Source organism: Anabrus simplex, chromosome 1 (genome assembly GCF_040414725.1).
Source record: "Anabrus simplex isolate iqAnaSimp1 chromosome 1, ASM4041472v1, whole genome shotgun sequence".
Taxonomy (NCBI): Eukaryota; Metazoa; Arthropoda; class Insecta; order Orthoptera; family Tettigoniidae; genus Anabrus; species Anabrus simplex.
The window spans coordinates 451,144,974-451,217,062 of NC_090265.1; positions in this window are offsets into that span (position 1 = coordinate 451,144,974).

Consider the following 72,089-nt stretch of genomic DNA (forward strand, 5'->3'; position numbering starts at 1 on the left):
CAATGAGGCACACGTACCACTATTGTTGTTATGTGACACCATGATGGATGGATAAGGAGTCAACTGGCGTCCGGAGAGGAAGCAATAACGACGAGATATGGTCTGAGTGGCTGAGATCTTGGTACTCCGACTAATATACAGTTAAATTACAATCAGGGGAATGAGGCCTCATGAACAGCATCACGAAACAACTTCCCCCTTTTAAGTCGTTTAAGAATAATAAAATATTCTCTACGGAAAAGAATGAAAATATTGTAGGGTACATTCGTATTGCGTTAATTCATCAGTTGGCTGGGTCCTCAAACCGCAGCAACTATGAGTTATTCAATCAGTTGTAGGAGGCACCAAATACCACGGTATTAAGGAAAGATGCGGAGTGAGGTAGTTTGCCATTGCCTACCATACGTGACCAGGGCCGGCAACTAAGGGGGGGGGGGTGCTGAGGGGGAAAATTTCCCGGGCCCCCAACAAAAATTGAAATACCGATAAGAATACACAAATACGAAAATAATTGTACCAATTTTGCTATAAAATGACACTGGCCCCGCGGCCCCGGGTTCGATTCCCGGCTGGGTGAGGGTTTTTTAAATCTAAATGATTAATATCCCTGACCTGGGGACTGGGTGTTCATGTCGTCCTTAACGTTCCTGTCCTCACATTCAACACACTACACTTACACCATTCCAATTACACGCAGGTTCATATCAACATGGTGCAAGTAAGGCCCAAAGATCTCTATAGGTCGACGCACCGAACAAATAGCATTTTAAAAAATGTGATTCCACAAATGCACCCAAATACTTGGTGTAACTTTGGAGCATTTTTGAAGCAAATTTTAGTTCAACAGTGGTGTTGACAATAAAGAAGGTTGAAAGAAAAACTTTGGTGCATTCTTGGCGCGAATTTGGTCAGGAATTGTCTGATTAATGTACACCAATTTTGGGTAACTATGGCGTAGAATGCTACTTCTCTTGCATCAACTTTGTTGGTGTAAAAATGGTGAAAATTAATGTGAAAAAGTATGTGGTGTATTTAAACCGCACTTTTGGTGCAATTTTCATTGTTGTTAAATCAGTGCATCCAATGTCGCTTATGTACTAAATTAGCACCAAATATACAGCACGTTTGCACCCATCAAAAATGCACAAATTTTTGCTGCAAACTCCGCCGCCAGGGGCTGATAATCAGGTAAGTCTTCGTCATAAAATAACCTGCAAGTTTGCACGTCTGGTCTAAATTAAGTAGGGGGGGGGGGGTGTACCGGGATTTTGGGGCCCGGACCAGAGAATCCTGTCACCGAGCCTGCACGTGACCAGTAGGTACAGTGATATAATAATGACTGTTGATCCGACAAAGTAACAATGCTGTCAAAGCCATGAATGCTAATCACCGAAAGCTATATTTACTTCTGGTCTGTACGGTATTAACGAAACTATGTTCACACGAAAATAGGGAGAATGTTTGTGGCACTAAGATATGAGAACAATGGCAGGAGGCTTCTTGTTATGAGAAGATAAACTGTTAAGTTAAGAATGGACCCAATGGATGAAGCTGCGTGTATAAGCCGGCTTCGGTGGTTGTGTCATGTGAGGTTAATGGAGGAGGAGAGGCTGCCTACGGGAATAATAGTGTCGACCGTGGAGGGTAAGAGAAACAGTAGGAGACGAAAGCGAGGAAGAATTAGACTCACTCTTTACTGGTAACTGAATAGAACAAAATTACTAGAAAATTTAATTTCCTATCCTTCATGTATCAAGGAGTTTTAGGCGTTTTCACGCACTTCCCTTTATTGAATACGAGCTGTTGAACCCGTAAAAAGTAAATTCGTGTTCTCGTATACCTAGAGGAATAGTAGCTCTTTTCAGACACACTTCCAACGGAGGTGAGTTACATGTACCATTTCACTCATCCCAGCGAATAACAAGATAAGTCAAAAAACTAAAGTTCTCAGGGGAAGCATTTTTTAAACAATACGAAATCACCTATTCACCAAATGTTGTCAACCCATTCTGTGTTTTATGAAATGAGTCGCCTAGTTGCAAAACCAGCTAACTGACAAAAATGTGAAAAATGAGCCTTTAGCGCCATTGGATATGTTTTCGCGTCCTCTAGCGATTAAGAAAGACTCAGGGTGCAAAACAAGCTACAGCGTTCTCAAAATGAGCTAAGAAAAAAGCGTTCCGTTGCAAAACCAGCTAAGTGTCACGCTCGTTCGATGCAGAACCAGCCAAGTGGCCAACGGTTGCAAAACCAGCTAAGTTGGGTATATCGATTGCCATGCCCGCTTCGCACCGTACGGATGCAAAACCTGCCAACTGTTGCTATGTTCCGCATTGTACCGTTTATGGATTATCATTTTATAGAATATCGATAGCGTCGAAGAAGTAGAACCTCAGAGAATGTTACTGCCTACGTGTGGCTTAAAAGCGAATTTCCGAAAGGTTCAAACCAGATTGCCTCCGCGGTGCATCACAAACTTCTCAACTTAGACCTGACCAACCGAATTGCGAATTTTCTGCGACGGCTGCGGCGGCAAAAATACAAATAAAACTATCGTGGGCATGGGTATCCGCTGGTTTCTGCATGAAGCTCCGAATACTTTGGAGAGAATCATTTTATGGTTTCCTATCGTCGGACATTCATTTATTCCACCAGACCGAATTTCCGGCAACATAGAAAAACTCCGGAAGCTTTCTGTTATTGAGAACCCTACTAAATACGTCGAAATCATCAACAAATTTTCCACGCTGGTTCGTTTGGGAGATAATTGCACAGTATATGATTGGAAGACTGACGCCCAGAGCATCCTGAAAACCCCGGGAACATGGCACTTCCAGTTACAGAAGGCCAAGAAGCTGATTTTTACGAAAAGCCAGACTAAAAAAGTGTGCTTTGTTCAAGGATAGCCTTTTTATAATTTTGAAGCGTGCCAGCCGAAGAGTCTTACCAAGAAAGGCAAAACGTTTAAGAAACGATCTCCCTGTCGTCATTCCAAAAGGTAAAGTCGTGAAAAAAGCTAAACGCGATGACGTGAAGACACTTTTGGCTCTCCACTACGAAGATCAGTGGGACCAAGATGAAACCTCAAATTTCTTTAAGGACGTGTTCACTCAACAGGAAAGCTTTACTGCAGAGCCCATCAGAGTAGCTGATCAAACAGACGAAGTTTTCGCCCTACTCGACGAAGTTGACGGAGAGAGTGTCGAAAACTAAGAGTCTGTAACAATGTGATTGTGGTAGTGATGTACTCTATGTATTAAACAGAAGCTTAACAATGTTTTGATTTTTATAATATTGACAAAGTGAATTTATTTCCCGTTTCTACTTCTCAAAAAATATGACTTCGACTATCATCGCAATTATTATTAATAATTAATGTTAGTTCAATAACTTATAGTGTAAGAACCGCTCTGTCCAAATACTTTTACACCTATTTCATGTCTCACAACGCGCATTTTAGGTTGTCCGAATTCCTAGCTTGGATCTTTCAAAAGTTTGCAAAACCTGCTAAATGTGACGTTCGGTCGTAAAACCAGCTAACTGCAAACTTTAAGTGTAAAATACGACTAAAGTACAAATGCACGATTGCTCACTCTAAGGTATTTATAATCCACTATTTTTCTCTGTTTTTAAAAAAGAATCTTATTCGTACCTCTTTTAAACCACTTTGAAACGGTTTTTGCTGTTTTCCCAACATTTTAAAAAAGTGCATTTAGCTGGTTTTGCAACTAGGCGACTCAAATAGCTGTTGGTTGGATTTTGTTGAATTCAAAAATGTAATGAAGTATTTGCTTCGGATCGTGAATGAAAGTGAATTGTCCTATATTATTATTATAATATACATTGACCAAAGTGATGTGGGCCAGTAAAATCCAAAATATGTGAGTCACATTTTTGTATTGTTAGCTTGCAAGATTTAATAGTACTCTTTAAGAGAGACAGCTGTCAATAATTGATTTACAAAATAATGTCCGAGTCCACAATCATAGATTTAGTACCGGTACTAACTCTATGTCCACAATAACCACAGAAAAGACTTATCTGGTTGCAGCCACTTTTATTAACAATCTTAAGAATATTAACAAGAAAACTCAACTTAACTGGTTCTTATCGAGGACTGTTTTGTATTCTTGAATAATCTGGAAATAAAAATTGGCTATTTCTTCAATACTATGGTAAAATGACTTACCTCATTAGTGTCAAAGGATACACAGCATTCACCTCAGTAGGTTAATGCAAAAATTTAAAGAACCCCCAAAAATTGACGTAACCTGGGTTTTCTCCGGGATGAGTGATTTCTAACCACATACCAGCGCTCCTGCCAATCTTAAATCTCTGGCAGTGCCGGCAATAGGACCCGGGCCCTCAAGGACGGTAGCTATTGTGAATGTATCTTCGAACACCATATTTATTAACATTAAACTGTTTGATATATGTACTTACACACATATTTACAAGAAAAAGTAAAAATTTCCCAAACATACCGGCCATCAAAAGGCACTGGCCTTTTAAGAAGGGAAGAAGAAAGATAATTCACTTCAGGAATATAAACATGACACAGATAGTCAGGGAGTTCATAAAGGTATAAATCACATTACTGTGTAACTCGAAACTTTTAGTATTCTTTCTCATTCTCAGGCAAAACACACAACTTCTTGATGGGTCGTTTTATGATACCGGAGTTTGTTCTCACAGTGGCGACCCGTACGAGGTTGTCTTCACCAGGATGAACCGACTCTATTACGCCCATTCGCCAATGCAGAGGTGGTAGGTTGTCATCACTGATGAAAACAAGATCTCCAATTCGAAGATTAGGATGTTTCTCAGTCCACTTGTGGCGCCGCCGCAGAGTGTTAATATATTCCCTGTGCCATTGTTTCCAGAAGTCCTGGGTCATCTTTTGAAGATGTTGCCATCTGGAAAGTCTGTTTATGGAACAGTGAACAAGGTCATGGTCAGGAAGTGCAGTAATTTGTTCCCCAATTAGGAAATGAGATGGGGTTAAACAATATAAGTCTGTAGGATCATCGCTGAGTCTTGTTAGAGGACGAGAATTCAGACAGGCCTCTATTTGGGAAGAAAGGATTTTTAATTCTTCAAAGGTAAGCACCGTGCTTCGCAGATGGTACTTGAAAGATTTCACCATGGACTCCCAAACTCCGCCGAAATAAGGTGCTGATGGAGATATGAAATGCCAGGCGATCCCCTTTGTAGTTGCAGCTTCGGCAATATTTCTGTTTTGATCAGAATCTTGGAGAAATTCTTGCAGTTCTTTCAGCTCCTTTGCAGCACCGACGAAGTTAGTGCCATTGCCGCTATAGGTATTTGATGGACATCCTCTGCGTGACGTGAAACGTCGTAGTGCGGCCATGACTGCATCCGTTGTAAGGTCTGAGACAACTTCCAAATGTACAGCTCTTGTGGCTAGGCAAGTGAAGATGGCGACGTAGGTCTTGCCCGTTCGATTGCTTCGCAGTGTTCCAATTCTTATAAAAACTGGACCAGCATAGTCTACCCCCACGTTCCGGAATGGTCTTGCAGGGGTGATTCTTTCTTTGGGAAGATTTCCCATCTTCTGTTGATTTGTTGTTAATTTTAATTTGTAGCATGGCAAGCATGAATGAATGCACCCTTTAACGACTTGTCGCATTCTTGGAATCCAATATCTCCCACGTAATGATGATATCAGGAGTTGGGTCCAGCGTGGGGTAATCTTTGATGTTCACTTAAAATAATAAGTTTCGTGAGGTGATGCTTGGGAGGTAATATAAGTTGATGTTTGGCTTCGTAAGAGATGGATGATGCATTGTACAGTCTTCCACCAACACGAAGATAACCATGTTGGTCCAGAGTCGGGCTTAAATTCCTAATTTTTCTAGCTGAGTGAATGTTCTTTCCTTGCTCGAGGCAACGAATTTATTCATGATAGGATATTGCTTGAACAATCTTGATACATACATTGAGGGCATTACTTATTTCTTGAGGCCTTAATGGGGACATGTCGCGATCATCGGGGTTTCTCCTGCAGTTTGAAGCAAATCTGAGTCAATAGCTAATCGTCCTGAGTAGTCGGTTTAACGAAGAGAATGTGTTTAGAAATGAGTCGTTATGTTGCACAATAACAAGTGAAGTTAATATTCTTTTGTCTGGTATCTTGTTAGGGCCAAGCTGAGGGATCTAAGCATAGCCAGGCTGGACCGTGCCACCACAGCATGTTGTTCTTCATGTCTGTTGGTTCAATGCCTCGCGAGACGAGATCTGCTGCGTTATCCTGTGATTTAACATGAGAGCAGTGATTCGAGGGAGCAATTTCTTGAATTTCTACAACCCTATTTGCTACGAACGTCTTCCATTTAGTGGGGCACTCATTTAACCATGCTAGTACAATTGTAGAGTCAGTCCAAAGCTGTATCTTAGTGAATGGCAGTTGTAGAGAGGCAGGTGTTTTCTTCAGGAGATGGGAGAGCAGTAAGGCACCACACAATTCTAGTCGGGGAATTGAGTCTTGCTTTAAAGGTGCGACTCTCGATTTTGCGCATAAAAATCTGATAAGAACGTCACCTTTGTTGTTCACAGACCTCACGTAAATACAGGCTCCATAAGCGTGATGTGAAGCATCGCAGAAACCATGGATGTCTATGGACTTGATTTTCCCTTCAGCGAGAACACACCTTAGGACCTTGATGCTATTAAGCGTGGGGATCTGATCATATAATTTCAACCACATATGAAGTAAGTATACTGGTAAAGGGTCATCCCATCCTGATCTTTCCTGCCAGAGACGTTGCATGAAAACCTTGAAGCTGATTACTACAGGGCTTATAAATCCAAGTGGGTCGAAAATTGAGGATATCGTTGAGAGCACCATTCTCTTTGTGAACGTCGTATCACCCATTAATTCTTGAAAATTTGCGTTATAGTTTATTTGAAACTTGTCCGTGGATGGATGCCAAGTCAACCCTAAGGTCTTTACCATATCACTAACGTTGTCAGTTGACGAGTGCTTAGTTTCTCGTAAGCTTTCTGGGATGGAGTTCAGTAATTCAGGGCTATTTGAACACCATTTTCGCAAAGGAAACCCTGCACGACTGAGAAGCTATTGTAACTCGATTCGCAGCTCCAGGGCTTCTTCTAAGGTATCTGCACCAGAAAGACAGTCATCAATATAGAAGTCACGTTTGAGGATCGCGGCCGCTCTCTGGAATTCGGACACTTCTTCGAGTGCTATTAGCTGAAGACATCTTGTGGACAGAAACGGTTCTGCAGACGTGCCGTATATGACAGTGTTAAGAGCATAAGTTTTTAGATTATCTTGAGGATGTTCTCTCCATAGGATGCACTGTAAGTGTCGATGTTTAGGATGAACCATTATCTGGCGGTACATCTTTTCAATATCAGCGGTGAAAGCAATGTTGTGAGAGCGGAATCTCATAACTATTGAGCAAAGATCTTCTTTAATTGTAGATCCTACAATGAAGATATCGTTTAAGGCAGTACGGTTGTCAGTCCTTGCTGATCCATCAAATACGACTCTTGATTTAGTAGTGCTGCTAGAATGCTTGATAACAGTGTGATGAGGCATATAATATCTTTCTCCTTCAACCGGTTCTGACTGAAGTTCCGTCATGTGTCCAAGGGTCTGGTACACTCTCATGAAGGTGATGTAATTTTGACGAAGGTCGTCTTGAGTTTGTAGTTTCCATTCTAAGAGATGAAAACGTCGGCTGGCAGTCTGCATTGAATTTCCAAGTTTCAACTCTCCCTTAAGGGGTAGCTCTACGATGAATCTTTCTGATCTCTTTCATCTCTTCATGTGGTGTCCTTGAAATGGATTTCAAAATTGATTCTCTTCCTCGACGCTCCAGAAATTCTGAATTTGTATTTCTAAGTTGAGGTCAGGCCTGATAAAGAACGACTTGGTTGGTGTCTCCTCTTTCCTTTCTCGATTGAGTTGTGAATATACTCCGCTGAGAATCCATCCTAGCTGTGTGTTCTGTAGGCATGGGTACCCTTGTCGGCTTTTTCTTCCGAGTTTCAGGAGCTGTAAGAAAAACTGTGCGCCAATCAGTAAATTGGTAGCCTGAGGGATGTGAAAGTCAGGATCAGCGAGAGTGTTGTCTTGTGGAATGTTCCACTTCTCGCAATTGATATGTGAGACAGGTATATTTCCAGTTATTCTGGGAAGAACAATACATTCCATGTTGAAGTGATAATCATTGATTGTTGAGTGAACCTCAATATTCACTGCTGTGTTTGCTTGGGATGTGAGTTCACCAAAAGCTTGCAGTGTTATTGCGCTGGTCTTTTTCTTTTTCAGTCTCAGTTGTTGCACCATGTGTTCGGATATAAAGCTATTCTGCGAACCATTGTCGAGTATGGCACGAACTAAATGGAATCTTCCCTGACCGTCCTTGATCCTTACTAAAGCCGTACTCAGAAGTATCTGATTCTTGGATGTGCTTCTTAGAGATAGATAAGATGATTGTTGTGGATAGTTGTTTTGATTTGCAGGAGATGATATATGGTCAGTATCATGATGCAACAACGTGTGGTGATATTTGTTACATAATCTTCATGATGTTTTTGATGTACATGCCTTCCAAGTGTGGGATGAGCTCAGGCAATTGCTGCATAGATTTTTATCCTTTACTACTTTGAACCTTTCATCACAGTCTAATTTAAGAAAATCTGGGCACCTATAAAGCTGATGTTCATCTGAACAGATGCAACATTGTCTTGACGTTGTAATGTATGACTGTCGAGCTGCGATTTTTGACCTTGAACTTTTGTGATGGTTTTGCGATAGACTGGGAGAGGGGTTGGAGGCACAAATTTGCAATGTCTGACAACGTCTCTCCAAGAACTTAACAGGTTCTTTAAACTCTACAGCTTCGAGATGAGAATGTTTATTTTCGAATTCTAGTCTCAATTTCTTATCCACTCGCGATAGTAAGAGCTCGTTTAGGAGAAGATCTAGAATGCTTATCTTAGTATCGATCGCGTTCAGCGCATCAATGCTACCTCGGAATTTATTTACGAGTTGCCGTATCTCTGTTTCGGTTGAACATAGTTTACCCGGTGATTCTAGGATCTGTTTAATATATTCAGCAGCTATTAATTTTGGAGAGTGATACCTGCTCACGAGAAGGTCATAAGCTACAGTAAAATTGGAGTCTGAAATGCCAATATTCCTAATAGCATCCTAGGCTTCTCCTTTAAGCGAGGATAACATATAGTGAAACTTCTCAACATTTGACAGATAAAACAAAAACAAAAAGAAACAAATATTTTTTTGTTTTCAGAAAGTTCACTTAAGCGGGGGCTTGAAAAGAAGTGAAGCATATCGGCTCCTCCAAGGGGGCCCGTCCGTTTCGGCTCTTCAAACGTGGCCCGTGAGATTAGCCTTGCCCTCGTACGTAAGGGTATGACATCATAACCTCACTTAGCGGTCTTATACTCCAGCTTGGCTAGTGAGGTTTACATTGCCCTCGTACGTATGCGTATGACGTCATAACCTCACCTAGGGGGCAACAAGCACCCTCAGATCATTCCCTGACCAATTAGACCCCTCCAATGGCGTCTGTGAGGTTAAGCTTGCTCTCGAACGCAAGGTTACGCGTTCAATGGTTTAACACCTGCATTGCCTTCCCACTCAACTAGGGGTCAATGACCTCATTGCAGGATCGGCATAGCCTTACTGCTCAAGTAGGAGTCAATGACCTCAGGGCAAAATGCTGAATCAGCACCCATTGTTTTAGAACATACCTTGCCCTACTAACTTATATCTCAAAACTGAAGATGTTACAGACATGAAAATTGGTATTTGGGATCTCCTTTTAAGTACACGCATTTCTTTTGTTTTCGGAAAATCCACTTAATTGGGGGGTGAACAGGAGTGGAAAAGGGGTGAAATTTTAAAATGAGTATATCAAGAGCATATCTAAAACATCTGTAACATTTTCCAGATGTAAAATTTGGTATTTACAATCCCCTGTATAAGTAAAGAAACACGCATAATTTGTTTCGGAAAATCCATTTAAGGGGAAGTGAAAAAGCGTCCAAAGTAGATCGTCATTTCCGTGAATTAATTGCCTATATTTTGTGATGTCGAATTAAGATGTTTATTCGACGTAAAATTTTCTGTTGGAATTTTGATGGAATTGGTGGACAAGGGATCCGTGGTTACCCATTTTCAATCGGATGGAAGCGCTGTATGTAGTGTTGAGTAAGGCAGATCGATGAATTTTGTCGCGAAGTGTAACGCATTCTATGTCCGTTTAAACCGTGTCCGAGTGACAATAATAACAGTAAAATTTGTCTATCATATTTGTGAAAATCCAGTTTTAAAATATGAGATCATCTTATGCGAAGTTGTTCATTATTAAAACATTTGTGCGTGATTATGCGTCGTGGATTCTAGCAAGGACTTTTATTCCAGTTCTTTTGTCAGTGAGAGTCGTCGAGTTGAGGCAAGAGTTAGATTTGCCGTATGAGTTGAGATAGGATTTGTGAATCAGGTGATTGGAAGCCTGTAGTGAACCCGGGACTTTCGTGTGAGCTCGAGGAAGATTTTACATGTTTGGGATGGAAAGTAGAGTGCGAGAATCCACGCCGGTATTAATTTGAGACGTATACAATTATTGTCGGACATTTAAAAGTAAATCTATGTGCATATTTGTTTGGTCAGAACATCGTATTTTGTTCTATTTTGCGAAGTCAAAGGGGTTCATTCTTAGAGGCCAGTCATGTATGACGACAGACATGTGTTTCATGTCGAAACTGACAGACTGAGCGAGGGTCGTGTGTGTTTCAATGCCGCCAGCTGATCGATAGGTGACAGTTTAGTATAACGGAAGTTGTGTAGAGTGTTACGTATTGAAACGAGACTGCATTCTTGGCAGCAGATATCATTATTGCGGTAACTAGTTGAATTTTCATCCGGGAATAACGTGTAGGTTGTTAGATACTGTGAATTTGTTTAATTGAGATCGTAATGTATATCTGAAACCATCAAGTTAGAGTATAATGAGCGAGGTTAGTCAATTTCAGGGTTGTTCAAAATATAGAGTGGTTGTAGTGATGATTGTTTTGTTTGTGAGGGTGCACAAACTTTATGAGATATTATGACAAGAAATTACATCGTAATCGGCTTACATTATACGGCGAGTTACTTTTGTATTGTACGTAATTATTAGGGTTATCCAAGTATTAATAATGGTTAGGATTAGATTAGATTAAAGTGTGATGTCATGAAACAAGATATAACACTGGAAATAAATGATGTAAGTTTTTTTCCAGCTGCACGATAACAACAGACGATAACATACAATGAATAAAATTTAATTTCGTCAAAAGTTGAGTAAGGACTTGTGAAAGAAACCATTCGTCCGTGGAGATAGAATTTGTTGTTCATTAAGATTTCATTAAATCATTTTTAATTTATTTAATTATTAGATTCCGTGGAAGCGTATTTGTGAAATAACTTTAAAGCAAGCGAATAACTTGGAAATGCATTCTGGAAATCTTAGTTTATTTTTCTGGGAATATTTAAATGTTAACGTAACGATTAAGGGGACATATCCGAAGGTAATGGATTTTACTGCCACAAAGTATTGCGAGCATTGTTGTTTTGTGCATTATTTGAATTAATTGATTGAGCAGTAAATGTGCGGGAGTTAGTAAAGTGGAAACTTTGGTAATCAATCGATGTAACTTAATTGTGTTTAGCCTTCAGCTTAGGAACTTGGATGGTCATGGGGTCATCAGCCTCAGTGACTTAGATTAGGGCCATATGCCACTGTAGCATCATTTTCCTTGCGGTCATCATCCACAATGCCTTTAAAGTAACTTAGAAGATTAGAGGTCGGTCCATGACATAGTCGCAGGTCACATCGATTCAATTAAGGGTCCATGTCGTATAACCACTGTGTGGCACACACCGATTGGACTGCCTTAATTATACCCACAGTCCAGAGTTCGTGTTGCGAGGGCTGGACTATCAAGAAGCATTATGATGGAACATGTAGTCTCACATGGAAGCCGAATTTAAGGTTTTCCAGACTTTCCTTTCTTTATTATAATCGAAACAATGGTTTCTGGTAAGGATGCCCATCAGGCAGTTAAGTCAAAGGCTCAAACTAGCGTTCGGCCCCTCTGTGTAAAAATGATTGTGGTGTTAAGTGGACAAGATAGAGTCCGAATTATACATGGATTTCAAATTATTAGTTACTTCAGTAAATTTTTCCAAAATAAAATACAAATATTTTACGGATGTACCTTTCTTTTGAGTAGATAGATTAGGATTACTGAACCCTACATTTTACCTCAGCAAGTGACGAAGAACCCGAAACGACCCAAGAGACAGATCTCATGAAAATTGTTGATAGGTAAAGAAGGTAGGTATCCTTAATGGTGGACCAAAGGGTTCAGTAAATTCACTAAAGTTGATTTGTAGTGACCTAGAAGGGGTGTGACTGCCATTTTACTTAATACTTTACATATCGATAGTGACTCTCAGCAGGAGGGCGTCTGCTAATTTAATCAATACTCCTCACATCGACTTTGACTGGCAGTAGGGATGGGGTCTTTCTCCAACTCCCCTATAGCTGGCATTAGTAAGGAGGGCCTGCCATAGTAATGAATAATTCCATTATCTATTTGACTGCAGAAGGCAAGGGTGCATGGAACTGTCTTCAAAACTCCCCTTCCCGATTGTGTCTGGAAGTAGGAAAAGAGACCTGCCATTGTAACGAAACCTCCCTAAATCGATTCTGACCACACAGTAGACAAGGGGGGGTTTTATTTTAATGAGAACTTCCCAAGTCGATTGTGAATGGCAGTAGGCTAGTTAGCCTGCTCTTATAATCACAACTCCGCAATTCGCACTTCGCAATGGAGACCTCACCATGCTGTTTCTTAGATAATGCTAAGAGACATGCACTTTAAAACAATCTTCTTCACTGTGTGAACAGTAATTTATTTTATTTCCGTATACAATGCAGAATACCGTAGCGATGCACAGGTACATTTGCTAGTGTATAATTATATATATGCCGGTATATATGTATAGAGAGAGATATATTATCTTTTATGCCGGTTCTCAGATACATCGAAATGTCGGTAGGCTATATTTACGCAGAAGATTGCCAATGAACCCAAACACCATTGCCTCCAGACTGACACAAATCTCTAGAGCGAAGATGGACAAGGTACACGCAAGGAGTGTTAAGAAGCAACTAAGAACGATAAGATCACAGTTGACATCCCATCCGGAGTATTCCTGTGACTTCAGTACTGAAGAACTGGACAAGGCTCTATCCAAGATAAATAAAGCTGCTGGTCTGGATGAAATCTATCCTGAGTTTCTGAAGGCCATAGGCCCTGGTACAAAACAATGGCTAGTCAACTTCTTCAATGAAATTCTACGAACTGGTAAATTACCTAAGTTGTTAAAACAAGCCTAATTGCAGTCTTGAAACCAGGAAAGGAAGGAACTGCTGCTTCACATTATCGACCAATTTCACTCCTTAGCGTAATCCACAAGATGCTTGAAAGAATGATACTTAACCGTATCCAGGAAGCAATAGAAAGTCATCCCATTTGAGCAAGGGGGTTTCAGAAAGAATCGTAGTTGTTGTGATCGGGTGTTAACACTGACAACAGAGATTGAAGCAGGATTCCAGAAAAGACTGAAGACTGCTGCAGCTTTTGTCGACCTTACATCAGCCTATGACACGGTCTGGAGAGAGGGACCGTTGCTCAAGTTTGTTCAAGTCATCCCTTGTCAGAAGCTAGCATGCTTACTAAACAATATGTTATCCAACCGTCGGCTTGCTGTATTTCTGACTGGTGAAAGAAGCAGATGGAGATCTCTAAATAATGGTTTATCCCAAGGGTCAGTTTTATCTCCCATTCTATTCAATCTTTACATCCATGACCTGCGAAGAACAACTTCAAAGAAGATACAGTTTGTAGATGATCTAGCTTTAATTACTCAGAGTACGGATTTGGCACACTGTGAGGATGTACTCACAGAGGACCTAGCTACCATGTGCGACTATTTTCACAAATGGAGACTCCAACCAAATCCTAGTAAAACGGAAGTAACAGCATTCCACTTGCATAACATGGAAGCTAATCGGAAGCTACATGTGCTTTTTAACGGAACAGAAGTCTCCCACAACTTCTTCCCAAAATATGTGGGTGTCACACTGGATCGGTCCTTGTCGTTCAAACAGCATTGCTCGAATCTGTCAAAGAAGCTGAGTACAAGAGTAAATCTACTGCATAAACTAGCGGGCAGCAACTGGGGTGCAGATGCAAACACTCTTCGCACTGCTTCACTTTCTCTAGTATACTTGGCTGGTGACTACTGCGCTCCTGTGTGGGAAAACAGCGTACACTCGAGCAAGTTTGACGTACAGCTCAATGAAACCATGATAGTTGTTACTGGTACAGTGAGGTCCACTCCTACTCAGTGGCTGCCTGTTTTAGCAAACATTGCTCCTCCAGATCTGAGGAGAAAAGCAGCGAAGGTACAGTTGCTCAAGAAGACCTTTGCACACAGGAACTCACTTTTGTTCAATGCCTTACGAGATTCACCTGTGATGAGGTTAAAATCCAGGAATCCACTCTGGACTGATCTACACTCCTATGAAAAATTCAGTGTAACAGCAGAATGGAGACAGCGATGGGAACAATGTCCATCCACCAACGCCTTTCTGATTAAAGACCCAACGAAGAAAGTGCCAGGTTTCGATCTTCCTCGACATGAGTGGTCGAAACTCAACCGTTTCAGAACAGGCCACGGCAGGTGCCGATATATGATGAAAAAGTGGGGATATTGTGAAAGTGCTGCGTGTGAGTGTGAGTGTGGTGCTGAGAAGCAGACATTGCTTCATGTTGTTGAGAGCTGTCCACTGTCAGCATTTAAGGACGGTTTACGAACTCTGCATGAATTAACACCAAGTGCAGTGGACTGGTTGTCGAAGCTGGACATTCTAGTTTAATTACCTCCATATTTTAATTTGTATGTTAATTGTATATTTTTACAGATTATGCTTGTAAATGCCATACGATAATAATAATAATAATAATAATAATAATAATGATAATAATAATAATAATAATAATAATAATAATAATAATTTACGGCACAAAGCTTGTATACTTGAACACAGAATATGATCGAACTGATCTCTGATTGAACCCAAAACTTGACTTCAGAAAGCCAGTGTTCCATCGTCAGAGCCACTCAGCCCGGCCGAGAACGAAGAGCTTCACCCACCCCGCAACGCCAATAGTAAGGAGTAAAATTATCGACTACTTCAGCACTGTGACTGTCTGTATTTTATAGAGGATTATTTACTACATTTTCTAACACCTTAACCCCTACTTAAGTAAAGGTGTGGCAAGGTTTGCTAGTCCATCCCATTGAGATGGTTGATTTCGTAGTCACAAGTGCCTCCACAGCTACCCTGCTCTTGCTGGACAGTAAATACAGCGTGCATACGCATCAGGAATGCCCCTCGGCAGTCATTAGAGTTAGAATATGGAACTGAAACTTGTAGTACACGTTCGGCATTTGGAATCTGACCCACTGGGAAAGTAATAGCTCCACAGCGACCAGCCCTGTGTGTTGCTGAGATATCTAACAACTCCGTTTTCGAGTGACTTCATGAGCGCTATCATTGATATTTTCTCTGATCTATTTTCGCAAATTGCTTCGTTTCCAATCGTTTACTACGGAGAGCGGTTCTGCGCATGGTAGAAGATCAGGCTGATAACTTTTCTTTGGTGCCTTAGCCTACTTTTGAAGTCATCAGCCATAAATAGAGTTTCGGAAAAATGTGTTACATTGACATCATAGGCACAGCCTTGTTACATGTTATTATCCCACAATGATATGATAATGTTACTGGAAGAGTGAAGCAAATTAAGCACTAGCCCTTTCCTGTACTTGCGTCGACGAAAACTTGTTAGCGACACGTTAAATTACAAGGAAAAAAGAATTAGAGAAACTCCAATAAGCCGCTGTTACTGTCTTCTTCATCTTCTTAAAGGCATTATTGACTCGCACCTACTTCATAACGTGAACACCAGACGATGACTAAACACTCACTAAGTGTAAAGCGCGTATTTAAAGCAATCTTCACTTGCTAGGTCATAGTGACACTACTAGCAACACTCTTCGTCGACTAGGTGTGCAACCACACCTTCCGAATTTCGTTTATCTAGCACAACTCCTTCTTGGTGTCGGGATTTCATTTTCCACCAGTGTAAGGGAAGTATTTCATCATCATCATCATCTGTTTACCCTCCAGGTTCGGTTTTTCCCTCGGACTTAGCGAGGGATCCCACCTCTACCGCCTCAAGGGCAGCGTCCTAGAGCTTTAGACTCTTGGTCGGGGGATACAACTGAGGAGTATGACCAGTACCTCGCCCAGGCGGCCTCACCTGCAATGCTGAACAGGGGCCTTGTGGAGGGATTGGAAGGGATAGGCAAGGAAGAGGGAAGGAAGCGGCCGTGGCCTTAAGTTAGGTACCATCCCGGCATTCGCCTGGAGGAGAAGTGGGAAACCACGGAAAACCACTTCCAGGATGGCTGAGGTGGGAATCGAACCCACCTCTACTCAGTTGACCTCCCGAGGCTGAGTGGACCCCGTTCCAGCCCTCGTACCACTTTTCAAATTTCGTGGCAGAGCCGGGAATCGAACCCGGACCTCCGGGGTTGGCAGCTAATCACGCTAACCACTACACCACAGAGGCGGACAAGGGAAGTATTTACTGTACATATAATCGCCTTTCAGTCTATTCCTTCTGTAACTTTTGAATATTAACCTTCTACACAGTTCTAATACCGGACAGGACGGCTCCATAGCTACATGGTTAGCGTACTGGCCTTTGATCACGGGGATCCCAAGTTCGATTCCCGGCAGGGTCGGGAATTTTAAGCATCATTGGTTAATTTTGCTGGTACTGGGGCTGGGTGTATGTGTTGTCTTCATCATCATTTCATCCTCATCACGACGCGCAGGTCGCCTAAGGGTGTCAAATCAAAAGACCTGCACCTGGCGAGCTGAACATGTCCTCGGACACTCCCGGCACTAAAAGTCATACGCCATTTCATTTAATTTCATTACCGGACAGGACAAATAATAGCCTATGTCTGTCTGTCTACTGCCTGACTGTTTCTATAAGAAAATTGCCCATGAAACAATTTGTTTGGAATATTATTTACAAACTTGTTTTCTATACCTTTCGCCGATAAAGTGAAAAATTAAGGGAAATATCAGTGCCATCGTGTGGTCGTTCAGCTGTATACAGAGTTCCTATGGAAATCATCCTGGCAATGTGTAGAGGCTTTATACATCTGCCTGTAGTCTACTTTTTTAATATTATCCTGATACTCGGCTAATACCGGAAGAAAGAGATGAAATCAAGAGCAGCAATACTACAAGAAAGATTAAACTCCCATGGACTAGAGCGAGCCAGGACGCGAATACGTTACAGTCCCATGTCCATCTACGTGCCTCAAAATTCAGGAACAACCGGAGTGTTTGCCGGGCTGAGTGGCTTACACGATTGAAGTGCTAGCCCAGTTGGGGTCAGAAGACAGGTTCGATCCTGGCTCAGTCCGATGGTATTTGAAGTTGCTCAAGTACATCAGCCTCGTGTCGGTAGATTTACTGGCACGTAAAAGAACTCCTGTGGGACTAAATTCCGGCACCTCGGCATCTCCGAAAACCATTCATATGATAAGAGATTGTCTCATCAACGGTGGGTACAGGAGCTAGTTTCACTCTATAATGGCAATCAACCAGCAACCCACTGTCGAACTCTATTAATTGTCTGGTAAACAACAAATATGACACCAATGATCTTCCACATGATGATAGCGTTGGATGGTCGCCGTAAGACCTATCTGTGTCGGTGCGACGTAAAACAACTAGCAAAAAAAAATAGCGTTGGATGAACGGACTCGATTTCCTCTTTGAAATGTCCGTTCCGACTATCCCTGCCAGGTCTGAACACGCAATTTCGGGATCCAGAGGCCAACAATCCACCACCGATCCAGAGACGAAGATTCGTGCCATTGATCATAAAATGAGGAGGTATACAGAACCATTAATAAAGAGGATATCGACTGAATATCAAGGGCCACAGGTGTCACAGAAATGAAAGACATGCTAGGTCTCACAAATCAATATGGAAAAATCAATCTGGGGGCTGCCGACTGTGGCGTTCGAACCTATCAGCTCTCGAATACAAGCTTACAGCTGCAAGACCCCTGTACTACGGAGTAAGTTCGTTCGGTAGGAGAGATCAAGGAGAGGATCCTAATCCTAGTGGAAATAATACCAGACCGAACTGCATGGGATAGAAAGCAAGGTCTTAAAAGTAGGACTGTTAGGCAGTACCATATGGCTGATAAAGCAGGCATGAGGGAGTTTTAAAAAATTAACAATGATCGGTGGAAAACGGCAAATAAAAATTTAAACAGACCCTGGGATGGGTTTAAAGCAATTGTTGAGGAATATGAAAATAGGTTTGTACCTTTAAAGGTGGTAAGGAATGGTAAAGACCCATCTTATTATAATAGAGAAATAAAAAGACTAGGAGGTGCAGATTGGAAAGAAATATGGTTAGAAATGGCTGTGGAAGAAAGGAGAAATTGAAAGAAATTGAAATTTAATCTAGCAAAGAAGTCAGCTAAGGATAACATGATCGCAAGCATAACTGGCAGTCATACAAATTTTAGTGAAAAATGGAAGGGTACGTATAGGTAGTTTAAGGCAGAAACAACTTCCAAGAAGGACATTCCAGGAATCATTAATGAACAAGGGGATTGTGTATGTGAGAATCTTCAAAAGGCAGAAGTATTCAGTCAGCAGTATGTAAAGATTGTTGGTTACAAGGATAATGTCCAGATGGACGAGGTGACTAATGCTAAAGAAATATTAAAACTTACATATGATAACAATGACATTTACAATAAGATACAAAAATTGAAAACTAGAAAATCGGCTGAAATTGATAAGATTTCTGCGGATCTACTAAAGACAATGGGTTGGGATATAGTACCATATCCGAAGTACTTATTTGATTATTGTTGCATGAAGGAGCTATACCAAATGAATGGAGAGTTGCTATAGTAGCTCCTGTGTATAAAGGAAAGGGTCATAGACATAAAGCTGAAAATTACAGGCCTGTAAGTTTGACATGCATTGCATGTAAGCTTTGGGAATCCATTATTTCTAATTATTTTAGATATGTTTGCGAAATTAATAACTAGTTGATATAAGGCAGTTCGGATTTAGGAGAGGTTATTCCACTGAAGATCAACTTGTAGGATTCCAGCAAGATATAACAGATATCTTGGATTCAGGTGGTCAAATGGACTGTATCACGATTGACCTATCTAAAGCATTTTATGAGGTGGATCATGGGAGACTATTGGCAAAAATGAGTGAATTGGACTAGACAAAAGAGTAACTGAACATATATCTCAGAGAATTAGAGTAGGCGAGGCTTTATCTGACCCTGTAATCATTAAGAGGGGAACTAGCAGTTAAGTGATTTATAGTACCTGATGACAAATCTCTGCATGAATACCTTTCAGTTAAAACAACAATGAAGGAAATCCACCTGTTAGAATGGCTGGATTGACTGACTTTAGTTTTCATAATTTTTTTAATATTAAGATTCCTCAAGGCACTATTGTTGGACCTTCATGTTTTCTTATATATATAAATGATATGATTAAAGAAGTGGAATCAGAGATAAGGCTTTTTGCTTTTGATGTTATTCTCTATAGAGTAATAAATAAGTTACAAGATTGTGAGCAACTGCAAAATTACCTCGATATTGTTTTGAGATGGACAGCAGGCAATAAATTGTATGATGATAAACGGGGTTTAAAGTCAGGTTGTGAGTTTCACGAATAGGAAGAGTCGTCTCTGTTTTAATTACTGCTTTGATGGGGTGAACGTTCCTTTATGGGATCATTGTAAGTATCTAGGTGTTAATATAAGGAAAGATCTTCATTGGGGTAATCACATAAATATGATTGTAAATAAAGGGTACAGATCTCTGCACATGGTTATGAGGGTGTTTAGGGGTTGTAGTAAGGATGTAAAGGAAAGGGAATATAATTATCTGGTAAGACCACAAACTAGAGTATGGTTCCAGTGTATGGGACTCTCACCGGGAGTACTTGATTCAAGAACTGGAAAATATCGAAAGAAACGCAGCTCGATTGGTTCTGGGTGATTTACGACAAAAAAGTAGCGTTACAAAAATGTTGCAAAAGTTTGGGCTGGGAAGACTTAGGAGAAAGAAGACGAGGTGCTCGACTAAGTGGTATGTTCCGAGCTGTCAGCGGAGAGATGACGTGGGAGGACATCAGTAGACGAATGAGTTTGAGTGGTGTCTTTAAGAGTTGGAAAGATCACAATATGAAGATAAAGTTGGAATTCAAGAGGGGAAATTGGGGCAAATATTCATTTATAGGAAGGGGAGTTAGGGATTGGATAACTTACCAAGGTAGATGTTCAATACATTTCCAATTTCATTGAAATCATTTAAGAAAATGCTAGGAAAGAACAAATAAGGAATCTGCCACCTGGGTGACTGCTCTAAATGCAGATCAGCATTGATTGATTGATTGTTATGAATGTTAAATCGGGATTGCCACATCGATATCAACAAGTATGGCAAACCGTTACGAGGGGGAGGGTTTTGTTATTCTCTGGAATTACAATGATTCCAAAATTCTGTTTCTAAACAGAACGATACAAATAAATCTAAGATGTATTTCGGTATATATTATTGCAAATGCTCTTTCTTAATACCATCTACGTTCAGTGTCACAGTGTGGATAACTTATGTATGTAGTGACAGCCGGTAACATTCTAGCAATATCCTGAATCTATGAAGACAAGTGTGCGGCTTTGCCTGTTGCTTCCACCAGTGCAGACTGATACTCAAAGTGTCCCATACCCCTTATTTTTTATTTTTACAATCAAATTTACTTTCATAATGCCTATTTTCAGGTTTAACGAATTGTTAGACTTGCATTATCATTCTGCTTTAATTGACTAACTCAATAACATTCTGTCTACAATCTATTGCTCTTTTACCAATTACTTGGGACGGCACTACTTATGCATTAAAACGCAGTTTTATGGTATGACGTCTTTCCTGACGGCAAGACTTTTTGGTAATGAATAATTTATTTCAGTTTGTACAAATTCTGAATATTGTGTCTTATAAGTTTTAAACTAGGGTAGTGGAACGGTAGGAAGTAATGTATGTTGTTATGAATTTCCTTCATTCACCTATTTTAATGTTAAGTTTGTATTTAACATCATTTATACTTAATTTAATTTTTAAATAAATACTTATTTATCATCCAGTACTGAACTTATGTTGGTAAATTAACGTTCTGAAAACATTTGCATGATATGTATATTCTGACGAAAACATAATACGGACTAAACGTATGCATGCAACCATTATGTAATGAATTCTTAGGCCTATTATTATTATTATTATTATTATTATTATTATTATTATTATTATTATTATTATTATTATTATTGATGTTTCTGGTGCTGCTGTCACTTTCCTTCCACGCTGGTGAGGTCATAAGTGCGCTCTGTCGACTAGGCCCAGTTGTACTGCTGGATGCTTTCCCTGAAGCCAACCGTAGGAGAAAGATGGATGGAATTATGTGTTCCCGTAAGTGGTGGTAGTGTGTTGTGTTGTGTTGTGTTGTGTTGTGTTGTGTTGTGTTGTGTTGTGTTGTGTTGTGTTGTGTTGTGTTGTGTTGTGTATAAAATATTACGTGTATATTAAGACAAATACGAACAGCCAATCCCCAAGCAACACAGATCTTCCAAAGGTGTCTAAAACCTTCGCACCACCCGGAAATCGAGGGTAGGACCGTTCAGAACCGAAGGCCAATATCATTCTGTCAAGGAGCCGGGCAATATGATATAATCTGACTATCATTCGATAAATTAACACAAAAAGTATTGACTATTGATCTGTCTTACATTCCATTAAATGCTTGCAGTCCCCAACTTGGGTTCATTATTAGGTGCCTCATCCACCTCTTCATTATACATCATCTTTAATACAATATGAAGAATGAATTTAATTTCAATATTAAAACTTTACCAAATACGACATGACACGGTGGAGATAGACGGATGCTTAATTTTCCAGTTCAGTTCCCATGTTTTTGAAGTTTATTACGATCTTTTCACTACCTTCTCCATAACAGATGGGTTTTAAAAATCGAAAATAAAAGTTAGATTATCTCAGTACGGCAGTAGCATGTTGACTGTAGCAGGCAGGCTTGACGAGGGTAGAGTGAGGGATTTAGTAAAACAGTAATAACGTCCCCTCATCTCTCTGGAGATAAGTGGCAGTCCACATGACGTCATAGTTTGCTTTCTCACGGGGCTAATATGAGCCTTATACACACACAATGATACACGGACCAAATCTGCATTGATATTCGCTGTGGACACACAGACATCACATCACACCTCTGGGAAGGGAAGGGGAGCCCTACTGTCAGATAATCCGTCAGCAGGTGGCGGTAGAAAAACGGATCGCTCATGGTGGTCCTACTCTATTTCGTTACAGACACTGTTCAATTTCCATTAGGATAACCGCATATGCACGTCGCTCGTGAGTTGCACGACTGTTGAATACAGAACGTGACAAGCCCGAGGTTACCCAAATACACCTGCATACCTAACATGGAGTGAGTATTTTCCTTTAGTGATTCCTATTCAGTACTGTTACCTTCACATCGACGTGTTTGATGGTCTCTTGGATTTTTACGAATACAATCTATTACAATTGCGTTTGATGAGCTATTTACAGGAAAATATTGCATGGTTTACCTGGGTAAATAAATAAATAAATAAATAAATAAATAAATAAATAAATAAATAAATAAATAAATAAATAAATAAATAAATAATGTCCAGTACCATGGCATGCTAAAATTTGGTTCCAGGGGGCGCGAGTTCGATTTCGGCTGTTTCGGGGATATTTAACTTTCATTGGTTAATTCCTCCGGTTCGGAGACTGGATGTTTGTGCCGTTTTCAGCATTAGATCGCCTACAGAGCGATCAAATTAGGTACATTGAGTGAATTGACTACACGTAGTACTGACTGTGTAGGTATAAAGTTGATTTCGGGAAACAAATGTGTGAGTCTCACCATCGATAGCGCCGAAGATAGCTTACATCGTTTATCCACTTTCATACCAAGCAAATGCTGGGTTTTGTACCCCAAAGAAGGTCACAACCACTACATTTCCAGGCCCATTCCTTTCCTCCTCTATTGTTACCGAAAACCCGCATCAGATGCACGGTTAACCCAATAACAAAACAATAAAAAAAGGAGCCGCGTAAATCCAATAGATCATTAATAATGTAAAAATCGTTTTATATTCCCATCTCCAGTTCAAAGTATTACCCCCACTGAGGGTAACAACATTGGAGAACTGTTCGTGGCAATTTAGGGACCAGCCGGGCTGAGTAGTTGACCTTCTGACCCCAATATGGGAGGTTCAAACTTGGCTCAGTCCGGTGCTATTTGAAGGTGCTCAAATACGTCAGCCTCGTGTCGGTAGATTTACTGGCACCAAAAGAAATCTTGCGGGACAAAATTATGGCACCTCGGCGTCTCCAATAACCGTAGAAGTAGTTAGTGGGACGTAATAATAATATTAATAATAATAATAATAATAATAATAATAATAATCTTTGCTTTACGTCTTAATGGCAGATTGTGCCGAAAGCCTGCAGTCTAATATCTTGGAACTTGAAAATAGGTGCAATGAGTATGGTATGAAAATTAGCCTTTCGAAGACTAAATTGATGTCAGTGGGTAAGAAATTCAACAGAATTGAATGTCACATTGGTGAAACAAAACTAGAACAGGGTAGATAATTTCAAGTATTTAGGTTGTGTGTTCTCCCAGGATGGTAATATAGTAAGTGAGATTGAATAAAGGTGTAGTAAAGCGAATGCAGTGAGCTAGCAGTTGCGATCAACAGTATTCTGTAAGAAGGAAATCAGCTCCCAGACGAAACTATCTTTACATCGGTCTGTTTCGAGACCAACTTTGCTTTACGGGTGTGAAAGCTGGATGGACTCGGGATATCCTATCCATAAGTTAGAAGTAACAGACATGAAAGTAGCGAGAATGATTGCTGGTACAAACAGGTGGGAACAATGGCAGAAGGGTACTCGGAATGACGAGATTAAGGTGAATTTAGGAATGAACTCGATGGATGAAGCTGTGCGCATAAACATGCTTCGGTGGTGGGGTCATGTGCGGCGAATGGAGGAGGATAGGTTACCTTGGAGAGTAATGGACTCTGTTATGGAGGGCAAGAGAAGTAGAGGTAGACCAAGACGACGATGGTTAGACTCAGTTGCTAACGATTTAAAGATAAGAGGTATATAACTAAATGAGGCCACAGCACTAGTTGCAAATAGAGGATTGCGGCGACGTTTAGTACATTCACAGAGGCTTGCAGACTGAACGCTGAAGGGCATATAATGATGATATGTATGATGTATGTTACGTCATGAGTCCGACACTGCACTACTGAACTAAGTGTACACATTCTGGGGTATCCTGGTTTATAACACACTTAAAGACACCGCTGAGCTTACAATGATGTATCTGCGCTGTTCACATACATGATGGCAGCATACAGATAAGCAGACAGTGCTCCATGTGGTGCAGTATCGGCTATGGTGACCGGAACAAAAGAAGACGTGAATGCGCTGCCGGATTTACCCTATCCCCTATCAGAGGGGATTCAGATGAAGGGAGATATGTTCTATTATACACACGCGACGTGCGGATTTCGCTCCACAAGAATAATACAACTTTTTCAACGTTGTATTTTCAGGAGGGGGAGTGGCATTGTGGATACAAAAGGTAAGAAATATTTTTGTGTGAGTGTTATTATGCGTGTGGGTTAATGGTAGGAGAGGACTGCTTCTGGTCGGGGATTTACTTCATGGTGTTACTGTCTCCACAAAGAAAGGAAGTGAAGCGACCAGACTTAATGTCATTACTCAGTTTTCTGTGCAGTTACGTATGCAACATACAGTGCGATGGGGTAGACGACATGAATGAAGGCAATGTTTGGATGTTTTCAAGAAGAATCAAGTTTCCATGCATGTAATATGGAGCGTGTCGTAGGTTGCAGTGTTTTTATCAGATTTGAAGAGGGCGTCAAACTTAGTTTTAACTGGTTCATTGCTCGACAGCCACTGGCTGGTCATTGAAAAGAAAATGTTGCAACTTCAGTGTTTCCGGGGTTTATTTAAGATTTTCGATTACTAAATTACTAAATGATTATCTCTAATTCAATCTTTCGAGGTTAACATTTTTGCCTCAAGTCCTGATTATCGCCGTGAAATACAATTTGTATTTTTTTGTTTTTGCTTTACGTCGCACCGACACAGATACGTCTTATGGCGACGATGGGATAGGGCAGGCCTAGGAATTGGAAGGAAGCGGCCGTGGCCTTAATTAAGGTACAGTCCCGGCATTTGCCTGGTGTGAAAATGGGAAACCACGGAAAACTATCTTCAGGGCTGCCGACAGTGGGGCTCGAACCCACTATCTCCCGATTACTGGATGATGGCCGCACTTAAGCGACTGCAGCTATCGAGCTCGGTATATCTTCTTAACAAATAAGTTATGAGTAAACGAGATTGGTTTCTTTTTATACAATATTTCTGCAACAGCTGCAGGTTGCCCAAAGACAAAGAGTACCTTAACAACAATAATGGATGTGGATACAGTAGATAATGTGATCGTATGATGTTAAATGTAGGCAATCGAGTGAGGCATGTCAAACATTTACTTGAGGTCCGCAAACATGGTTCTTGAAGATCATGATGGACTACTTGAGTGTGGTAATCGCGATGTTATAGATAAAATCTCTATTCAGCCCAAAGGTATTGCAGAAGTTGACAAAAATATAGGTATGGTTCCTCGAGCACCTAACATCAATACGATTGCAGAAATGGATGAGAGCTTGTATTTTCGCTTATAGAAGTCCATCGTTTCTTGTTTAACGTCGCAACAACATATTAAGATTTTTAGCAAATATATGAGTTTCTTGTGCCTGTAGAAGACGAACAGGTCATTAAATATTTGCAGAAACAAACGTTTTTGACAAGGTCTTCCACATTTTTAAAACATCAACATTAATCCAAAGTTTGAGATAGAGATGTTCTCTCTGTAGATCAATAGCAGAATGTAGGCCTCCGTATCCTAATATTGTGGGTTCAAACCCGTCAGAGGGCGAACAATGTCCATGTCGCAGGATGTTTGCTCGTAAAAGATCTCTGGTAACAAATGTGGTGTTTACTCGACAAAATTAATTGAAACTCAGCTATAGATTACCCGATTATAACAGACGGTGCGTCATAGACACTTTGTGTCCCAAAACCTTGTATTATTAGTTAATGTAAAAACTCACATTTTCAGATCACAATGGCTCAGTATTTTTGGTAATTTACTTTGTAAGTTTGATACCAGCTGAGATGGAATGTATGTAAAGGTGCTTAGTTGCGACAACATAGCCTGTCTTCTTTGACTCTAGTCCTCATATCCTTTCTCGTTGGGCAGCGATTTCTTCGTTTCTTAGAACAAACCCGAATCTTTTAATGGCCTTAGGAGTTGTAGAATGTGCTGTAATTATACACTCATCAAACAATCAATGCATGCCTTATATCACAAATGCTGATCACCCCTCTCTTCTGCCAGCTTAAATTGCCTTTGTTGCAGGACGTATTCTCCTTTACGTAGTTCAAAATTTACGAAAAACTAGAGATCCAGAAACGTATAATCACAAGATGTACAGTCGCGTGAAAGCGCAAGTTTACAATTCCATTTTCCCTCGTCAGAACTACGATCACCATATAGTACAAGAATGTCTTCTTCGAGCTCTCTCAGGCAGCATAGAAGATCACCTGAACTCAACAACCACCGAGGCAGTGGAGTGGATAAGTGGACTGTAAATTCACCTGTAGTTCAGCAGACAGTGAACATACTCACTTTGCAAACACATTTCTAAACTGCTTAAATTAATGCGTATTTTTCTTTCAGTATTGTTGCTATTGCTATTTTTCACATTAGCTGTATATTAGTTTATAAGATGTTATCGTGTATACATCATACTCTAAATAAATAAATAAATAAATAAATAAATAAATAAATAAATAAATAAATAAATAAATAAATTATAAATAAATAAATGAATAAATAAATAAATAAATAACCATCACTACCACACGTACCCATGCTAATGTTATCTGAATCAAGCGACTTATCAGGACATAATTAATATTTCCTTACTACTGTACTATAGATAAGAATTAGAGTGAGCGATCTTTATAATTTTGAGCCTCTTTAACGGAAAATACACTACCCTATTCACTGATTTATGAAAGGCACAAATCTCAGTGGTAGTAAATTACTTTTGAATTGTTGTCCATTACTATTTGGCTGGACTACAGTCGTCTTATTAAGCCAAGGCCACAAGGGAGCTTACCTCTAATACCGAGGCGACTCTAGATCAGATCTCGCTGAAAAACGAATTCGAGAATGAATTTCTTCATCAGAGGACTTCTTCCAGTTCTAAATTAGGAGATTACGTCTAATTCCCTGTACGATTGTACACTGGACTCATAAGTGTACTTTATCATCGGTAACCTTCCCTTAGTAATAATCAGCCCTCAAAGAATGTGCTGGGAAAGTTGGTTTACAAATCTTCACAAAAACTGCATTCATGCCTACAAAAGACATTGAACCACAAACGTTGGTAAAAAAATACGGCACAATAAATAAGGTTAATCATTTCAAATATTTAGGTAAAGAAAAAATGAAATGACATATGGCTTTTAGTGCCGGGATGTGCCCGAGGACTTAGGTTCGCCAGGTGCATGTCTTTTGATTTGACGTCCGTAGGCGACCTGAGTGTCGTTATGTGGATGAAATGATGAAGACGACACATACACCCAGTCTCCGTGCCAGAAGAATTAACCCGGGACCCATGTGACTAAAGGCCAGCACGCTAACCATTTAGCCCTGGAGCCGGATAAATATTTAGGTAAAATCATTGAACCTACAGGTAAAGAAAGAATAGCACAAACAACACGTGAAATCAAAATGCAGAAAGCATATGGGAAAACCGCGAACATCTACAACAAAAAATGCATGAGCATTTACACAAAAATTCGACATGACACGGCGGTCGTTAGACCTGAAACACTCCCTCTATGCCAGGGAGACCTTACACTTCAGTTATAAAGGGGATCTCGAATATTTCAAGAAATCTGGAAGAAAAATCATCCGAAAAATCCTTGGCCCAAAACTTACAGATGAAGGATATCGTCTACAATCACACAAGATCACAAAATAGTACTCAAACATTGAAACAAATTTCCGTAAACGATGATTGAAATTTTATGCACACATTATGAGACTCGATGACAACCGACTAACAAAGAAAATATTGATGTACTCACAAACATTAAAGACGACAACGGTTTGCATCAAACAAGTCCAAACTGATTTCAATAACGCCAACATCACACCTACAGATATAGAAGACCGCAAAACTTTCAGACATAAGATCTACACTTGAGAAGTTGCTTCAGAAGATAAGCTCAGCAGATCTGGGAGAAAATGGACTGACGAACGTCGAGCTAAACATAGCGACATGAGGAAAGAATTCTGGAAGAACAAGAAAAACAACAGCAAATCATAATTTGCTTTATGTGGTCCTCACTTTTTGTGGTAATTACTTTTACGCCCCACTACCTACTTTTACAATTTTCGGGGACGCCGAGGTGCTCGAATTATGTCCCGCAGGAGGTTTAACGTGACCGTAAATCTACCAACACGAGGCAGTCCTATTTGAGGACCTTGAAATTATACAGGGTCCGTCGCTGTGGTGTAGTGGTTAGTGTGATTAGCTGCAACACCCGCAGGCCCGGGTTCGATTCCTGGCTCTGCCACGAAATTTGAAAAGTGGTACGAGGGCTGGGAAGGGGTCCACTCAGCCTCGGGAGATCAACTGAGTAGAGGTGGGTTCGATTCCCACCTCAGCCATCCTGGAAGTGGTTTTCCGCGGTTTCCCCACTTTTCCTCCAGGCAAATGCTAGGATGGTACCTAACTTAAGGCCATGGCCGCTCCCTTCCCTCTTCCTTATCTATCCCTTCCTATCATTCCATCCCTCTGCAATGCCCCTGTTCAGCATACCAGGTGATACCGCCTGGACGAGGTACTGATCATCCTCCCCCGTTGTATCCCCGACCCAGAGTCTGAAGCTCCAGAACACTGCCCTTGAGGCCGTAGAGGTGGGATCCCTCGCTGACTCCGAGGGTAAACAGATAAGGAAGAAGAAGAAGAAGAAGAAGCAGCAGCAGAAGAAGGAGAAGAAGAAGAAGGTAGGGTTTCAGGTGGCATGCTGGTACGTTCTGTTCCTGTGTGTTTCCCATTATAAATGGGCTATGTACTGTAGAGTTGCAGAAAATGAGTTCTAACGTTTCCGGACCCATGGCCATATAACATTTTCATCTACATTCGAGCATTAGGGGCAGCCTGGCCGAGGTGGTAAAGGCGTGCTTGGTTCGCCCGGGAGGACGTGGGTTCGAATCCGGAAGTCGTAAAATTTAAGAAACGAGTTTTCCATTTCCGGAGGTGCATATGGCCCTGAGGTTCACTCAGCCTACACCAAAAATGAGTAACAGGTTAATTCCTGGAGGCAAAGGCGGCCGGGCGTAGAGCTAACCACTCTACCCCATCACATGCCAAGGTTATGAATAGTAGAAGCCTTTACCTTCCACCCCTCCAAGGGCCTTCATGGCCTGAACGGAGATGACTTTGCTTTGCTTTTACATTTGAGCATTGTGTCCTGAAAATTTTATTCTACCTTACTTTTATAGCCTGTATTCTCAACTGAAGTTTCCCAGATAGAAAGAAACTCACTCTGTTTCAATAAAAGTACAGAAATTTTGCCTACTGTCCCCGAAGACAGCTGCCCCAGCTTAATTAGCTCTTTGTCATGCCGATGGCCAGCTGATTAGCGATTCTGTCCACGGGGACGTGATGGATCGCCGATAACCACGGCCTGACACGAACCGGGGACTCTGCACCGCCCATATTGATCACTCACTATTGTGCCAGCTTCACACACTGATTTGATAATCACCAAACTTGATTTTACTAACATGAAAATCTCGGCTTACTAGATGAAATGAATTTGATGGAAAGGACAATCCGAGCTCAACTTCGGCCGTAGGCCCTACTCGTGGAGTAACTAGAAAAAGCACTAAATAGATAATTTATTTGACTGTAACAGATTGTATAATGATGATAATGCATTTCTGATTCAAGTCTTCGTAACGTTCTACCTCTCGTTCGAAGGCTAGTGTAGAAGTTGTACGAAGGATGTTCATTTGTAATGTAAGAAGCCTACTACATGAGTGCAATGGGATATACCTCTCTCGGAGTAGAGCGGTTGATCAGGCTCTCGTCTTCTGTACTCAAGATTTATTATTATTATTATTATTATTATTATTATTATTATTATTATTATTATTATTATTATTATTATTACCGGATCCGGGATTGAATGGTCACCATAGTGCACTTCGATTCAGGAAGCCCGGGTTTGATTCCCGACCGAGTTGGAGATTTTAACACATGGTTAATTCCCTTGGCTCTGGAAATGGGTGTCTGTACCGTCCGCAACAACCCTACAACGCTCTTACCACGAATAACACTATCCTCCACCACAACAACAAGCAGTTTCCCCATACACGGCAGATGCCGCCCATCCTCGTCGAAGGATCTGCCTTACAAGGGCTGCATCAGGCTAGAAGTAGTCATACGAAATTATTAACCCGTGACCCATCCAGGCCCTTGTCCTGCCAAGATTACTTCAGGTGGAACAGAATCGAATGAAAGCTACCTCGAAGGCGGGAGACAAATCGCGAAGCTTTACCTCTTTCGAGGACCAAACTATGAATGGTTAATCTTTTTCATTCTACGTAAGAATAACCACATGGTAATTTTAATGAAATAATTTCCATGTTATAAGTTACTTATTTATCGGAGATGTAACGGGTAGGAAGGTTTAGAAGGGGTATGTCACATCAGGCAGAACCTTACCAATACAAAGATGCTCTCTAAATCAGAAATGTATGTTTGTGTGGTGCAAAAAGACCACACACTAATTGTTTACAGTAGAGGTTAATTGAATCGTTTTCACTATGATTCAGAACACAATTCTATTACCTGTTGCGGATGTCATTGATGGGAATAATCACTTCGAATATGTATGCCTACGGATGGTAAACTTCCAGCTCAATTCAGCAATATAGCCTAAGGTACAGCTATTAGGACCAGTATTAGCCAAAACACTCCAAGACAATAAGCAGATGTTGTATGTGCGGGCGCTGTATCGAAGTTTCATGTCTTTAGCGCATTAGAATGCATCGCGGATCTTATAAATGAGTGAAAATGCCCAGTTAAGGTATGGGGAGATTTTTCCTTTCTGACTCCACTTGCTAATGTTTTGAAATCATCTACTTCCAATGTACTTGGATTCTATTACATCGTGTGGGTGTATTCGGGATTATGTATCTTCATAGGCTAGACGAGAGCATTAAGACCTACTCAGTTGTGGGTTTGAGTACTAGGCCGCCTCGACTTTCTTATTGGATATTGTATAGTCTCACAAACAAAGAATGAGCGCTTGGTATTGAATGCTCCTCACATTGTTAGACTTAATTTTAATTATTATTAAAATTGTACCGGGAGGTACACCCCAACGCTGCGCATTTAAATCTAGCGCCTAAAAGAACTCCTCTACTGGAGAAACCGTGAACTTGAAACTAAACCTACTTAAAACTTTACTCACAAGATGTCACTACTAATATATGATATAATTTTGTTATTGTGAAGTTTCCTGAACTGACTGTATTTCTAATTCTGTTGTTTGACATTCATCAAGAAGTTTGGACTTTCTCTTATAGATGACACTACCAAAAAACTATGATCATGCACCCTGGTGCGAAGTGAAATAACTTTTGATTTACAGAAGTTTTGTATTCATAAGTTTTTTTTATTGATTGATGTTCATTTATTTTTGGGTTGGCAATATTTATATTTTCTTTCCGCCAGTTTTGAATGTAGCCAATCCCTAATTTCTGTAATTAATTTTCCGCTTATCACAGGCTTCTTCCTCGATTCTGAGTGTTACTTTTGAATTTAACCAATAAAATTCTGTGGGTGTGTCTTGATTATTCATGAATGATCTCGAACTTTCCCCGAGGGTTTATAAACTACGGCTTTTCTCGTCTCTTGGCCATTTGATCGTCATCTAACTAAGTGTGTGTATCAAGCAGGAGGCGGGTGGCGCCTCTTTCATCAGGCAGCAGTTCTTCAGCAAGGTAATGGCCACCTAACATCATACTTTCTTGCTAGCTCCGCAGTTCAACCCGAGGGAAAGGTCCGACTCATTAACTATGTAACCTACTTTTCTAAAAATGTAACTTTCTGCCGGCTAATGTAAAAACTTCATAAAATCTTTAACTGTAAATCGGCGATAGAGAGTGATGTACCCTCTCGAGCTCCCCTTCATATTGGTTTGAGGTGACTACGTTTTGTAACGGGTTTTCTTCCTTTCTGTAATGTCGTAATTTATTCTTATACGAGTCACCTCCATGGTTTGGGAATAGCCCCTGTTTCATCAGCCTAGTGCCCTTTAGGCTTTAAGAATTCATTTCTAGGAGTGCAAGTACACGCCTCCATTCAATTTGTGTTTCGGACCATTTACTTAACCTGATTTTTCTCCGCAACAGCCCAATAGGTTGGGTACTAGTTACCTCTGTTTCAAATTTGTAAGTTGTGCTTTGATGGCGAGTGATTGTAATTTTCTGATATCGCCTTGAATAGGCTTGGAAAACTGAGAGCACGTCAGCTCTTTTCTGGTGTTGTAAAAGTGCCTCTGGGAGGCTTGATATTGTGAGTTGGGAGCAAGTGGTCCATGTATTGAGGGATTTCCGCCCTTGAGTAAATTTGTGCTTTTGTAAATTTGAGCTAGGAGCTCAAGAACTGTAAAGCGAGGGGCTTGAAGCCCAGTTTTTTTAACAGTCACTAAATTTTGGATTTCTTGTCTTGTCTAGAATTTGTCAGTGTACCTGACATTTCATTGTTATAAAAATTTTGTTATTTAAGAAAATATAACCTTCAGTTTTAGTTTTAAATTCTTTTCTTGACATTGTAGCTAGACCCATTAATCCCGGCACCTTCTTTCACCTCTGCGTTCCACGATAAACTCCGGAACAAAAATATAATTCATTTCCCATGTAGATGCAAACTTTGTGGATACCCCTAAACAATCATATCTATAGGTTCAATATTTTTCTGGGAAAAGTGTACCAGAGAGGAATACATTATAATACACAGGCTGTCTTGCACCCAGCTTCGATTCTGTCTGACTCTTTCTTTCTAATTGTTTTTCATTTGCGGTTGGTTTGCATCTTCTTAAAATTAAGATGTATGTCCCGTTTCCTGATACAGGGTCGGGAAATACGTGATATATTTTTAAGGTATATTTTTACGGCTAGATGCCCTTCATGACGCTAATGAAGATGAAATGAATGATTGTCAATGATACTGAGTGACGAGGTGGAAGGAATCGGAAGAGAAAATGGGAAGGCACAGAAAACCTTTCTTAGGACAACCGAAGTTCGGGCTCGGACCGGCTCGCCTCCCGAATTCAGAGCTTCCGTAGCGCGTTAACACGCGTGGCCACTTCGCTCGGTTCCTTTAAATTAAGTTACTCACATAAAATTCTAAAATATTTCACAATTTTTCACGCGTCTAGTATTTTTTTCACAAATATTGTTACAAATATTGATAGATCTTGCGTAAGCGAAACAACAACAACAACTACTACTACTACTACGACCGGGCGAGTTGGCCGTGCGGTTAGAGGCGCTCGGCTGTGAGCTTGCACCCGGGAGATAGTGGGTTCGAATCCCACTGTCGGCAGCCCTGAAGATGGTTTTCCGTGATTCACATTTTCACGCCAGGCAAATGCTGGGACTGTACTTTAATTAAGGCCACGGCCGCTTCCTTCCAACTCCTAGGCCTTTCCTATCCCATCGTCACCGTAAGAGCCATCTGTGTCGGTGCGACGTAAAACCACTAGCAAATAAAACTACTACAACTACTACTACTACTACTACTACTACGTTTTCATTCATTCCCTGAAGGGGACGGCGAGCCTCCTAGACAGTCTCTCAGGCTAGGGATTTGTCATACGGTGAAGGAGATGTTCGGAGAAGGTGAGGGGATTGGTGGCTGTGACCTATATTATGAACTGTCCTGGCATTCGCTTTAGTGAAGGAGAATTGAAAATCATGGAAAACCATTCTCAGGACAGCCGACGGTGGGGACCAGTGCCTCTACGTCTCCCGAATGCATAGGCGTAGAGCCACGGCCATCCCTCCTCTGCCAGTTTGGTCGGTCGGAGTTCAAAGCTGTCGAACCACGCACTAACCGTGACCATCTGTAGACCGAAGCACACTTGTGCATCCGCCGACTTAAGCGAAACGAAGGACATCTCGCGGTATCTGCTATCACGGCACGGTCCCGAGTTACACTAGTTTTACGATACCGGGCGAGTTGGCCGTGTGCTGTAGATAGTAGGTTCGAATCCCACTATCGGCAGCCCTGAAAATGGTTTCCCATTTTCACACCAGGCAAATGCTGGGGCTGTACCTTAATTAAGGCCACGGCCGCTTCCTTCTAACTCCTAGGCCTTTCCTATCCCATCGTCTCCATAAGACCTATCTATGTCGGTGCGACGTAAAGCAACTAGCAAAAAAAAAAAAAAAAAAAAGTTTTACGATACGATCCGAACTTCGATTTCACAATAAAATGGCGGCTGCATATGCCACTCGCTATTGCGTCATCTGACCTTGAAAGCTATTTGACTACACTCCTTGAAACGTCCTCTTTTCTCAACTCTAATCACGTAGGCTGAGTGGACCTCGAACCAGCCCTCAGGTCCAGGTAAAAATCCCTGACCTGGCCAGGAATCGAACCCGGGGCCTCCGGGTGAGAGGCATGCACGCTACCCCTACACCACGGGGCCGGCATCCTCTTTTCAAGTCAGTTATTATATTTTTGCCAGTTCCTATTGTTTTGAAATTATTGAAGGAAGTCTGGTATACAGTGGTGTTTTTTTTTTTTTTTTAACCGAGAAACCCAATACTGCAAAGACAGGATGGACGTATTCATGACCAAAATTACCTAGCAGGCTTGCTCAGTTGGATGCGAGCGTAAACGATGGTAGAAATATAACGAAGCTTGTGTAAATATTTTTTTCCGAGTCGTCTGCAAGAGACATCGCTGTGGAGGGATATGTTACCAGTCATCTTGATGGAGCAAGAAGCAGATTACAATTAAATTGAAAATGAGGGAGATATGATATATTTCAACATATAAAGATAAGTATCTACTACGACCATACTGGCTACCAGATCATCATAGTATTAAAATTTAAACCCTCAAGATACCCATACCTGGAAATGATACCACACACGCGCGTACTTTGAGAAAACACTTCCAGCGGTAGATGTCAGCACACCCATACCTGAAAAGTATTTTTTTTCTTGTTGTTTATTTTTCGTCGCACCGGCTCAACAGGTCTTACGGCTATGGTAGGATAGGACAGGGCTAGGACAGCGAAGGAAGTGACCGTTGTCTTAAGGTACAGCTCCAGCATTTGCCTGGAAAACCATAGAAAAACATCCCAATTAAGAAGGACAGAGCTTGTAAAGAAACTCAGGATTCCTTCACGTATGTATGTTCAGTCTTCAGCCCTAAGGCTGGTTGGATCCTCAACAGCTCTGGCATCAGCTGTCACAGATGGCTTAGGTGTCACTGAAGAGGCGTACTAGGGAAATGAGGAGTGATGTAGTTTCCCGTTGCTTTCCTCACCGAGCCAGAAGTTGCTATTACATATCAGTCTGCCAAGCCCACTAAAATGCATGCACCAACCGACCCTATAAGCAACATTTTCACACCATTCATAGCAGGGACTGGCTGCAGAAGGAATGGCATTACTAGCATCGCTCATACCTCATCACTTTCATATTGTCAAAGCCAAGGATAAGACAGAGACAGTTCAATGAAAGTAACAAAATTGCTCTAGCCTATACCAGGAGACATAGTGCACTGTAAACACTACGTCCTGCCAGCAAAGGCAGGATTCCTTCACGCTTACAATTAATTTCAATTGAAGTGGATTGAGTCATGGACGTACATTGTTGCGATTTATAACGGTGTTGACAACTTATCTGCAAACGTTTCCATTAATACAAAAACTTTGCGTGAGCAATACAAGTCTTGACTGGCAATGAGTGACTAACATTGAACCAAACCCAACCCATGCCATACGGGCTAGTTAGCTCTCCCTGGTTGAATGAAAAAAGAGAACTGTGGGGTGGGAAATAAGTTAGCTGGCTAATATACACGACAGAGGCTATTTAACCCACGGACAGACGTCAACAGATGAATGCTGCTGCGCGCGACCAATTTTGCGCTCCGCGAACGTCCAATGGCGGGCGATTTAGCGTCACCGTGTCGCCGCTATTGTTGGCCAATAACGCATTGTCCCATGGTCGCAGGGGGAGGGTATTGTTGCTGAGGTCATTAATCACACTTCGGAGTGACAGTAGTGAGGGGTGGTGGGAGGGGGGTCAACCAAACGGAGGACAACGCTTGCATTGAGCTATGCCACCTCATCAACGTCCCTAAAAACTGCACAGCTATACAAATACTTGGTCCATTCATTTCTGGAAACGTGTTACAGTTCTATACGTCTTTATCATCTTGTGAAAATAAACACGTGTCGGAGAATTTCACCTTGGAACGTATCATCATTTTACTCAACGGTAATAACTACTATTGCAATAAAAATTTAGTCTAATAATAATGTCATTATTCTTTCTGCAACTCTCAAGGTTACCGAATAAGACAAAGGAATATCAAACAAGGTCTCTGCAGTTTTTTTCCGAAAGACAAAAAAAATACATCACGGATTTTCTTGTAAGTACGTACAGGTAACCTAAGTATTAAAAGGAATAATAATACAATTGTCCGCCTCTGTGGTGTAGTGGTTAGGTTAGCGTGATTAGCTGCCACCCCCGGAGGTCGGGGTTCGATTCCCGGCTCTGCCACGAAATTTGAAAAGTGGTACGAGGGCTGGAACGGGGTCCACTCAGCCTCGGGAGGTCAACTGAGTAGAGATGGGTTCGATTCCCACCTCAGCCATCCTGGAAGTGGATTTCCGTGCTTTCCCACTTCTCCTCCAGGGAAATGCCGCGATGGTACCTAACCTAAGGCCACGGCCGCTTCCTTCCCTCTTCCTTGCCTGTCCCATCCAATCTTCCCATCCCTCCACCAAGGCCCGTGTTCAGCATAGCAGGTGAGGCCGCCGGGGCGAGTAACTGGTCATTCTCTCCAGTTGTAACCCCCGACCCAAAGTCTTGTGGCGGTAGAGGTGGGATCCCTCGCTGAGTCCGAGGGAAAAACCGAACCTGGAGGGTAAACAGATTAAGAAGAAAAATACAATTGAATCTAGATGTGTAACTAAGATACCACAGCGGGCTGAGAATACCGGCGTTATCCACTGTGTTATGAATTGAAGCTTCTCTCACAAGCAGATTTCTCTGTACTCAGCTTGATAGCTGCAGTCGCTTAAGTGCGGCCTGTATCCAGTATTCGGGAGATAGTGGGTTCAAACCCCACTGTCGGCAGCCCTGAACATGGTTTTCCGTGGTTTCCCATTTTTACACCAGTCACACGCTCAATTAAGGCCACGGCCGCTTCCTTCCCACTCCTAGCCCCTTCCTGTCCCATCGTTGGCATAAGACCTATCAGTGCCGGAGCGACGTAAAGCAACTTGTAAAAAAAGTTATATTTAACAACATTCTGTATATTAAATGTAAAACTAAAATAAACAAAAGGCTTCATTAAAAATGTAGCTTTTTCATTACTGATTTCCGATCATATTCGATCATATTTCTTCTTTAAATTCTCCGGCTTTAGCTAAAAAATCAATTTACCTGCCATAATAATAAGGCTTTTTTGCGGATGATATTATTCTGTATAGAGTAATGCAGTAAATGTTACAAGATTGTGAAGCAACTGCGAAATCACCTCGATAATGTTGTGAGATGGACAGTACGCGATGGTATGATGATTGATGATAAAACGGGTTTAAAGGCAGGTTGTGACTTTCATAAACAGGAAAAGTCCTCTCAGTTTTAATACCTAAGTTGATGGGGTGGAAGTACCTTACGTGAATTATTGTAAGTACTTACGTGTTAATACGGAAGGAAAGAACTTGATAGGGTAATCACATAAATGGGATTGTAAATAAAGGGTGCAGATCTCTGCACATTGTTACGAGGGTGTTTAGGGGTTGTAGTAAGGATGTAAAGAAGAGGGCATATATGTTTCTGGTAAGAATCCAAATAGAGTATGGTTCCAACGTATGGGACCCTTACCAGGATTACTTGATTCAAGAACTGGAAAAAATCCAAAGAAAAGCAGCTCGATTTGTTCTGGATGATTTCCGACAAGAGAGTAGCGTTACAAAACTGTTGCAAAGTTTGGACTGGGAAGACTTGGTAGAAAGGAGACAAGCTGCTCGACTAAACGGTATGTTCAGAGCTGTCATTGGAGAGATGGCATGGAACGACATTAGTAGACGAATACGTTTGGGTGGTGCCTTAAAAGTAGGAAAGATCACAATATGAAGATAAAGTTGGAATTCAAGAGGACAAATTGGGGCAAATATTCGTTTATAGGAAAGGGAGTTAGGGATTAGAATAACTTACCTAGGGAGATGTTCAATAAATTTCCAATTTCTTTGAAATCATTTAAGAAAAGGCTAGGAAAACAAGAGATAGGGAATCTGCCACCTGGACGTCTCCCTAAATGCTGATCAGTAGTGATTCATTGATTCCGTGTGATCATGATATCTTGATTCAAGATGACTACGAAATTTAGCAGGTTTCATAAGTTCGTTTATGAAAACTTCCAAACATATACACCGGCAATAATCAAACGAATTTAAAACTAAGATTAAGCTGAGATTAATGGTGTGTAACAAACCAAGGGTTCTCTCTACCCAGAATATTAGTTCGCGGACGCTGGGAGTCCATACTTCGAGAATCGCTGGCGTAAATGGTTGGGTAATTGGACAGTAAATATTGTAAAGGAAAGTGGAACTAACTACAATATCTTAGCCGTAGATGTATATCTAGAACGGGTTGACCAGACTCGTTACAAACAGGTATATGGAAATGTAATGATTCCAGCGAAGCAAGTCGAAAAATAAACAGTCGTTCTTGAGCCTTTTAAGCTTACGCTGGCTACCCCATCAAAGCTACATCTATACTGTTAAGCGTAAGTTCTACAAAAATGTCCGCAACAGCATCTATCTTTAATACATAGCCCACCGCAACTGTTCATATTACGTTACTGTTTGCAGTAAACAACGTAAAATTTAAGAACAACTTTTAAAATGAATAAGTTAATTCTCATAAAAATAATTTGTTTAATCACCTCCAGTAACTAATGAAGATTATAATGTCATTTAGAGTACTGAATTTTCATATGTACTATGGCTTCGGCCAGCAGCTAAAGGTCAAGTTAAGACTTTTTCGTGGTAATTTGAAGCACCTCGGCTTTTCTTCATTCACTCTGTGAACATTTCGTTTCGCAGGCTACACAGTCGAGTTAATTGATATTTGGGTAGAGTGGGGCGGAGGGGTGGGGGTGGAGGGAGTGTTTGAAGTTTTCCTGGTAATTTAGTGCACCTCGGCCCTTCTTTTTTTTTTTTCATTCTATCTATGAACATTTCCTTCCACAGGCTACACAACCGAGTTGAGATTCGGAGGTTGGGGTTTTTTTTTTTTTTGAGTTTTGCTGTTAATTTTTTGCACCTCGGCTTTATTAATTTCCGTATGTGAACATTTCGTAGCACATGCTACGATATAATAATTAATAGTTTTCCAGTAACGTTTCGTTATCTATATATAATCTATAACAATGCCTGGAGCAAGTCTTTCGAGCACCGGGCGAGTTGGCCATGCGCTTAGGGGGCACAGCTTGTGAGCTTGCTTCTAAGAGATAGTGGGTTTGAACCTCATTGTCGCCAGATATGGTTTCCAATTTTCACACCAGGCAAATGCTGGAGATGTACCTTAATTCAGGCCACGGCCGCTTCCTTCCCAATCCTAGGCTTTTCTTATCCCATCGTCCCCATAAGATCTATCTGTGTCGGTGCGACGTAAAGCAAATAAAAATGAATAAAAGAAATCTTTCGATTTGACGCCCTACAGGCGACCAGCACGTCCATGAGGATGGAGTCCTTCCTAAGATTAATTCTAATCACGAAGATAGCACAAACACCCAAACACACGAGTTTTTGGGATTGCTACGCTAAGCTTTTAACATTCAAATATCGACCATTACTGCCTAATCGCCGTGGGTAAGTATTGCAAAGTGCTGCTATACTTGTTGGACCGTAGGTCAGCAATGTCTTTGAGGTTGAGCCAGAGGTACTCCAAACGGTGAGGATGAATGAAACGGGGAGGATAAATCGTGAGGATGTTGGCCGGGTGGAAGGAGTACCTTGGGTTGTAGGGCTGTTTTGCTATCTGTTATGAAAAACGAAAAATGGGCATCACTGATATATGTGTTAGATTGACTTTGAACTTGAATACGTGATATTAAAATTGTACTACTGAGGATAAAAGTAAAAAACATATGGATTAATATCAACAAATGATATCTGTCCATTGCAGTGGACGCTGCACGAGAGAATGAATTCAATTCATCTAGCCCTGACTGTGAAAATTTTGTTCCACAGATAGTTTGGAGTTTCCGTGCCCAATTTGATGCACCTCAGATGTACTTCGTTCGGTTCGTAACATTTCGTTCTACATGCTACACAGTCGAGTTGATTTTTGATTGGGGGAGGGATGAGGCGTGTTTGGAGCTTCCGCTGGTAATATGATGCACCTCAGCTTTTTCATTCTATCTGTAGACATTTCTTTACACAGGTTACACATTCGAGTTGAGATTGTGAGGAGGGGGGGGGGGTGAGGGATGTGTTTTGAGTTTTTCTGTTAATTTCAGGCCCCTGGGCGTTTTTAAATTCCGTCTGTGAACATTTCATTGAACATGCTACGATACAATAATTAATAGTTTTCCAGTAAGTTTTCGTTATCTATATAAAATCTATAACAAGGCATGCGGCCTCTGGAGAGGCCTGGGGCAATTCTTTCAAGTTGACGCCTGATAGGCGACCTGCGTGTCTGTTAGGATGGATCCCTTCCTAAGATGAATTCTAATCACGAAGATCGCACAAAATACAGTCCCCGAGTCGGAGGAATTAACAAACAAAAGGGTTTTTATTTTTCATTTTAAAATGTGCTTTACGTCGCGCCGACACAGATAGGTCTTATGGCGACGATGGAATAGGAAAGGCCTAGGAGTGGGAAGGAATCAGCCGTGGCCTTAATTAAGGAACAGCCCCAGCATTTGCCTGGTGTGAAAATGGGAAACCACGGAAAGCCATCTTCAGGGCTTCCGACAGTGGGGCTAGAACCCACTATCTCCCGGATGCAAGTTCACAGCTGCGCGCTCCTAACCGCACGGCCAACCTGTTCGGTCCAAGGAAAGTTAAAATACTTGACCCGTGCGGGAATCGAACCCCTGACCCCTTCAACAAAAGGCCAGCATGCTAACCGTTTATCCATGGAGCCGGACTATAAAATCCAATCGTGTCGAGACGGAAAGCGTGTAGGTCGTAGTACATTGCATTCGAGGAAAGTGCGTTTATCACGTAACAATGAAAGTGACAAACATAGATTGCCGATTGTCCATCGACAGAGAAAGACTGACTTCACAAAGACAAAGTAATATTTCTCCAAATCCACTGCACAGATTCAAGAATTGAACGATGGCGTTTATCGTGAAATCCAAAACCTATCTAACAATTTACTTCCTTGGTTTAAAGAAAGAGCAATATTATCGCCGACAAACGAACAGGTTGGAAAAGTTAATGACAATGTTCTCTAAATTCACTGACGAACCTCAAATATATTACTCAGTACACACAGTAGTCGATAGTGAAGAAGCTGTGCATTGTTACGTAATCTACACCCGCCAAAGTTATGAAATGAGACGCTATTGGTAGTGAAAACTTTGAAAAACTGTTTGATTGAAGCTTCTCTTTTAAATGGTCATGGCACAGGAGAAACTGTCTTAATACCGAGAATCCCGATGATTCCTTCCGATTTGCTTTTTGATTTCAAAAGAGTCTAATTCCTGGTAAGAGTCTGCTTTGGCATGGCAGTAAACAAAGCAAAGGGTCGGACAAATTGCGTGGCTGGAGTTGATTTCAGTGAAGAATATTTTTCTCCTGGACATCTGTACGTGTCCCTCTCGCATGTTACATCTACCATGATCGTTCACTTCAGCTCGACGAAGTGCCAGGGTTGTACAACATATTTCAACCATTGCCGTTTCCTTGTCAATTCAGGCATGTCAACATTAGAGGTTTTTGGACAGGAGCCAATAGAGTGCACAGGACGCCTCTTTTTTTTCCTGCTAGTTGCTTTACGTCGCACCGACACAGATAGGTCTTATGGCGACGAGGGGACAGGAATGGCCTAGGAATTGGAAGGAAGTGGCCGTGGCCTTAATTAAGGTACAGCCCCAGCATTTGCCTGGTGTGAAAATGGGAAACCACGGAAAACCATCTTCAGGGCTGCCGACAGTGGGGTTCGAACCCACTATCTCCCGGATGCGAGCTCACAGCTGTGAGCTCCTAACCGCACGACCAACTCGCCCGGTACAGGACGCCTCACATAATGCTATAGCAACAACGACAAGGGTAATAACGACATACCTTTCGCACTGGACCATTTCTTGCCACACAGTTCAGTAGTCTTCTGAATATGAACTTTCATCTAATACCACGTTCGACCGTATCTTCACTTTTATTTTTACTATTTGTTTTAAGTCGAACCGACACAGATAGGTCTTAAGGTGACGATGGGATTGGAGAGGCCTAGGACTGGGAAGGAAGTGACCGTGGCCTTAACGAAGGTACAGCCCCAGCATTTGCCTGATGTGAAAATGGGAAACCAGGTCTGCCGACAATAGGGTTCGAACCCACTACCTCCCGAATGCAAGCTTACAGCTGGGCGCCCTTAATCGCACGCCCAACTCACTCGGCACTTCTGATATGAATATTACAAGTATTCTTACTCATAAGGCGAGGTGAATAAATGATGAGTTCCAGAATATTACAACGAAAATGTAATAAAGGAGCTGTTGCAATTATATGTACGTTTTCCTCGACGTTGTATTTATGGTATTATTATTATTATTATTATTATTATTATTATTATTATTATTATTATTATTATTATTATTATTATTATTATTTTCCTCTGTGTGATTTTGTAAATAAAACCGCTCGAGAGATTCCCTATCAAAGTGTAGAAGTTTGTGAACAAAGTCCATCATAATGAGGTTGCTACACGTTGGCTGAAGTTACGTGATTATTTCTATGAACTGCCTCTGGCGATGATATTTGTACTAACAACATGTAAATGAATTCAGCACAAGCTCTCTATATATCGTAATCAATCAGAACATCGCGAAAACAAACTCTGAATCACTTTACTCCCCTTCCCTCCAATTTCCCATCCCCCGGCTCAAATATTTCCGTGGCATCACCATATCTGTAACCGTTCGCAATCAGTCAGCCCAAACAGCAGCGCCCTAATAAGCAGTCCCTCTTGATTTGCGAAGCAGCTTTCCGATAGAGCTTCATTACGATATTGTATTGCTGTGAGGCCTGACTGGGAACTTATTGCCAATTTATTGACATTCAAACCGGCAGGCCTCACGATTCGATTTGTAATTACGAAAAAATATAAATTCGTAGGATACGTTCTCTTTCTCCCTTTAACAGATGAGGTTGCTGTCGTAAAAATTTATGCGTATTGGATAAACTGATCATTATGCGAAGCATCCCACTGCATAAATTCTATTGTGAATGGGATCAAACATTATTGTCAATGTCGACGCATGTAAGTTTCTTTAATAAGTAACCTATATGCCTACCTTCTCTTCTGGAATGGGTTCCGTACGCCCAGAATTAGGAAGAGAAGAATTGTACTGATTGAAAATAGCATCTTACCAGGATAATTTCCATAAGTGAACAGCTGATAATCTGAAGTTATCTCTAAATTATCATCATCATTCATTCATTCATTAATTCATTATTTATTTACCATAAACCTTTACAGTATCTATGGAAGGCCAGGAGAAAACGACAAGCCCCCTACACGCAGTGCCCCCTGACCTTTGAAATCATTACCTAAATCCTAAACTAAAACAGTCACATACACTATTTACAGGTAAAGTAACAAAGTATAGCCTAATATATACATATTTCTCATTTATACAACCTTTCACTCCCTCGTTCATTGTTCCACATATTCACATGCATTTTCTCACCGTATGTGCTTCCTAACATAACATTTAACTATATTTACATTTTTACATTTAATGTTGGCGGGTAGATCGTTCCAAAGCCGCGCTGAACGAGCAAAGAAACCTAGTTTGTAGGACTCAGTTCGCGCAAAGAGGGGTATAAGACACATCCCTTTGCCTCTACGGATGGAGCTGTAGGATAAGGAGAGTCGAGGGAATGGTGAAAGATGAATGGCCCCTGTGAGGGACTAATGTAAGAAGGTAATGTCGCTTTGTTTACACAGAGGTGATTATCATTATTTATTTATTTACCGGTATGTAATAAAGGAGCTGTTGCATTTATATATATATACGTTTTCCTCGTCGTTATATTTATGGTATTATTATTATTATATTATTATTATTATTATTATTATTATTATTATTATTATTATTATTATTATTATTATTATTATTATTATGTGGTAGTAAATCCAGAGAATGAATTCCCTAAAATATCGGGTGGTCAGCGGAAAGGAAACAGGCACACAGTGAAAGAATGAAAGCAAAGGCGAATCATAAATGTAATGCGTGATCCAACAGGGTCCATTATTATTATTATTATTATTATTATTATTATTATTATTATTATTATTATTATTATTATTATTATTATTATTATTATTTATTTACATTGATACAGCCAGCTGTGGTCTACGGTTTCATGAGCTACCAGCCTCTCTTAGGCTTACACCTTCCTGCTTACACTGTAACCAAAGGTTCTTGAACCTCCCGCTCCTTTTCTTCCATCGAGATGACCCATAGTTTTGCAGGTTCCTTCTCTGGAATATCCATCAACCCCGCAACTTTCTTCCTAAAGATGGTCCTTTCCATTATGTCCTCTAGTCTTAAGTCATTTACTCGCTTTACTCGCATCTCTTTATGCACCATCTTCAGTCAGCGGGGATGAGATTTCCATTTTTCCTGAAAAGTGAGCACTTTGTGCGTCGATCTCATCGGGTACATTCTCTTCACGTGACCATAGTAGATTATTCTTTCTTTCTTCGTAACGGTGGTGATATTTTCAATAAAACCTTCGGTCAGTTTCTTAGGACCCAAAATATTTCTGAAAAATTTCCTATCCTTTTCTTAAACGACATTTGTGCTAGTGGTTCTGCAGCGCAAAGGCATGTCGGTCAGACTACTACGCAGTAGTACCCCAGTTTAGCGTGGTAGGAGGTGGACTGGGATCTGTAAGTATCATGACTCATTTTAAATGTCAATTCCATCTTCCTTGCTCTCTCTTCCCAAGCGCTTGTTCTTCAGTGTCATTCGGGGTAATGATCTTGTCAACGTATTTAAATTTCATGGTGTTCGGCACAATCCTACAACCAGTCTCAATGTTGTGAGTGGAATCTCTCTTTTCCGAATCCATACACTTAGTCTTTTCAAAGGAGATATATAGACTAAGCCTATTTTATAGTTGCTTGAATAATTTCCGCCTGTAGGGTCTATTATCCATGGGATACGATCTTCCCTACTGAGTGCCATAAAGTGATCATTCATAATTCGAAGTAATCCTCTAAGAGTACACAGGGCCACTCGCTTGATCAACTACTACTACTACTACTACTACTTTTTTTGCTATTTGCTTAACGTCGCACCGACACAGATAGGTCTTATGGCGACGATGGGATAGGAAAGGTCTAGGAAGTGGAAGGAAGCGGCCGTGGCCTTAATTAAGGTACAGCCCCGGCATTTGCCTGGTGTGAAAATGGAAAACCACGGAAAACCATCTTCAGGGCTGCCGACAGTGGGGCCCGAACCCACTACCTCCCGATTACTGGATACTGGCCGCACTTAAGCGACTGCAGCTATCGAGCTCGGTACTACCACTACTACTACTACTACTACTACTACTACGACCACCGCTTTTCAACAACTGTGGGATCGTGGGTGCGTACGGTATAACACATGAGGATGCCCTTCCTGACGCCAAGCCTATGTGGAGGAATGAAATCACTATTGCGTGTTTCTATGGTACTTGGTAGTGTGGTGTTTTGTCTGAATATGAAAAGGATAGTGTTGGGACAAACACAGCCAACCAGCCCCTGAGCCAGAATAATTAATCAGGCGCGATTAAAATCCACGACTCGGCCGGGAATCAAACCCGGGACCCTCTTAAATGAAGACCCCAGCGCTGACCATTCAGCAAAGGAGTCGGACTAATTACTGCTCATTTGGTAAACGAATTGTCTAATTTGAGCTCCCTATAGAATTTTACAAACAAAATAGGAAATGTTCCTCCGACTCGGATGGTAGGCTAAGTCCAATGACCTTGATGTTTGATAAGCTATTTTTCTCTTTAATAGGAAACAATCGGTTCGGAAATGCTGCGTTTTTCCTGTCCCTCACTATTTTCCCGTCTGATAGTTGGGTCTATAATGGTTGCAGACGATGAGTCCGATCGTATTGCTACAATATCGACTTTTCTGTGCGATCCATGTCTAGAAATACCGTGTAGCTCCTCGTGAACCGGATATCGTATTTCCCAAAGAGCTTCAGCCATCATCAAACACACTGCATATTGCCTGCTGTTTCCCAGGGTGTCGCCAAACGCGCAGGTCCAAGGACATAAGCAAGTGTTTCAATCTCACTGCTATATCGGCATCATCATCATCATTACTGAGTGGTACTCTCACACAATAGTCTGGGTAATCGACTCCCAATCCCCGTGTTTCGGGTCGAATCCAGGTGAATTCCGGTGGGACTTTTGCTAGGACTAGCGCGTGGTGGCAGGAAGTGTATCCGGTGTTAAACCTCTAACCAAGTCCTAAATTGCGATTACCTAGGTAGATGCTTCACTGTCTCTATATAAAGGTGAGAAGGAGACGATGAGAGAAAAATATAATAAAATATTGCTATTTGATTATCGTCCCTCCAATAGACAACGGGTTGTCGAAGTGTTGTCCCTAGGAGTTCATTCGGGTGCCGGAAGCTAATGACACAGAGTTTTCAGATTAAACACATTCAAAAGCCAACCTCAGGCGGGATTGAACCGACTGCCCCTTGACCGATTCCCCCTGCAACGTGTCGACAGTAAGGACGAGCTGACTGTCGTAGCGGAAGGACGTACGTGCCTCTCGCTCTGCTTTCTCTCTCATTGCCAGGCGCTCGGTACTTCTTAAGTGCTAACCAGGCTGCGGTACTTATTAGTACGACTTCGAAAGAGCTTTGTCTGAGCTGAGCAATTCTCAGTGCTCGCCTTTCTCTTCTCTTTCAGTTCTGTTTCAGGAGGACTACGGCGGGCAACCAAATGGAGCAGAAGAAGACGCCAGAGGAAATAGCAACGGAGCTTGGGCTCATGCTCCGAGGCCTGTTCAACCGAGGGCCACCAGCACCGGAGATCAACACGGAAGCTGAGGCGCAGACACCCGAGCCAGAGTTGTAGCAGGAGGAGGAGCCGGAGATCGAGGTGGAGACGGAGCCGTACAGGGACGGGTACGACACCCCCCCCTTAACGACTTCTTCTTCTCCGAAGGCTACACCGACCCGGAGTACGAGGCGCTGCTCGTGTAACTACAGGCCGGGGAGCCCTGTATCTTCTGAACGGGGCCTCGTCCTGGACAGAATGCGGCGCCCTCGCCATGGAGGCAGGATCATCTCGACAACCATGTCCGTCGAGAGCTTCCTACCAGGAGGCCTCATCATCAGGCATCATGACCAGGAGCGGATGCGCGACGCAGAGAAGGAGCTTTCTATGTTTCAGGTCATTCGTCTACCAGGGAGGGACGGAGTGCCAGGGATGAACGCCGGTGCAGTCAGGGCCGTGACGGAGACGAGGGAGGCCGTCACCCAGACGCCGAGGAGGCTAAGGCATAGGGCGGTTAACACCGACCTAATCCAGGCCACCCAACCTTCGACCAGCGACGCCACCACGGAGGTGGAGCATGCTGCCCCTGGCGCCGCGACTGTGCGGCCCAGGCTGAGCGGCTCGGTACTGCGAAGTGGAAGCGGACCGCTCCTCCATGGACCACATTCACGAAGTGGACGCAGGCGCAGGCCTACCAGGAAGGGCCTGTTACCCGGGCGCAATCCGGGAAAGCGCCCGCGACTGCGGACGGCACCACAGCAGTGGAGGAGGACGCCCCCTGGCGTTCTGAGGCTGCTGTCCAGGCCCAGCCTGCCAGCCAGTCTGTCCAGCTGCAGACCTCGATGTGCGCCCCACAGGACAGGGAACGCAATCGAGTGTTAGCACCGACCGACGCCGCCGCCACCAGCCAGGAGAAGGAAGAAGACGGCGACGCAGCGGAGCCACCAGCTACCCCGGGGTCACCAGGCCAGGAGGAGGGCCACCAGGACGAGGCCTCTTCCAGAAGACGACGCCGAACCAGGAAGAAGAAGGCGACGCGGGCCCATCAGGAGAGGGCCGCCCAGCCGCAACCCAGGACTGCTCCCAGGACAGCAGTCAACCGAGGAGCCAATCAGGAGAGGACCTCAGCGGGTAGTGGCAGTCAGGTGAGAGTAAAACGTCCCCGTCAGTAGCTCTTGCAGTGTTTCCGCTGTCTGAGGTGGGGCCACCGTCAGGTCAGCTGTGGGCTCCAGGTGAGGTGCAACTGCTGTGGTGGTGATCACCACTACACGGCCTGCGCAACACTTAAGGAGGCGCCGGTGCGCGCCAACTGCTCAGGGGGCCACCCGGCCTCCCACCGCAGTTGCCCAGTCTACCAGGGCATGGCGCGGGCAGGGAGGAAGGAGGCCCGGCGTCATGACCCACCCCTTTCCAGGAGGCCCCCGCCTCGGCGGGCTTAGCCTCATTCTCCGGGATCGGAGACTGGGTACGAGGTACCCCAAGGAGGTGGAGCCGTGTGGCAGTCGCTAGTGCTACTCGACGCATGGCTGCGCAGCCGGCAAGGACCGCGCTAGTCACAGCAGTGCCCAGACAGACTGATCCCCTGGTAGACGGAATGGCGAGGTATGGGTTTATGAATTGTGCATGTTACCTGTTCCTAACTAACACAACCTCTGGTCTTTTTCCAGCCCACATCCTTGCATGTGCTATCAAAAGATGTCAGGTTTTACATGTAGACTCTTTCTTCTTTCTGCCTATGTGGTTTATCCCTGACCCTTCATTACCATACTTCAACACCACCTTACCTAACACAAATTCTTGCCGTGGTAGCGTGTCTGGCATGGAAACCGGCAGATACTCCTTGTATCACTTCCCACTCCTCCCTGCTCTTTATTCTTCTTAGAAATAATAGCATGTCGGAGGCCATGTAGATTGAGTCGATGGTCACACGGGAGGAGCGGGTTTCGGGGGGCCCCCCGAAAAAGAAAAAAGAAAGACTGCGCCTTTCTTCTTTTTGCAGATTCCTTCATACCTGGAAGGATCAAGCCTCTTTTTGCTTGGTTGAGTAGAAAAGGGATGGCAATTTTGTTGTACTCGCCCTAAAATAACAATGGCCATCGTCTCCTACTTGCAACATACTACATTTAGATGTATTAAGTAGGCCTACTCTGCATACCGTTTCCAGAAGATGGGTAAGGTTCTTTAAAAGTCAACGTTCAGTTAGTTAAACACCTAAACTATACTCTTATGACGATCCTTCAGCCCGAATGCTGGTTGGATCTCCAACGGCCTCAAGTTTCAAGTTTCAAGTCCGCCTCTGTGGTGTAGTAGTTAGTATGATTAGCTGCCAACCCCGTAGGTCCAGGTTCGATTCCCGGCTCTGCCACGAATTTTGAAAAGTGGTACGAGAGCTGGAACGGGGTCCACTCAGCCTCGGGAGGTCAACTGAGTAGAGGTGGGTTCGATTCCCACCTCTGCCATCCTGGAAGTGCTTTTCCGTGGTTTCCCACTTCTCCTCCAGGCAAATGCCGGGATGGTACCTAACTTAAGCCCGCGGCCACTTCCTTCCCTCTCCCTTGTCTATCCCTTCCAATCTTCTCATCCCCCGTAAGGCCCCTGTTCAGCACAGCAGGTGAGGCCGCCTGGGCGAGGTACTGGTCATCCTCCCCTGTTGTAACCCCGACCCAGTGTTTGAAGCTATAGGACACTGCCCTTGAGGCGGTAGAGTGGGATCCTTCGCTCAGTCCGAGGGAAGAAAAACTGACCCTGGAGGGTAAACATATAAAGAAGAAGGAGGAGAAGAAGAAGAAGAAGTAAACGTTTCAATGGAGGGGTGTACAAGGGAAATGAGAAGGGAGATAGTAACCGGTACCGGTATTCAGTTCATTTTTACTTCTAAATGGCAGTGTGTGTGTGTGTGTGTGTGTGTGTGTGTGTGTGTGTGTGTGTGTGTGCCTGTGCCTGTGCCTGCGAGAGAGAGAGAAAGAGAGAGAGAGAGAGTGAAAGAAAATGAACGCTATGTGTTTAACATTCCTTCTACATCTGTTATCGGTTTTAAGAGACACCAAACTGCCGGAATTTTGCCTTGACAAGAAGTTCCTGTAAGTTCTTATGTAACTAGTGTCATAGATCTCTCTCACTGGACACTCTGCCCTAGGAAAGAAACCTACATCCTTGACAAGAGAAAACGTGTACTGCACCTAGTCAACTGAGACACTAAACAAAGAACTAGAGAGAGCCTGTCACTCATGAAGGGTGAATGGGAATTTTTAAAAATATTGTGGAGACGTTCGGAACTCACGCCTTCAAAAACAATGTATCATTTGTTTATTGATATGTTACTTTTGCCTGAGCATTTATCAGATGGACACGATTCTGTTACTCTTTGTGGAGCGTAGATGGGCGAGAGCCACTGGCCAGTTAGTCATAATCGGATGGAAGAGTTATCTGTAGCAGCTGAGGAAAAGTGTTTTTAGAGCAGTCCAGTCGGCGTATCAATTGCTGCACGCCCTACAGTATTAAATAGCACTCTTCTGCAGGCGTTGCAAATTAAATGGGACGTGGTCTATCAAATAATGGGCCAGCTGTTAGTGATCATTAAATAAATATGCGAGCCAGGTGTGGTGTGAGAAGCGCCAGCAACTTTATACTTATACAGAACCTAGAGACAAGAATACGTGTCTCCGTTAGGAGAGGATGAGACATCGACCTGGAGCACTTACAGCTCAGTATTTCAGGAATATAGGTTGGTTTTATCGTTGAAGGTACCTTGTTTGTGTCCAACTGAAAGAGATTCAAACGCAGCGTAAGGTACATGAGCCAAGTTTCTAGTTTTTCTTAGCCATTTGTTTTATACCGACGATAGGATAGGAAAGGGCTAAGACTGGGAAGAAAGCGATCATGGTCGTAACTCAGGTAGAGTTCCAGAATTTGTCTGGCGTGAAGATAGGAAACCACGGAAAAACATCTTCAAGACTACCGACAGTCCAGTTCGAAACCACTATCTCGTAAATGCAAGTTGGCATGACCCAAACCGAGAAGCCAACTTGCTCCGTCGATCTTCTGTTCACCAGATCTTTGCACATGGATATATCTGTAGGTCATGTTGATGGTAACGCGGAACGTCTAGGAACCAACCCACATACGTAACTTACACCTCTCTCTTTACTCAGCAACTTCATACACTATTCTTACACATAGGGGCCGATGACCTAGATGTCAGGCCCCTTTAAACAACGAGCATCATCATCATCATCTATTCTTACACATACATCACTTAGGACTCAGCATACATACACTTTATGACAGTGGGATTATAGATTTTGGACTGTCCGTGCCTAGATTCCCTTCCAAATACATACCGAATAACACATTTATTCTTACGTGTTACGAGGTATTTATCTTGGCAAACATATACGCTAACACCTGCACTGCATATGGAAGATTTGTTTTGTTTTAAACATAAATCACCAAAATAACCTTACGTATGTTAACTACAAATGCATATCCTCTAAATTGAATGTGGTTATCTCTAAAACATGAAATCCTTTGTTCTATTTCCTGAACGAGGCCTTACTTCATCAAGTCATTTCTTAAAAAGGCACTATAAAATTACAAATGACTGAAAAAGAAAACATTTTAGCCTATCCTGCAAAAAAACTTTTCTACAGACCTTTTTGAACTCAAAATCGTGGAAAAGGAAAGAAGTGGGAAACTGAGATAGAATATAAAAGAGGTGGTGCTGACCGTAGGATACCGAAGTTACGAAGAAATTAAGGGGAATGCAAGCCAAAGAGAAGCATGTTTACGGGCACAAGGAAATTATGATGAAGGACGTCATCAGAACAGATGACCTAATTGCAGCCGGCTGTTGCATTGTATGATAACTATTTCAAGTTACTTCGATTATGAATAATTGTTTAGCCTTTTGCGTATAAAAAATATTCACTTTATACAATGTGAAATGTTTCCAATAAATTCTGTAGATAATTCATTTCACTGTTTATATTAATGTAATCCATTATCAAACGAAATATTTTACCAGAGTTCGATTGTTGCATGAAGAGGATTATTCGGCCTTAAGGAACACAAATGTGCCCCACAAAAATGGAACCAGGCAAGTTCGAAACACTGCTGTGGAGTAGTGTAAATATGTCTAGTGATGAGCTAAACTATACTCTATCCTCCATTGAATGATCGTTCCATTAACGAACCAACAAACATAACTTCCTCTTTTCGAATTCAATTCTTCTATTGATACCTTTCAGTGTCAAATGTTAACAAAAACTTAACAATCCACTTAGCAAAAGGTCAGACGGAACTTGTACCTGATGGTTATCTAGTGTCTGTTACAAAGAAGAAAATGATAATTGCTTCAGTCGAACATCATGTGATACCAAAATAATAATCGTGTCAAGGACTTCATTCAAAACATAATTCTTTGGACATAATGTGAATATTGTACTCTACAGCCACATTTTCCCCCTCAAAATACTACGTTTAAAATTAACCAGTGCAACGACACATTGAAGGAAAATGAAAAAAGACAAGAGTAGAATGAATGTAATCTGGAAATTTAAACTTTCGGGTACACTTCTGAATGCTGTTCCTCCGAAGTTGGCAAATAAATGCTAGAGCAATATACTATTTCTAGCCTAAATTTAGGCGAGACAGTAATTATTTTCAGTGGAAAACTGTTGTAAATCACATTTTTTTCTTTACTATTGGCTTTACGTCGCACCGACACAGATAGGTCTTATGGCGATGATGGGGCAGGAAAGGGCTAGGACTGGGAAGGAAGCGGTCGAGGCCTTAATTAAGGTACAGCCCCAGCATTTGCCTGGTGTGAAAATGGGAAACCACGGAAAACCATCTTCAGGGCTGCCGACAGTGGGGTTCGAACCAACTATCTCCCGAATACTGGATACTGGCCGCACTTAAGCGACTGCAGCTATCGAGCTCGGTATCACATTTATTAACTCGTCTCCACGGAATACTCCTTTCAGATAAACCAAATTACATTTCTTCTCGATTTAAAATCCACTCATCAAATCATTAACACAGTATAAGTTCCGGCGCCTCACTTACCATACCTTTACACTATACTACTACTCACAACCTCTACTGCCAGATCATCAAACTTATCTGTGAAATGAGTGAGGTATGAATGCGTCAGTTAATACTCAGTTATTGTTGAAAATCCAGATTATAAGTTTTAGAGTAATAATAATAATAATAATAATAGCAATACCGGGCGAGTTGGCCGTGCGGGTAGAGGTGCGCGGCTGTGAGCTTGCATCCGGGGGATAGTGGGTTCGAATTCCACTGTCGACAGCCCTGAAGATGGTTTTCCGTGGTTTCACATTTTCACACCAAGCAAATGCTGGGGCTGTACCTTAATTAAGGCCACGGCCGCTTCTTTCCAACTCCTGGCCCTTTCCTATCCCATCGTCGCCATAAGACCTATCTGTGTCGATGCGACGTCAAGCAACTAGCAAAAAAAAAAAAAAAAAAAATAATAGCAATCACAACAATAATCGTTACTGATTGCTTTTTAAGCATTCTAACTAAAAACTGCATGCATGGTTTTCCTAGGTTTTCCACTTCCGTAACAAGTAAATACTGAGACTGTCTCTTAATTGAAGCCATGGCCACTTCCTTTCCAGTCCTAGTCCTTTCCTATCCTATTGTTACCGACAATCTATCTGAGCGGCAGTATTATTTTCTGATTACAGGTGACCTATAACGCTGAAGAAAGATAACTGGGCGGAGATAAGTCTTCTTGTGGGGGAGGGGGGCAAAAAGGACGGGTGCAGTGGCGTAACTCAATATAAGACATCAGGTGAGGTCTCCAATAACCCATGGTATCTTAGATAGTTTCCCGAAAATGTATTTTCACTATAACCAGCGTTGGACAGACCACTGGTAAGTGAAGGGACCAAAGCAACTGCGCTCGCGAAGTTTCGTGTCAGCCCAGCTATATCAACGAAGGGCTGAAGCACTAACATTGATCTTCCTTGTCGCACGATGCAGAAGATTTAGGGAAATACACAAAATCCTTTCATATAAGTTGAAGATTCTGTGTAATATAGCAGAGGTCAACAATGAACGCAAGGTACAAATGTAGAAAGATCCCTGTGCCAAATAAAAAAAGGAAAACATCCATTTTTCTTTAAGGGAACTACGTCCTTCGACGAGGTGTATCTGTGAAGGCGCTGATATTTACATTTGTGCCCATAAATGAACCTCTACCGTTTTACTAACATTGTAATTTAAGGTGCCTGCCTCTTACCCAGAGGCCCCGTGTTCGATTCCCGGCCAGGTCAGTGATTTTTACCTGGACCTGAGGGCTGGTTCGAGGTCCACTCTGCCTACGTAATTAGAATTGAGGAGCTCTTGACCGTGAGATAGCGGCCCGGTCTAGAAAGCCAAGAATAACGGCTAAGAGGATTCGTCGTGCTGACCACACGACACCTCGTAATCTGCAGGCCTTCGGGCTGAGCAGCGGTCGCTTGGTAGGCCAAGGCCCTTCAAGGGCTGTAGTGCCTTGGGGTTTGTGGGAGGGGGGTGATTCAAGGCTATCCAGAATGGATGGCGATGAGTGGATTGTGAGATGTGAAGGCTACTGGTACCATTTATTTTAAAGCAACCGCCTGGGAACCTCTAGATGTTGGATGATGAAATGGTACCAGCCCTATATGCAATCAGTGGTCGCTCTAAATTATTTATACAAGATGAGGCGCCACTTGCTTACGCATAAAGCGTTCAGCACTGGTTGATTGACGTTTCAAAGGCGGCTGATTTGTAGAAGATACCCTGTAGACTGAGTACCATAGTCATCTGATTAAGATCCACTGAATTCATCATAGTATGAAACATGTTGAAATCTTAGATATATTTTAAACATTCATGATCTCTGGGAAATAATAACTTCTGCAACAGATGGTGTAACTTATATTCTCAAATGTTAAAACAAGAGAGTTCAAGGAGGAATGGTGACTGTTTCAGAACGTGCATTGAGATAGGCGTGTAATATGAGCATTATGGTTTGCATTTAAAAAAAATAGTATTTGTGTTCCTTCCAGACAACGTGTTAATCACGAAAATGTGTTGAAAATAGGATCCCATAAACTGTGACATGATCGAGCTGTCTTAGGCCCGATTCACCAACGTAACTTACTTTTGCTTTTGTCTTTGATTTCCAAAACTCGGATGTCAATATCTCCGATAACGCTCACTACTGTATACACCAAAGATTGTATTACCTTGGTTTACCAAAACTAAGTCTTCGTTTCAATCCGACTACGAACCTTAATGTTTTCATACTGATGCACGGAAAACAAATGACTACGTGCTGCCGCGACTATCGAAATGTAAACTTGTTTTTGATTCTGTTACGGAGTTATCCGTGGAATGCAGAGGTGAAAGAAGGTGCGGGCTGGAATGGGTCTAACTACAGGTCCGAAAGATGAATTAAAATTTCAATAAAGGTTATATTTTCAATAGACAACAAGATTTAACAAATTTGCACTAGGTGAAATAACAATGAAAATCAGGTACAATTATAACTTTACAAACGAAAGCACAGTAGTGACTTCGAGCCCCAACTTTATAATTCCTGAGCCCTCAGCTCACAACCACAAATTACCAAAGGGCAGAAAACCCCTCATTACATGGACCACTTGCTCCCACCTAGTAATGTCAAGCCTCCTAGAGGCACCTTTCAAAACACAATAAAGAGCTGACCTGCTCTCAATCATTCAAGCGTATTAAAGGCAATACAACGCTTTACAATCACTTGCCATCGAGGCGCAACTTACAAGAATTGAACAGGGGTACCTCGTACCCAGCCTACAGGGCCTTAAAAGAAAAATAATAGGTTAATTAAATGGCCCAAAATACCAAAATGAATGGAGGCGTAGCTTGCGCTCCTACATGAAACCTTATAAAACCTAAGGGGCACTAGGCCGATGACACAGGGGCTATTCCCAAACTAGGGAGGTGACTCGTATAAGAAAATTTTAATACATTAAGAGTAAAAAATCGGTTATAAAACCGTAGTCACCTAAACTCAAAATGAAGGGGAGCTCGAGAGGGTAAAGCACTCTCTATTACCGATTTACAGTTAAAGTAATAAGAAAATTTTACATAAGCCGGCACTAAGTTACATTTTTAGAAAGGTAGGTTACATTGAAAAGGTTTCGGACCTCCCCGAGGGCTAAACTGCTGAGCTAACAAGAAATAAAGATGTTAAAAGGCCATTACCTTGTAGAAGAGCTGCTGGCGGATGAAAGAGGCGCTTCGCACCTCCTGCTATACTTCCGTACACTAAGCTAGATGTTGTACGAGTGGCGGAGAGCCAGGAAAATCAGCAGTTTTTATACTCTCGGGGAAGATTCGGGACCTTTCATGAATGATTAAGACACACCCACAGTCGTTTATTGGGTAGCTGACAGTTACACATCAACATTGGGGAAGAAAGACGCCATTGGCTGAAAATTAATGACAGAAATTTTCGATTGGCTAATTTCAAAACTGGAGGAAAGAAAGATTAATATTGCCAACCCACAAATGAAAGAACAACATTTAGTAAAGAACAAACTTATGAATACTAAATATCTTCAAGAAAAGTTCCTTCACTTCGCACCAGGGTGCATGATCATAGTTTTTGGTAGAGAAATCTGTGAGAGAATGTGCACACTTCTTGATAATTAGTAAACAAAACAATTCGAAATTAACACAGTGACATCTTCTGATGAAAATGAAAACCTGCAACCTGTTTTCCAGTCATTGACCGGGTCAGGGATGATATGAATGAAGCAGATATAGGCTATTAGTACGATGGGGTCGCCATTCCCAAAGTGATTTATTAATGACTGATAGATGCTATGAAATGAGAATGGAGAGTGTTGCTGGAATGAAAGATGACAGGGAAAACCGGAGTACCCGGAGAAAAACCTGTCCCGCCTCCTCTTTGTCCAGCACAAATCTCACATGGAGTGACCGGGATTTGAACCACGGTATCCGGCGGTGAGAGGCCGACGCGCTGCCGTCTGAGCCACGGAGGCTCCTACATCTTCTGATAAAAGGTTGAATTATTTCAGTTTTAAAGTTCAGAGTTTCAGCTGTAGATGAGTACTTTAAGGCGGAAAATTCAAATGTGCGGCGTATAGGTGTGCCAATCGGTACAGATTCCATTCGGGATTTACAAATAATTTGTCATAAATTATGTCCGCTATTGAGCAGAAACGAAGAAAGAAGCCTAATATGCCTGAAATTTGGTGGCAGAAAGCATTAACATCATAGAGAATAAGAAAAAAAACCCTACACATTGTATATTTCACTCAGAAAATAAAACAGTATTCCTTAATTATTCATTAAAAAGTTATGTTAGGCCTACCTATGTGTTGGGGATTCCAGGTTATGTTCGATCACGGATAACACTGAGAATGTCCAAGCTTTAGATAACCTAAAGTGTGATTCAAAATCAGTGCCATCGTAGTCCTTAAAGTATGTAGCGTGTTCCTTTTATCAACTTCGGGCGTTTTATTGCATATATTACTCGTCGCTGTGATTCTCGTTCAGTTAAATATCCCAGCCGTCTATGAGCTGCCATCCTGAAAGGCTGTTATCTGAGATTTCGTGTTTTACCGGCCAACCTTTCTCCGGTAAAATTTTAAACCGAGATAATGATGTTGGTGAAAACAAATGTAATTATTAGGCCTGCCTCGGTTTTCTTAGCTGTAAACCAAGAGAAAAGCTTTTACTCGCGATGGTGAATACGAGCGTTAGTAGTTCATGATACAATCCGCAGTACTTGTAAGAAAAGGAGTACGTCTTAGAAAATTATCAGAATTATATAGTGCGTTTACATGCAGGATTCAGATCGATCTGAGTACACTTCCCGTATTGAAAACGCCATGTAAACGGGGACTCAGTAAAAAATCTGGGATTGTATTCTACTCGATTCGAATTGAGTTCCATGTAAACGCGAATCGTACCGAGATCGTATTGGAAACGCCTGCGCACATGTTTGTTCTGACGAAATCATCATCATCAAAGCTCTGTCGAAATAACAAATATAATAAGCCAGTAAATATATTTACCTGTAATCATATTATAAGGCGGCCAGCCCTTGCGATTAACAAAATCACGATAACCTGTTGGGGGTAAAATTGGAATGTGCGTTCCATCTATTGCACCAATTACATTTGGAATACCACACATATTTTCAAAACTGAAAGTTATCTCCTGAGCTTCTACTGCATTTGGCGTTTTTAAATTCTAGGAGGTGATACCGATTTTACTAAAATTCTGCATCGTTCGTATACGTCGGTGTTGCCTGGCGGATTCAATACGACACTCAAATAGCCCTACATGTAAACGGGGATCGCATTCAATACCGTAAGTGTACTCAAATCGATCTCAATCCCCATGTAAACGTAATGATAGTCTCTTGTCTCAGAGAAATGAATGAAATTCGAATATTGTAGAGAATAAATAATCATTCAGGGAAGGCAGATAAGAAATATGTGAGGGGCATCGGTATGATTAAGCTGCTTGTCAATGAGTTGGTAACCCCCATTGAGCAAAAGCCCCGAAGGACCGTGGCCTACCAAGCGACCGCTGTTCAATCCGAAGGTTTGCAGATTACGAGTTGTCGTGTGGCCATTATTCTTGGTTTTCTGGACTGGATCCGCCTTCTCAGCGTCAGATAGCTCCTCAATTGTAATCACATAGGTAATCTGAGTGGACCAGGTAAAAATCCCTGACCTGGCCTGAAATCGAACCCGGGACTTCCGTGTAAGCGGCAGGCACAGTACTCAGTCCAAGAATGCGGGACCGGCATGTCAGTTGGTAATCTCTCGAATTCAATTTCTCTGTATTGTATGAATTCAGTTTTATAAACTTGGGCACAGGTGGCGATGGACCATACAATAGCGCCGCCATAAAAAAAAAAAAAAAAAAAAAAAAGTGTCTAAGAAATCAGTCAACAGGATCTTAGGCTGGAGAGTTAACCAACAGAATTCTGAAAAGGCAGATAAACAAGAAAAGATCGGCGAGAGTACCTGGAACCCATGCTGCATCCACTCTGGACCCTGTATTCACTAAATATTACTCGCTGGTTGTGAGCCTTGATAATACAGTATTTTAAGTAGTTTGTTGTCCCTGATAGAAGTTATCAGAGAACATAATAACGTTCTTTTACCTCACTGTGATGTAGAATAGCATGACGTGGTTCTGGGAGTGTCTAGGGACGGGACATTCCAATGTGCCAGGAGAGGGCGCGGCCGTGGATTCGAACGCTAACATGTCCTTGAAGAGTCGTCAAGATACACAGCGATATGCACATTTTTCACTCTTTTACAAGAAATACTAAGCAGTGCCAGAATCACCGCAGCGTGACAATACAGGAGTTGTCTGCCGAACTGAGACCTGATACCAGGAAGTGCAGTGGTTGTTAACCTTTCAACCGCCCTCAGTCTCACACGTGATGTGTATATCAGGGATCTCTGTCAGTTCTATTATTCACCCAGGAATTGAACCGTAAACATCAGGAGGGAACATACAGCTCTTCAAAACTCCAACTCTTTGGGTTCATAATAGGGCTGTAAAGTGTGTGTATATATATTTATTCTGCCCTCGCTGGCAAGATGTAGTGTTTACACTGCACTGTGTTTTCTGGTATGGGCTATATCAAATTTGTTACTTTCATTGACCTGTCTCAGTCTCATCCTTGGCTTTGACAATATGAAAGTGACCGAGGTATGTGTGATGCTAGTAATACCATTCCTTATGCAGCCAGACCCTGCTATGAATGGTGTGAAAATGTCACTCATAGGGTCGGTTGGTGCATGCATTTCAGTGGGCTTGGCAGACTGATATGTAATAGCAACTTCTGGAAGGCAACGGGAAACTACCTCACTCCTCATTTCCCTAGTACGCTTCTTCAGTGACGCCTAGGCTATCTATAACAGCTGTTGGCAGAACTGTGGAGGATCAAACCAGCCTCCGGGCTGAATACCCAACATACATATATTTATTTCATTGAGGTATTTTAGCTACAACAGTCAGTGTTTGACACTTTATATCCTTGCGAGCCAATAGCAAAAACTTGCTACTGTAGTTATCTTGAAAAACTAGCAATTTAAACACAGTTTTCACATTTTTTGTGATTGATTAATATTAACTGTCTTTACGGAGACCACTAATTAAATTGCCTTACTGTGTAATTTAGCATGCTTCAAACAACGGAACATATAGAAACAGTGCACAACCATTTTATTATAGGTTACCCAAAACAAACATCTGCCATTTTCCAAGAATATTCTACTTTAGTTGTTACAGCGAGGAACATTCCTTCTTTAATTAATTAACATACATCCTTTATTGAATCGCCCGAAAGGCATTAATTCTTACTAGATTCACTAAAATATTTTGTTCTTTTGGGGCACGTCGTTAGATGGTACTTGGTAAACCTTTTTGAAAACATAGTACACATTTGTCACTCGAATTTGGAATGTTCTGACTGAACATATGGCGGAAACCATGAATGGCGTGCCTCGTTATCATGTGCCTTTGATCTTGATTCTTTTTGATCGACATTGTATCCATCACAGCGTCAGTGATATAGAAGTTTAATCGATCTCTCTTCTCTTTGCTTGTGTACACTCTAATACACGGCCTCTCAACGCCCAAAATCTTACACGTGCAAATCGAGGCGCAAGAGCTCCGTGCACTGTGCATCGATTCCACTCGGCTCGGCTCGGACCAACACTTCGTCTCTGGGCTACTCGGCTAAGCTCGGATAAACTCGGCTCAACTCGGCTCGGATTTGGAGTGCTACGGAGCAAGTGAGGAAGAGGGAGACATGGGGAGCGAGCGAGACAGGCGTGGGGAATGAGAGAGACAGCGCTATTGCTCCAAATCGAGGAGTGGGGGTCTGCACTGTGGGCAACCAAGTGAAGTCGTCTTTTGCACCGTGCACAGAGCATGCACCAGTCGTATGCACCCTGAGAGGCTCTGCTCTAATAGGTGAACAGATGGTCCTGTAGCTGGCAATGATAATTTACTCCTAAGATCCTCTATGTAGAAGGATTCTTTCGCTAGCTCAAAGTAATCTTCTAGCTGTGACGACCAAGGTGGCGACCACCAGATAGAACTGTAACATATTTGGCAAATTACTGTGACGTTACACCAGAGAGTAACGACTTATTATCTTTTAGAAACGTTATGCATATTCTTTGTAGTTTGATATAGATTGCTGTTCCTTGTTATTAGTATTTATCTTCTTTCCGTTCAATTACATACAATTAAAGATCATATAGCGTTCTTTCAGTTACAGTCTATTTAATCATATAGTCCACGGAAATAAACATAACAGGGCCAACTTTCCAATTCTTAAGGCACATTTTAAGAAACGCGACTTAACACACTATTCGTTTGAAATCATTGATTATGAGATGATCCCATATTATTTCTAAAACATTTGAGCTTTACTTTATATATATGTTGTATCACCATTGTAAGTATAGCTTTGAACGCGATAGGACATTTAAACATGGTAGTCTACATTTAGCTCTTATGACTACATGCAGACTATGAGGTTAATTTCCGTTTCAATACAAAGCTGCTAAAGCTAATTATAATTCCAATAAAAAACGTTCTTTCAAGTAGCTGGGGTTCAGCAGTAACACCCCGCTTAAGACTTTGCCACAAGTTTTTGGTCAGATCAATTAACAGCACATTCCTAACCGGTATACTACACTTTGATTTGCCAGATGAAATAAGATGAGATTTTAACGTGAATTACTTACTTTAGCTCGGCTAACATGGGAAATTTTTGAGGTGAACGTTCCGAAAGTGAAAACCATACGTAGTCAAGATTCATATTTAATGCTGGTTACTTTTTACGTTTAAAGTGGTGGAAATAGGCGCGGAGCTGCTCCGTGAAGTAGCTCGTGGTGGAGGCAGCTTTGAGAGGGATGAGTAATTGTTTTACAGCTGACTGTCGGCTGACCTCAGTGGGCTTATGATTTACGGGTTGCATGGAAGACATGATGTAAACAAAAGCATCTCCCGGTACGCAAGGTTTGACTCGCGACGGTGTCGAGTGTTGTGTACTTATTCTTCCGCTCGGACGTGCAGGATACGGACAGTTGAGTGATACGAATAATATAGGTGACATGGCACACTGATAATTTAACCAACCGCAAACTGAAAATGCATGTCTAATATGCAGGTTTCGTGTCCTGGTTGATAATCGAAAATATGGCCCTTGCAAAACATAATCACATGTGATGTGTTGCCAAATATAACATCGAATAGGCCTATTATTAATTTTCACCGTCACAGAATCGAAGTGCAACACCTCAATTCTTTTTTTTTACGATTGTCTTTACGTCGCACCAACACAGATAGGTCTTATGACGACGATAGTACAGGAAAGGGCTAGGAGTTGGAAGAAAGCCGTCGTGGCCGTAATTCAGGTACAGTCCCAGCGTTTGCCTGGCGTGAAAAGCGGAAACCACGCCCAATGTTGCTTAACTTCGGAGATCTAACGGGATCCGGTGTTTCAACACGGCTATGGCCGTTGGCATATAATAATGTCAAATCAGCTCCTTGAGAGAACATGAAGAATGACTCGTATCAATCCCCTAAAGAATATTCTTATATAAATGTGGTAAAAGAGGGTATGATGGAGGCAGGTCACAATGACGAGTGTGATATCAATACACGCTCATCGCTGAGGAGAATGCGACCTTACCGAATGGGTTGAACTGTATTCATGTGATAGTTGTCATAGGACGTCTCAAGCAACATTTATTGACGCTTACTAATGAAAGGCCATACACCTGTAGTCTTTACATTTGTACAAACGTACTGAAGATCTTCTAAACCACTAGCACGACTGTGCGAATTTGGAAAGGAAAGGGAGATACAGTATCAGAGTATGCGGCAATTATCCCCCAGTCTCACTTCTGCGCCATATTACGAAAATATTCGAAATCATGTGGTAACGCACTCAACTGATTCGCAGATGTGCAGTTTGTGAAAAAATATTTAGTAATGTCATATTTATTAAGATTTCAAGGACAAGCGCGATCTAAGGAAGCACGTTGCATATCAAATGGGGAAAACCATATCGAAATAGTGCTGGATAATGAACTCAGAAGTATTGCCAGCTTATCACCAAATCAATGCAAATTCGTCAGAGGATGTAGCACCACAGAAGCGATCCATGCCAGATGCATGATGACAGAGGTGCAGAGAAAAGAAGACGGAGCACGTTCCATTTTAGACTTGCAAACGGCTTTCGATCTATATGCCGAGCACTTCGCAGCCACGGAGTTCCAGAGGTATACGGTAGGATGGATTCAACTTCTGTACCGTGACGTCACAAGCATGATTATATGTCCGGCTGTGCTGTCACCGCCTTCTAACCTGTCTGTCTGCGCTCGACTCTGATGGTCTGGCTATGTTATACCAAGCAACGATAATTCCGTGACAGAAACGGCTCTCCACCTTAACCCAGAAAGACGCCGACCACGACCACGAGGGGGACCGCCGAAACGGTAGATGGACATCATGGAAGATATGCGTGCTATGGACCTCAAACGTCGAGACGTTCTAGACAGAGACAAGTGGCGAAAATATAGCAGAACAGAGGAACCCATTCGATGGGGAAAACACTAGAAAAGAGAGAGGGAGAGAGATGTTACAACGGACAAATTATCTCAACGAAGACTGGTCTTACTCTACAGTCATCGGAAAACAATACATTTCAAGTGTTTTATAAAAATGCGGAGAGAATAACCTAAAAACAAGGACTTTTGTCTATTCTGAATAAAATGATGATGGCGTCGGACATAATTCCCTAAAAAGGGGACAGTTTTGTTTATGGGGCGTATGAAAGATTTATCCATCCTCGTCCTTACAGGTTCCTCATTATTCCTCTACCTAAGCAGGAAAATAAAATCTCTAACTTGACAGGTTCGATCCTGGCTCAGTCCGGTGGTATTTGGAGGTGTCATTCTTGCATCATTCTTGTGTCGATAAATTTACTGGCACGTAAAAGAACTTCTTCGGAACAAAATTCTGGCACCTTGGCGTCTCTGAAAACCGAAAACGTAGTTAGTGGGACGTAAATCCAATAACATTATTATTGTTATTATTATTATTACTATTATTATTATTATTATTACTATTATTATTATTATTATTATTATTATTATTATTATTATTATTATTATTATTATTACATTTGAAATCTGTACGAAGGTATTTCAGACCCTCCGTGGCTCAGGTGGCAGAGCGCCAGTCTCTCACCGCTGGGTTCCGTGGTTCAAATCCCGGTCACTCCATATAAGATTTGTGCTGGACAAAGCGGAGGCGGGGGACGTATTTTTCACGTTTTTTTCCTGACATCTTTCATTCCAGCAACACTCTTCAATATCTTTTCATCTGTCAGTCATTAGTCATTGCCCGACAGGAGAACGACAGGCTTCAGCACCTGGTACAATTCCTATCCTCGCCGCTACATGGGAGCTTCATTCATACCATTCCCGACCCGGTCGAATGAGTGGAAACAGGCTGTTGATTTTCATGAAGGTATTACGGAGGGAAATTAATGGGGAACAAGTAACATAATCGGAATAACATAGTCATTACAACAAAAAGTGTTAAAGTCGTGTTGACCCCTACTGTCTTTCTAGAGAAAATGAGAATTCACTTCCAGAATGTCACTAGCTTCTCACTAAGGTATCCACGATTCGAATTACGGTCAATGCTCGTGAGATATTCTAAATGCAGAATGCCACGTTCTAATAGTTTGAACATCATGTTAAACATTCGGTGCTGCAAAGTAAATCCAGGAAAATCACCAGACGGCTGGCTGGCTTCCTCCCTCTCTTCCTTCCTTCCTTCCTTCCTTCCTTCCTTCCTTCCTTCCTTCCTTCCTTCCAGGCAATCATCACCTCACGTTGATTAGTCGTACTACCTATATTGGTAAGTTTGAACCTATACTGCTAAAATATAATAAACATATGGAAAAATAAGCATTTTGGTAATGATAATGTATTCTTTATTTACCACCTGGCGAGCCTTTTCCGGGGAATCTCTCATCTTCATTCAGCACACGTAAAGATACGGACACGGATCAATTAACGGGTTTAAAACTGCTAGAGAATATTGCAGAATATTACAAGGAAGCCAATCAAATATTCCACAGTAATCTTGCAATTTTTGAGAACGAGTTAAAACGGAGGGAAGAGTTCATCAAAGAATCTTGAATAACAAGACAGCGGGAAAATAAGAGGCTCTAATTTCAAAGTGAAAGCTCTGTTTCACAAGAAATACAATTCTAATTACCACACCCTAACTTTAATTACCCCTCTCTGGCTCTCGTCGAGTCGTTAGTACGTATTAATTACCCCTTCCCATTTTCATATCTCTTCAACCCTTTCTGGAAGGTTGTATTATTTATCGTTGTCTTCCAAATTTTCTCCACGGTCGGAATAAGAGGAACACTTTAATTGGACTCATTTAACAAGCATTTGACAAAGTCTGTAAAGGTTTTATTGAACAGTAAAGTAAGATACACTTATGTATACACAGATGTAGCATCCTTTAAGTACGGTCTCTGGATTTTTGTTTCGAGGCGAAGCAATGATACAGTCTTCTTGAAAGATAAAACAAGACAGGAGGAGACTCGTTCGTACCACTGCCGCTACCTTTCTAATCCCCAACGTCGTCAAAAACAATGAGTAAGTGTGAAATTGAAAAATAAATGGAATACAGAAAAGTGATCAGCGCGAAAGTATGAGATCCCATGGGAAGTAACGTCCATACAAGAAAGATGTTCTGAAGGACAGTAGTCTACATTTAAGAAGGAATATACAAAGAAAACGGGACTGACAGTTAAAATACAGTCTCTTAGCCATCACAGAAAATATAGTTTTCAGAAGAGCGTTTAAATAATAATAATATAATAATAATAATAATAAATCATTAATAATAATAAAATATCTGCCCATCTTTTAGACTGAATGTTAAATATACTGGCCTTCGGTTCAGAAGTTTGTGGTTTCGATTTCGATTCACGGCCGAGTCAGGGGTTTTACAGTTTTAACTGTATATGATTTATTGCTGGGTTGGGTATCTGTGTTCGTCTTAATACAGATCTCTTCATCTTCACACAACACTAACTAACCCAGAAAAAATGCAATAATAAATACAATCCACATAAGTTTGGCGGCAAGAAGGGCATCGGGCCATAAAGTTGGACAAAATCCATACGATGTGCCGACTCCAACAAAGGAAGAAGGGTAAGAAGAATGAGTTTTATGTCCCACTAACTACTTCCACTGGTCAGGCTAGGTCGCTCAGGTGGTGAGGTGCTGGTCATCTATATCCTTTTGGTGTGCCCTATTCCCATTCAGTCCGGTGGTACGTGAATATGCTCAGTCAGTAGATTTACCGGCTCATAAAATAACTTTTGCGACAGAGTATTCTGGCACCTCGTAGCACATACAGGGACGTAAAACCTGTAATATCATTATTATATTATGGTTGTTGGAGGCATCGGATTTGTTTTCCGCAGGATTTATTTATTTAACGTATGGCCCATACAATCAAGTTGACTACAGAAATAAATTATATACATATTTACATAACAAGAAAACAACGAACAAGAAAAAACTCCTTACAACTAAATGTCAATATCATTGATGCACTTTATTGCTTCTGGATTTGACATCAGAAAATCCACCTTGCTGCCTGTGTACGCCCGTGTTTCACACTCTCTGACAATCTGGTGTATGGTTTGACGTGCAGCTCCGCAGTCACACGCGGGAGTCGGAAACTTGTTCCATTTAAACAACATGTCTCTGCATCTGCCATGGCCTGTTCTTATTCTGTTCAGAGCAGTCCATGTTTTACGTGGTAGCTGGAATCGACTTGGAAGTTTGGCATTCGAGAACATACTGTGCAGGTGCATCTCCTTTGCTGCTTCCCACCGTCTTTTCCACTCTGTAGTTGGGCTAATAATAATTTCGTGTGGCTATTTCTAGCCGAGTGCAGCCGTTGTAAGGCAGACCCTCCGATGAGGGTGGGCGGCATCTGCCATGTGAGGTAACTGCGTGTGGAGGATAGTGTTATGTGTGGTGTGTGAGTTGCAGGGATGTTGGGGACAGCACAAACACCCAGCCCCAGGGCCATTGGAATTAACCAATGAAGGTTAAAATCCCCGACCCGGCCGGGAATCGAACCCGGGACCCCCTGAACCGAAGGCCAGTACGCTGACCATTCAGCCAACGAGTCGGACTGTAGTTGGGCTGCAACCTCTAGCAACCATGTCTAAGGCGTTACGTAAAGTTGGATGGCGTGAACGTAATCTGTTTTGGTTGATAGGTCGTAGATCTTCATGTACAGGTAGATCATGGTTCCTTAAGATTGTATTGAATTCCTTGTTGAGAGCGGTGGATCTGCGTAAATCAGATGACATTATTCAAGATAAAAGCGGGAGCCAATGAGTTGGCATAGATCGAAATGTGCCAGTTATTATGCGCATTGTGGAATTCAATTCAGTATCAATAAGTCTTGTGTGATGACTGTTCATCCATGCTGGAACACAGTACTCAGCACTTGAATAGACCAACACCAAGCCTAAAGCTGAAGACCGTAAGACGCTTGCCGAAGAACCCCAGGTAGTTCCAGAAAACTTATGAATGATGCTGTTACGTGTTTTCAGTTTATGTGCGGAGTTCAGCACATGTTGCTTGTAGGATAGTGTTCGATGCAAGGTTACTCCAAGATTTTTTGGGTTCCAGTTGTGATGAAGTATCCTGCCACAGTAACTCACGTTCAGTTTAGTATTTGCTATGTGATTGTTTAAATGGAAACAAGACACCTCGGTTTTATTGGTGCTGGGCTTAAGTCTCCAGTTCCTGAAGTAAGTTTCCAAAATGGACAAATCCCTTGTTAACATGTCTTCAGTTTCCTCCAGTTCTTTAAGTTGCACAGCGTAGCAGAATTTCCGTGACGTAACTTGATGTTGATGCTGCTCACGTCCGCAGGTTTAACCTCAAAATACCCTTCACGTTACCCCTAGGCGGTGTAAGCGAGCAAAAATATATTTGGCAGCCAGTCTATCACTGCGATCTCCTGGCAATTATGTACAATGACATATCCGCAGGAATACGTTTCCGTGGCGGTAAACCTACCTATTAGAAGCTGGCGCAATTAAACACTTTGAAATACCACCGGACTGAGCCTGGATTGAATCCACCCACGCCTGAACCATACATAACACCAAATAATGGGGAAATTATTTCTATTTTACAAACTTCCTCGGAGAACAATGACAAAAAAAATGGGCGAGGGCTGTGTTGGAGCCATGGCTCTTGTGGGTGTTGAGTGAGTGTCGGAAATAAGTGATTGTCCAAAAGTTAGGTTTAGGCCTACAAAGATTAATTTTCTTTGCCTGGGCTCTGCTTTAGCGAATGTTGTCAAATCACACTACTTCGAAATATTGTCGAATCGATTTCATCTTCTTGCGTGCCTTCGCGCCTGACGGGATAATGGGAGTACACGGTTGCGGCTTGCGGCGCTCGCCCGCCGCAGCTTTCTTACTTTATATGTAGGCTCTCTTACGCTCAGCCTCGGATATTTTGGGCATACTTTGTTTTGCTGTTGACTTACCTTTTCTTATTGTTTCCGTTTGCGGCGGTTGGTTTGGACATTCAGATTTTAAGATTTACAGGTATTTCTAAAATGTTGACGATGTGAACAAATATTTAAACTTTTCCATCCCTAATAATGTTTTCTGACAAATTTTTATTGCATATATCAACAGATATAGGGCATACGAAACGAAATGAACACGTACTATCACGTCGCGGTCCCGAGTTATACTAATATCACCACATACACTGTGCTTACAATTTCAACACAAAATAACGGATGCGCACGCCGCTCATTATTACGTTATATGACGTTAAACTCTATTTAGGTAGACATAGTTTCATAGTTTTATAATTATTATAACAATATTGACGGAAGGTGATATGTCTAGCACTTTTTTGGTACTCGTGGATTTTTACCGAGGAACACACTACTGGAATGAAACGATAGACTTCCAGTACTCCGTAATCTATATAAACAGAAAATAGACTTCTGTAACACAATCGGTTAGTCGTTTGATGATTATGATCGTCTTTTTTATTGCTAGTGGCTTTACGTCGCACCGACACAGATAGGTCTTGGCGACGATGGGATTGGACAGGCCTAGGAGTTGGAAGGAAGCGGCTGTGGCCTTAGTTAAAGTACAACCCCAGCATTTGCCTGGTGTGAAAATAACTACGGAAAACCATCTTCAGGGCTGCCGACAGTGGGATTCGAAACCACTGTCTCCCGGATGCAAGCTCACAGCCTCGCGCCTCGTCGCTAATAGTACGAGATGAAACTAAATATAATAATTAATTGACCCACTGACTAGATTTTAGAAGGTCGTGATGAAGAAAATATTTATGAAGTTAAAATCAGTGGATCTAATTTGCAATGCTTCATTTCGAAAAAAGGGATTTAAAATTAGACTAAAATGTATTAAAATGGAGTAGAATAAGGGATCACCTTTGAAATGAAACCATATATTTCATTCATATTAAAAAACACATTAAGTACTGAGCCATAAATATTACTGGTCTGTTATTGCTAATGGCCTCTTCCGGCCTCACCTTGCAGGACTTAACAACTTCCATGATTGTACTAGAGAGGGCAGCTCCCTCGATGTTGGACACGGATGGTCGTATCTTTCCGACGGGGTATTAATTTTATCTCTTTGACTCGAATCTTTGTTTTGGTTTTGAGAGAATAAAAATGGACCCCACGCAGATCGGAGTAGCGTTTTTTACTTACAGAAAAGTCATTAAACGATTCAAACTTAGCCTATACTACCATCCTTCTCCTTTCTTTGCTGGTTAATATATTCCAGGTATGGGTATTCTTTCGTAATATTTGTTCTTTTAATTATAACTGATTCATATGCGTCGTTCGCTCCGCAGTATGAATCGACTGCATGTTTTTCTTGTGGTTATTGTGATCATGATATGTTGCTGCTTGGGTCTCATATTACTTCTGTTCATATGCGCTGCCTTTTTATGTAATTCGCCATCTAATGACTGTTTGCCCTTTGTGTCGGCGCAAGCTTCCACTCGTGTCGTACGAAGTGCGAATCCTGATGGGTTTGTGCATGACTGCGGGATTTCTCTGATCCCACAGCTGAATTCGTTTGTCCTGTGCACGCAATTTCTTATATAAATGAGACCTCGTTTGTGACCTTGGAGTCATGCTACATGAAATAAAGTTCGCCTTTTAGCTGACGCTGGTGCTCATGTTGCTTGCCTATCCCGGCTGTGGCTGAATATGTGCGCGAATATTAGTATGAAAGGGGAGTGAATGAATGACGTATCAATCAGCAGAATTTACATTTTGATCTTGTTTCTGTATCTTATTCAGGCTTTTTCGTGTGGTGCTATTTCTTTTGCCTTCGCACCTGTCTTGGCCGCTCGCTTACCTTTAAGGCCGCCATGTTTTATGTTTCTTTCATTTAAGCTATGTGCATGCCTGGGATTTTCTCCTTTGGTTATTTATATTATCTCCTTGGTCCAGAGTTGTTTCTCTTTGTGCCATACTGATATCTTACATATTTTATTTGCCTTTTCTGCTCGGGATTTTTCTCCTCGATGCGTGGAAGACGATCTGTGGGGATTGTTATGAAGGTGGTGTCGGAGCGATGTTGTATGAAAAATGAATTGAAATATACTCGTGGAAAGAACGATCTCTTTTGACCTGCGGCACCAATATTAATACTGGCACATTCAATAATGGTATTGTACTTAACTGGGTGAGCCACCGAATGTTTTAATATTTTTTGGGTTTGTAACTTCATGCTCACATAACGATGTTGTGCCATCAAAAGGACCAGGACTGCTTATGTATGTACCCGTTCTTATCCTTTAATTTATTTATTTTCCTTTCCTTCTACTTTTATTTTATGATTTTAATAAACCCTTTTTACATGTACTTGA